General features: G+C 41.6%; 1 protein-coding gene and 1 long non-coding RNA gene across 2 annotated transcripts; one reads left to right on the top strand and one right to left on the bottom strand.

The window, feature by feature from the left end:
- Nucleotides 1-2,755: 2,755 nt before the first annotated feature.
- On the bottom strand, nucleotides 2,756-3,401 carry LOC143818041 (uncharacterized). The gene is made up of 3 exons (XR_013224278.1): nucleotides 3,213-3,401; nucleotides 3,063-3,121; nucleotides 2,756-2,891 (listed from the first exon to the last, which is right to left on the bottom strand). It is a non-coding gene; the product is annotated as an uncharacterized LOC143818041 (long non-coding RNA).
- Nucleotides 3,402-28,738: 25,337 nt separating this feature from the next.
- MYOG (myogenin) lies at nucleotides 28,739-45,851 on the top strand. The gene is made up of 3 exons (XM_077299481.1): nucleotides 28,739-29,304; nucleotides 38,312-38,390; nucleotides 44,472-45,851. The coding sequence occupies exons 1-3, from the start codon at nucleotides 28,798-28,800 to the stop codon at nucleotides 44,591-44,593; spliced, it is 708 nt and encodes a 235-aa protein (XP_077155596.1). The 5' UTR covers nucleotides 28,739-28,797; the 3' UTR covers nucleotides 44,594-45,851.
- Nucleotides 45,852-72,089: the final 26,238 nt, after the last annotated feature.

Below are 72,089 nucleotides of genomic sequence, written 5' to 3'. Positions count from 1 at the left end.
TTAGGAAACAATTTTTAAGAGATGTCTTTCCTGTGACCTCTTTTGTGTAGCCATATGTTGAGATATAGTGATGACCAAACAGCAAGGATATCAGAGGTTTTTTTTTTTTTTAGAAAAGAGCATAGCTAGTGATAGATTTACATCTCAGGAGCCTGAAGATTAGGAATGTCTGATTGATAGCCTTCCCTATAGCTAATTTTTAAATGGTTTTAAAAAGTATGACTCATTTATAAGTTGCAATATACCTTCCTGAGATATGATCCGCCATATATGATGCTCTGGCCTCAAGTGCCTAAGACAAAATATACCAAATGGATGGTGGCTATATAACAGGGAAGCATTCTGACATTTCAGAGAAATTATAGCTTGAAGATCTGGAGGCAAGACTAGTCCTGTGCTGCCCCTGGCCAGCGTTGCTCCAGACGATTGATTGGTCTCTTGCTAAGTACACACATGGGAGAGACCTGTCAAACAACTAGAACAGCGCTGGATCTTCAAACCATATGATTTCTGAAATGCAGCATTTTTTAACCAGCCTCTGATTCATGCCACCTGTGGTTTGAGCAGCATGAATTAAGTGTCAGGTTCTGGTTAAGGCTTTGTCCTCTTTTAAAACCATTATCCATTTGATGTATTTTCATTTACCTTTAGATGCATTAATCATTTTAGCTTCCCTTCGTTCAAGACACCCTTTTTTGACCAAATAATATTCCCTCAAGCTTTGCAATTATATTAAAGTGACCTTGTCAGCAGTTTTGGCCGACATGAGTTACGACTAGGGTTGAGTGAAACGGATCGGACAAATAAAAAAATCGCCGACTTTCGGCATAGTCGGGTTTCATGAAACCCGGCCCGATCCTAGTGTGGGATCGGCCATGAGGTCGGTGATCTGCGCGCTTTCAGCGCCATTTTTCAGCCAATGAAGGAGGACGCAGAGTGTGGGCAGCGTGATGACATAGGTCTCGGTCCCCACCATCTTAGAGAAGGGCATGACAGTGATTGGCTTGCTTTCTGCGGCGTCACAGGGGCTATAAAGGGCGTGCACGCCGACCGCCATCTTCTGCCGATCTTAGCATAGGGAGAGGTTGCTGCAGCTTCATCAGAAGAGGGGATATAGTTAGGGAGGGAAGATTAACCCCCAAACTGCTTGTGCTGTAGCGATTTCCACTGTACAACACCATCTTTTTTTTGCAGGGACAGTGAAGGCTATATCTTTGTGCATCAGCTCTGTAGCTTATTAGGCTGCCTTATAAGGCTCCTTGATAGCTGCATTGCTGTTTGCACGCTGCTGTGCAAACCAACTGCTTTTTTAAAAGCAAAAATCCTGTTGCTCCTTTCTGCACAGTTACCTTGTTTATTTGTCCACACTTTTGTGTGCAGCAGTCCTTTTTATTGCTGCCATACTTGCCCTGAGATCATTGTAGGGAGATTGAAATTGTACTACAGTCCTTGTATTTTTTCATATATCTTCCAGCCACTTTATGCCACTTACATTGTGTTGTTTTATACACTGGGCCTGAGTTTTGGTTCAGTCTCCAAAAAAAAAGTGAGATTCAAATTCTCACAAAGTGGATATACTTCAGTCCTGTTAGTTTGTCGTATATCAGCCAGCCACTTTCCGCCACTTACATTTTGTTGTTTTATACACTGGGCCTGAGTTTTGGTTCAGTCTCCCCCAATAAAAGGGAGATTCAAATTCTCACAAAGAGGATATACCACAGTCCTGTTAGTTTGTCGTATATCAGCCAGCCACTTGCTGCCACTTACATTGTGTTGTTTTATACACTGGGCCTGAGTTTTGGTTCAGTCTCCCCCAAAAAAAGTGAGATTCAAATTCTCACAAAGTGGATATACTTCAGTCCTGTTAGTTTGTCGTATATCAGCCAGCCACTTTCTGCCACTTACATTGTGTTGTTTTATGCACAGGGCTTGAGTTTTGGTTCAGTCTCCCCCCCCCCCCAAAAAAAAGAAGGGAGATTTAAATTATTATTATTGTTTATTTATATAGCACCATTAATTCCATGGTGCTGTACATGAGAAGGGGTTACATCAAAATACAAATATCACTTACAGTAAACAAAACTAACAATGACAGACTGGTACAGCGGGAAGAGGACCCTGCCCTTGCCGGCTTACAATCTACAGGATTATGGGGAAGGAGACAGTAGGTCAAGGGTTGCAAATTTAAATTCTCAGCAAGTTTATATACACCTTCTACCTTGTTTTACAGTACCATATAACGGTTGTTATTTTGATTAGATTTTCCAAAAAATGAGGAAGTCTGGTGGAAGAGCCTGTGGGTGGTGGTTGCCAGCTGGTACTGATGGTGGTGGTGGTGGTGCATCTGATGGTACACAGGGTCCCTCATAGTACAAAGAAGTGTCTCTGACAGTGGTGGTGCACAACCAACGTCAGACACACCGTCGTAATATGAGGGGCCCTGTGCCAGTACCGCCGCCCACGAGAGAGTGTTCCCCCCAGCTCGAACAGTGCTCTACCACTTGCAATACTTACCTATCCCTGCTCCACCACTGTGTAGTCTGTGCTGTTAAATCCTTCAATGGCACTGCCAATACAAATTTGTTGAAATGATAGATGATAGTTAAAATATAAAGGGGCCCTGGCCTCCATTTAGACCAGTTAATACTTTGCGCCTACTACCACTGTCTGCTACTCAGCAGACAGTGCCCACCCCTGTACCTAGCTATGCCACCTGTTTATTTATGCGGTGAACTAGACGTGAGCACTGCTGTCGTAGGTGCACGGGTAGGCTCCCACACCTTATAGTAAATGTAACAAAACCCGGCACTCAACTTAAGTATGGATGCTGTAAGGTTTATTGTGTAGTATTAACAATAAAACGTTTCGGTCCTGTGGACCTTCCTCAGTTACTACATGGTGAGAACAATAAAAAAATAAACATAAACAAAATGCTTCAACAGAAGGAAAAAAATGAACAAAAAAACAAGGTATATACAACAATATGTAACAATATGTACAAGGTAAAGATATGGTCATGTTTCAAAGGGAACATATTATAACGCTTAGAAACCGAAGCATACCTATTTGTGAGATGAGTAGGGAGTAAGTATCTTTTGCCAATAGAGCCCTATTGGTACAACTGGAGGGAAGAAGGAGGAGAGGAGTGACATTATTGTGCTGCGGTTTAAAGTGATACAGTGATCCGTGTGCACTAACCCCATAGGGAATACCTTAATATCCAGTAAGTTCCTGATTTCAGCTTTAAGGCTGGAAGAATAATAATGAAGGACAGTGATAAGGGACTTAGTCCTTGTAAATAGGAAAAGGACAAAGTCCTTATATATGGAGCGGCTCCTAATAGCAGAGTCCGGGGGGCGTGGCTTAATGCCGGTATCATGAGGCCGATAATGGCTGTGCTAATTACCTGTGTTGTCTCCGGGTGCAGACGCGGTGTCCACCGCTAGTCCCAAACATCTACCGGAGTGCTGTAAACCGGTGTATGCGCTCTTTTATGAGAGCAGCATGAAGCGCCGGAAGTGACATACCGGAAGTATGTCACCGAAGAGTGGTGACTGACAGTGAGGAGGCGCCCAATAGGAAGAGCCTGGATTGTTGTTAGGGGCGGGACTACGGGTGAATGTGATCGTCCTGCAGTTTAGTGAATAGAGGGACAAGTCCGGTGTGATGGGCGGAGCTAACAACACAGCAAGAACACTGAGTAATAGACGGTGGTGGTAGATCGATGAGAGGTGCTTTTAAGGTGGTGATCAAGAGGTGTCCATCCCAGTGGTGAGAAGCCAGGTCTCAGTAAAGGCAGCTCTAGGAAAATAGACATTGGTATTAGAAGGGTATCATTATATACATACATCATTATGAGAAATCGCCTGTACATTTGATTCAATAGTAGGCAAATAGGTACAGTATGGTATCAAAACATATATAAAGAGATAACCTGTAGACCCATAGATCTAGTAGCAAAAACAGCACCATTGCAGGGATAATGTAGTCCCATATTCAAACCGGGATGTTAAATGACATCACCAATAGGGGGGGCTGTGAACACAAACAATCTGGTAATAAACATTTTGGCGCAATATCAGGTTTAAACATATACAGAAGTGAAGACACCCTGCAGGTGGCAGGAAGTACTAATTACAGAGTGAATAAGAGTCTCTATTTTGTAATAGGAATGAGATGCAATTTTGAGATGTAGTCTCTAGTGATCCAGGGGGCCTTCCATTGGTGGGTTTTGTCTTGAAATTATTAGGTGAAAGCCAAGAGGTCATAGTCTCTGTTAAGTCCCCTCGGGTGTAAGGTATCCAGTGTGTGGATCCAAAACGCTTCACGGCGTTTGAGAATGGCTATCCTGTCCCCCCCTCTTCTTGGTGTCTCCACCTGTTCTATAATTAGGAATTTGAGCTGGGAGATGTTGTGTCCCTTGGAAATAAAGTGTTGTGGAATTGGTAACAGTGTATTTCTGCATCTGATGGTCGACTTGTGTTTAGAGATCCGTTCACGTATCCGCTGAGTAGTTTCCCCCACGTACATAAGTCCGCACGGACATTTGATGAGATAAACCACGTGTGTGGAATACGATCGTATTCCCTTCGTACATTCCTTTCACCCTTACGCTTATATATTACACAGGAAAATCCGCCAGCACTGGCATCTTCTGGCCACCGCTCATCCCAACATCAGGGAATTTAGGGAACCCTTCCTTCCCTGTTTTAGGAGAGCAAGGAACATCAGAGACACTCTCATCCGAGCGGACTTGGGAACGGGTAAACAACACCCCAAACAACGGTTCTTACAAAACCCAAAATATGGTACTTTCCCATGCCTTCACTGCGCCCAATGCAGTAATGTACTAAGGGGCAGTTCCTTTAACCATCCACACTCGGGCAAGAATTTCCCTATCAGACAATATTACACGTGTGACTCCACACACGTGGTTTATTCCACAACACTTTATTTCCAAGGGACACAACATCTCCCAGCTCAAATTCCTAATTATAGAACAGGTGGAGACACCAAGAAGAGGGGGGGACAGGATAGCCATTCTCAAACGCCGTGAAGCGTTTTGGATCCACACACTGGATACCTTACACCAGAGGGGACTTAACAGAGACTATGACCTCTTGGCTTTCACCTAATAATTTCAAGACAAAACCCACCAATGGAAGGCCCGCTGGATCACTAGAGACTACATCTCAAAATTGCATCTCATTCCTATTACAAAATAGAGACTCTTATTCACTCTGTAATTAGTACTTCCTGCCACCTGCAGGGTGTCTTCACTTCTGTATATGTTTAAACCTGATATTGCGCCAAAATGTTTATTACCAGATTGTTTGTGTTCACAGCCCCCCCTATTGGTGATGTCATTTAACATCCCGGTTTGAATATGGGACTACATTATCCCTGCAATGGTGCTGTTTTTGCTACTAGATCTATGGGTCTACAGGTTATCTCTTTATATATGTTTTGATACCATACTGTACCTATTTGCCTACTATTGAATCAAATGTACAGGCGATTTCTCATAATGATGTATGTATATAATGATACCCTTCTAATACCAATGTCTATTTTCCTAGAGCCGCCTTTACTGAGACCTGGCTTCTCACCACTGGAATGGACACCTCTTGATCACCACCTTAAAAGCACCTCTCATCGATCTACCACCACCGTCTATTACTCAGTGTTCTTGCTGTGTTGTTAGCTCCGCCCATCACACCGGACTTGTCCCTCTATTCACTAAACTGCAGGACGATCACATTCACCCGTAGTCCCGCCCCTAACAACAATCCAGGCTCTTCCTATTGGGCGCCTCCTCACTGTCAGTCACCACTCTTCGGTGACATACTTCCGGTATGTCACTTCCGGCGCTTCATGCTGCTCTCATAAAAGAGCGCATACACCGGTTTACAGCACTCCGGTAGATGTTTGGGACTAGCGGTGGACACCGCGTCTGCACCCGGAGACAACACAGGTAATTAGCACAGCCATTATCGGCCTCATGATACTGGCATTAAGCCACGCCCCCCGGACTCTGCTATTAGGAGCCGCTCCATATATAAGGACTTTGTCCTTTTCCTATTTACAAGGACTAAGTCCCTTATCACTTTCCTTCATTATTATTCTTCCAGCCTTAAAGCTGAAATCAGGAACTTACTGGATATTAAGGTATTCCCTATGGGGTTAGTGCACACGGATCACTGTATCACTTTAAACCGCAGCACAATAATGTCACTCCTCTCCTCCTTCTTCCCTCCAGTTGTACCAATAGGGCTCTATTGGCAAAAGATACTTACTCCCTACTCATCTCACAAATAGGTATGCTTCGGTTTCTAAGCGTTATAATATGTTCCCTTTGAAACATGACCATATCTTTACCTTGTACATATTGTTACCTGTTTATTTATGAACTTTTTTTGGCAGACATTTAGCCCACTTTATTATTTGGGCCTACTAACTGTGTCTGCCACTCATTACAGTTTTCCTCCACTGAACAAAGCAATGCCGCCTGTTTAGTCCTGTTACCACATTTGAACTGCATTTAGCCTACTTTATTATTTGGGCCTACTAACTGTGTCTGCCACTCATTACAGTTTTCCTCCACTGAACAAAGCAATGCCGCCTGTTTAGTCCTGTTACCAATTTTGAACTGCATTTAGCCTACTTTATTATTTGGGCCTATATCTGTGTTTCCTCCTCATCCTGCCCATTGCCCAGCCACTGCTAGATGAGTCTGCTGGTACATTGACCCAGACCACTACATTCCCCTTGCACTCTACACAGCCAGAATCTGACCCTGCTGAAAGTCAAAGAGGAATGAATGTGCAGGTTCCTTCATCAGGTGGGGGGGCATACTTGTTGGCAACGTCATTGGCACAGGGCCCCTCATAGTACGCAAAAGTGTTTCTGCCAGTGGGAGGCGCCACCCACCATCAAACACACCGCCATACTATGAGGGGCCCTGTGCCAGTGCCAATGAGTGGGCCCCCCCCTGCTTGCTCAGGATCACAGCACTTGCAAAGTTGAAATACTTACCTCTCCCTGCTCCACCGCCGTGACGTATTCCACATTTCCTGGGCCCACGAAAATCTTGAGCCAGCCCTACCCCCCCACAACTTTAGCCAAATGACCCCCAGTTTTCAATGCCTAACTATTATTATAAAGTAAATTAAGATTGACAAGCTTAAGTAATAAGATTTGATGTTTTTGGCATTAAAATGGGCACTGTAGGTGTTTTCCTGTCCTCCACTCACTGCCGACTTTGATTCCCCATTGACTTGCATTGGGCTTCGTGTTTCAGTTGGCCCCCGACTTTTCGCAATAATCGGCCGATTTCACCCGACCCAACTTTTGACAAAGTCAGGTTTCGAGAAACCCGACTCGATCCGAAAAAAGTAAAAGTTGCTCAACTCTAGTTACGACCATCACCTTTCAGGGCTTATATACAGCACTCAATAATGCTGTATATAAGCCCCGATCCGACCTGTAAGAGAAGAAAAATAAATTTTATTATACTCACCTGCAGGGCGGTCGGGTCCAAATGGTTTTGCTCTTCTTGGCCCGGCTCCTACCATCTACTTGCAATTCTGCCCTGCTGCTTGCTTCATGTGGATGATGCATCGCTGCATCATCCACACAGTCTCCCCGGCATCGTGCTCCTACACAGGTGTACTTATCAGCCCTTTTGAGGGCAGAGCAAAGTACTGCAGTGTGCAGGTGCCGGAAAAGGTCAAAGAGCACCGGCACCTGTGCACTGTGGTACTTCGCTCTGCCCTCAACAGGACTGAGAAGTACACCTGCACAGGAGCACGATGGCAAGGGGACTGTTTGGATGATGCAGCGACGTGTCATCCACACAAAGCAAGGAGGGCGGCAATCATAATAAGAAGATAGGGGGCGCCGGACCAAGAAGAGCGACACTCCTCTGATCGGACCACCAAGCGGGTGAGTATAAAAAAAGTTATTTTTTTCTTCTCTTACAGGTCGGGTTGGGGGCAGATATACAGCATTATAGAATGCTGTAGATAAGCCCTGAAAGGTGATGGCTGTAACTTGTATCAGCCAAACCTGATGACAGGTTCTTGTTAACCAATTTTCATGATTAATAGTTAACAAGCTTGAATGACTTTTAAAGTGGTTTGTCACTTTATCATTTTAACAAATTTGTTGGGGTATGATTTCTGTGGCACTTACTAATACATAAGTATAATACATTTTCCTTTGTGTAACCCAATTCTTAGCGCTGCCTTCCTCAAAGACTGAAGGTCTGTCATAGCCAAAAAATGTCTGCTGATGGAGGAACATGTGACGAGGCCTGTTGTTTTCCAATTGGCTGATGTAAAATTCTGATCACATGCCCCTCTGTAAGCAGCCATTTTGCGGACAGGACAGATTTTTAATCTAGTTAGTTGTACTAACTAGAAGAGAAGGAGAATATATACTTGTATATTAGCAAGTACCACAAAATCATGCCACATTGTTAAAACAAATATAACCCTTTAAAAAATGTTCAATATTCCAGCTAAAATATCATGTCCGGTATAATTTATGGATTTCCTTAATGCCCAAATGACAGTAACATTTATTAATCTTAGATGTATTTTATGTAGAATTACATTTTTAGATTCTCATTTTTGAACAGATGTGCTTCCATGTGCTGTACTTTCTTCATCTTTAAACTGAGCTCGTCAGAGACCACATCCAGCTGGACGCAGTTTGCTCAGGCGGTGACTACTTCAGATTAACTGCTTCTTAGTCACTTAGAAATGTTGCTGATTGATCCCAGTGAAAGTTTCTCCTTCCTGTCTGCAATAAATGAATCTTGTTTGTGTTATTTGTCTAAGTCTGATGTATACCTGCTGTCACTGTGAACAGGCAAGAAGTCTACACACTTATCACTGATCTCTGTGACAGCCACATTTTTCAGACAGCATGAAAGTTTTACGCCCCCATAGGACACAACACACGTAAGCCGAAATCAATCTGTCAGTAAGGATAAACCAACATTGTGTTCCTCATTGATATTTTGAACTCACCTAGACCTAAAGAACCTTATCTGGTTGTGCTATCATTTAAGAATATGTCCTAGAAAAATTGGTAACTCGACCACTTTTTCTCTGCCGTACTTTTATGTGCAAGCTTTAATACTTATAAAAAGTTTGAAGATTCACTATTCCTTCTTCATTTTTATAGAAAGTTAATTCATCATGTAATAGACAATTAGTCTAAAAAGACTGACCCAAGCCTGAGAAGCATTTCACATAGGCTCCATTACAAAGAAGCCCCCCTTCTCCGAGATTGGATGTTTGTTTTCAGTAGTTAATAATGCCAAGATGGCAACTGGGAATGAGTGAATTTTTTGGTGTAATTTAATTCAATTGCTTTTTGGATTTAATATGGAGCTTAATTCCTCCAGTATGGATGGACTGAAATGAACAACTCACCATTAGGGCATTGTCCATGGGCAAATGTCCAGAAAGGACTCACAGTTCCTCAGTCAGCTACAGCTCTCCTTCAATGCAATTTAGCACAGCTCAAATGTTTCATGAGACTAGTGGTCAGTCCCATGAGCTTTAACATCTGGCTTGTTCTCTCAATTACTGCTTCCAATGCTAATTTAAAGGGAATCTGTCAGAAGGATTTTGCTATGTAATTTGAAGACAGCAGGAGATAGAGGCTAAAACGCAGAATTAATGGATGTGTCACTTGTCAAAGTACGTGCTGTTGTTTACTAACTGCGAAGGATTTATCACTAAGAGATTAACATAGCCGGACTAGTCTGATAACGCCACTTCCTGTGATAAGCAGCTCACTGTCTATGGACTTTGTGCACACAGAGCCTGGTGTGGGTGGGGGCAGCTTGCTCAGCTCTGCTTCATTCTAAAAGCTCTGATTGTGTCAGGACGGCTGCACCCAGTAAACTAAGTGACACATAGTTGGATTCAACTTCTCTTTGCCTACATTATGCTGATCTCAAGTGAAAAAAACAGCTGTCAGATTCTCTTTAAAGAGGTTGTCCCATAAATAACACACATCACTCCTCCATAGGATGAATGATAAATGTATTATCAATTGAATATCTAACTATAGAGAACCTTACCATTCACAGGTTAGGGATTCTCAAAGTCTACTATGTAAATTGAGTGAGCATGTGCAACCACTGCACTATTCACTGGCATCACTGCTTATGGGAGTAGCAGCTGTGAATGTGCACTAACATTCGATTTACACAGAGAACCTTGAGTACCCTATTTTGAGATTGGTGGAGCTTTCACTAGCCAGGCCTCAGAAATCACACATTTATCACCTACCCTTTAGATTGGCGATTGAAGTTGTGCGTGAAACAACCTATTGAAAGAGATTTGAACGCAAAGAATATTTCCAGGATCTTCTTTATGGAAAACTATGAGGTTCATGGCAAACAGCTGAATTACAAATAGTTAAAGGGAACCTGTCAGCTACCATGCTCAAGAACACATCTAGTTTGTAGATCCGGCCAGGGATCATAGAGACCACACTAGTCCAGTGCTGCCCCTGGCCAGCTTCTCTCCCGCACTGTTCTGGATCGTTAACAGGTCTCTCCACTGTGCATACAGAGGGAAACATCTTTTAATCACCTGGAGTGATGCTGGGAAGAACCACCAGGGGTGACACCGTCTGGATATTAAGGCTATATTTTCTCTAAAATCTCGGAGCATTTCATCAATGCTCTGATTCATGCTGCAAGTGGTTTGGGCAGCATGAATCAACTGGCAGCTTCCCTGGAATTAAAATGCTTAAATTTAGTAATCTCCTGTTAGTGAAGAGGTGATATAACTATTAGATTGCTGGGCGAACCAAGTCCCGGATCTCCTTTAACAACTTGTATGAAAGCCCTATACCTTCTGACCAGCATGCTATTAATAGCTGTTATATGAAGCAGCAGATTAGCACACAATGGTGGTCCATACAATCTTATGTAATATACAGGGAAAATTGGGGACTTTCGTCCTATATTCCAGTAATTGAGGGTATCCTGGATGTGGAGAGCCTAGTAATTTGTGGATATGTGATCAATTTTGGGTAAAAAAAGCATATGTTGCCTATATACAGTGGGGCAAAAAAGTATTTAGTCAGTCAGCAATAGTGCAAGTTCCACCACTTAAAAAGATGAGAGGCGTCTGTAATTTACATCATAGGTAGACCTCAACTATGGGAGACAAACTGAGAAAAAAAATCCAGAAAATCACATTGTCTGTTTTTTTAGCATTTTATTTGCATATTATGGTGGAAAATAAGTATTTGGTCAGAAACAAACAATCAAGATATCTGGCTCTCACAGACCTGTAACTTCTTCTTTAAGAGTCTCCTCTTTCCTCCACTCATTACCTGCAGTAATGGCACCTGTTTAAACTTGTTATCAGTCTAAAAAGACACCTGTGCACACCCTCAAACAGTCTGACTCCAAACTCCACTATGGTGAAGACCAAAGAGCTGTCAAAGGACACCAGTAACAAAATTGTAGCCCTGCACCAGGCTGGGAAGACTGAATCTGCAATAGCCAACCAGCTTGGAGTGAAGAAATCAACAGTGGGAGCAATAATTAGAAAATGGAAGACATTCAAGACCACTGATAATCTCCCTCGATCTGGGGCTCCACGAAAAATCTCACCCCGTGGGGTCAGAATGATCACAAGAACGGTGAGCAAAAATCCCAGAACCACGCGGGGGGACCTAGTGAATGAACTGCAGAGAGCTGGGACCAATGTAACAAGGCCTACCATAAGTAACACACTACGCCACCATGGACTCAGATCCTGCAGTGCCAGACGTGTCCCACTGCTTAAGCCAGTACATGTCCGGGCCCGTCTGAAGTTTGATAGAGAGCATTTGGATGATCCAGAGGAGTTTTGGGAGAATGTCCTATGGTCTGATGAAACCAAACTGGAACTGTTTGGTAGAAACACAACTTGTCGTGTTTGGAGGAAAAAGAATACTGAGTTGCATCCATCAAACACCATACCTACTGTAAAGCATGGTGGTGGAAACATCATGCTTTGGGGCTGTTTCTCTGCAAAGGGGCCAGGACGACTGATCCGGGTACATGAAAGAATGAATGGGGCCATGTATCGTGAGATTTTGAGTGCAAACCTCCTTCCATCAGCAAGGGCATTGAAGATGAAACGTGGCTGGGTCTTTCAACATGACAATGATCCAAAGCACACCGCCAGGGCAACGAAGGAGTGGCTTCGTAAGAAGCATTTCAAGGTCCTGGAGTAGCCTAGCCAGTCTCCAGATCTCAACCCTATAGAAAACCTTTGGAGGGAGTTGAAAGTCCATGTTGCCAAGCGAAAAGCCAAAAACATCACTGCTCTAGAGGAGATCTGCATGGAGGAATGGGCCAACATACCAACAACAGTGTGTGGCAACCTTGTGAAGACTTACAGAAAACGTTTGACCTCTGTCATTGCCAACAAAGGATATATTACAAAGTATTGAGATGAAATTTTGTTTCTGACCAAATACTTATTTTCCACCATAATATGCAAATAAAATGCTAAAAAAACAGACAATGTGATTTTCTGGATTTTTTTTTCTCAGTTTGTCTCCCATAGTTGAGGTCTACCTATGATGTAAATTACAGACGCCTCTCATCTTTTTAAGTGGTGGAACTTGCACTATTGCTGACTGACTAAATACTTTTTTGCCCCACTGTACTTATAAACGAACAGGTACATTAAAATGACCCATGTAAAGTATTAACTATGGTGCTGGTAGTAATGGCAAGTCTAAATATGTGATCGGATATCTTAGGATGGAAGCTACTCTGTCCTTTAAATACATACAGTATTGAGTTTTAATGATTTCCTCATACGCGGAATGCCAGTTGATTCATAGGCTTGGCCTGCAACAGATGCCACCCACATAGTAGGATAGGTCATGAAAAGTTTTCCGGATCTAACTAATTGCTTATATGTCAAGTTTGTGAATAACTTATTCCACTCAGAAGTAAAATATAGACAGCATCTACACAAAGAATGTCCCTGTCTGAAGTTGTGAATGAATCTGTGGACAGGGAATCTCCACATTGATGGTACCTAAGCTAGCAGATATGCCAGTATTAATCCATGTATGCAAATAAATGATTTACATGAACTGTGATTTCCATAGGGACAATCCCATCTGCTGGGAAGAGCCATGTACTAAGCTGTTGAACTGATCAATACTTTAATTGTTCTGAGAGACCTCCTAATGCGAAAAATTCATCTAAAGATCATGGGTTGATGTTAAGATACTACAATGTGAAAGAAACAGTCCAATGCTGAGCAATGAAACATTGGAAAGGACCAGGATGGAATCCTTATAAATTACACAAATCCTTTCTTGTGGAATATATGGAGGCTGCAATACCTAGGTTTAACTTGTGTTCTCTTCAATTTTGATTTAGCATACCAAAAATTAGTATCGCTGTGGTGTGGGCAGCCTGTTGTGAATTAGACCTTTTTGGCTCCCTCTTGTGGTCACTAGTGATATGACTCTGGGATTGTCTTTCCTCAGTTTGGCACCCACCTGGGTCGTTAGTCCAGGGGCGTTGCTATATAAACTTCCTGGTTTCTCAGTCCAGTGCCTGGCATCGTTGTAATCAGTTCCTTTCTGTTTGCTCCTGTCTGCTGGTCTTGGATCTTGCAAAATTAAGCTAAGTCCTGCTTCCTTGTTTTTTGGTTATTTGCTTTGCTCTTATTTTTTGTCCAGCTTGTACTAAATGTGATTCCTGATTTTGCTGGAAGCTCTAGGGGGCTGGTGTTCTCCCCCCGGGCCGTTAGACGGTTCGGGGGTTCTTGAATATCCAGCGTGGAAATTTTGCAGGGTTTTTTGCTGACCATATAAGTCATCTTACTATATTCTGCTATTAGTCAGTGGGCCTCTCTTTGCTAAATATCTAGTTCATTCTTACGTTTGTCTTTTCTCCTTACCTCACCGTTATTATTTGTTGGGGGCTTGTATCCAACTTTTGGGGTCTTTTCTCTGGAGGCAAGAAAGGTCTATCTTTTCCCTTCTAGGGTTAGTTAGTTCTCCAGCTGGCGCGAGACGTCTAGAACCAACGTAGGCACGTTCCCCGGCTGCTGCTATTTGTGGTGCTAGGATTAGATATATGGTCAGCCCAGTTACCACTGCCCTATGAGCTGGTTTTTTGTGTTTGCAGACTTGGTATGTACTTTTGAGACCCTCTGCCATTGGGGTCATAACAGTATGCCAGGCCAAGGTTGAATGTTTAATGCATTGCAGAAGTGGGATTACAAGAAAGGAAAGTCTGAGTTTTTTTTTTTTTTCTTTCCTCTCTTTTTTTCCTCCCCTTTACCTCTGAGTGGCTTGTGCTTGCTGCAGACATGAATGTCCAGACTTTGATTACAAGTGTGGATCAGCTTGCTGCTCGTGTGCAGGGCATACAAGATTTTGTTACCAGTAGTCCAATGTCTGAACCTAAAATACCTATTCCTGAACTGTTCTCTGGAGACCGATTTAAGTTTAGGAATTTCAGGAATAATTGTAAATTGTTTCTATCTCTGAGACCCCGTTCATCTGGAGACTCAGCTCAGCAAGTAAAAATTGTTATCTCTTTCTTACGGGGCGACCCTCAGGATTGGGCCTTCTCGCTAGCGCCAGGAGATCCGGCATTGGCAAATATTGATGCGTTTTTTCTGGCGCTCGGATTGCTTTACGAGGAACCCAATCTTGAAATTCAGGCAGAAAAAGCCTTGCTGGCTATTTCTCAGGGTCAGGATGAAGCTGAAGTGTATTGCCAAAAATTTCGGAAATGGTCCGTGCTTACTCAGTGGAATGAGTGTGCTCTGGCCGCAAATTTCAGAAATGGCCTTTCTGAAGCCATTAAGAATGTGATGGTGGGTTTCTCCATTCCTACAGGTCTGAATGATTCCATGGCGCTGGCTATTCAAATTGACCGGCGTTTGCGGGAGCGCAAAGCCGCGAATCCTCTGGTGGTGTTGTCTGAACAAACACCTGATTTAATGCAATGTGGTAGAATTCAGACTAGAAATGAACGGAAAAATCATAGACGTCAGAATGGGTTGTGTTTTTACTGTGGTGATTCTACACATGTCATATCAGCATGCTCTAAACGCCTAATTAGGGTTGTTAGTCCTGTCGCCATTGGTAATTTGCAACCTAAATTTATTTTGTCTGTGACTTTAATTTGCTCATTGTCCTCCTACCCTGTTATGGCGTTTGTGGATTCAGGTGCTGCCCTGAGTCTTATGGATCTGTCGTTTGCCAAGCGCTGTGGTTTTGTTCTTGAGCCGTTGGTAAATCCTATCCCTCTTAGAGGTATTGATGCTACGCCATTGGCGGAAAATAAACCGCAGTTTTGGACACAGGTAACCATGTGCATGACTCCTGAACATCGGGAGGTGATTCGTTTTCTTGTTCTGCATAAAATGCATGATTTGGTCGTTTTGGGTCTGCCATGGTTACAGACCCATAATCCAGTCTTGGATTGGAAGGCAATGTCTGTGTCAAGTTGGGGCTGTCAGGGAATTCATGGTGATTCCCCGCCGGTGTCTATTGCTTCCTCTACTCCTTCGGAAGTTCCTGAGTATTTGTCTGATTACCAGGATGTATTTAGCGAGTCCAGGTCCAGTGCTCTTCCTCCTCATAGGGACTGTGACTGCGCTATAGATTTGATTCCAGGTAGTAAATTTCCTAAGGGAAGATTATTTAATCTGTCTGTACCTGAGCATACCGCAATGCGTTCGTATATCAAGGAATCTCTGGAGAAGGGGCATATCCGTCCATCCTCTTCCCCTCTTGGTGCGGGATTCTTTTTTGTGGCCAAGAAGGACGGATCTTTGAGACCTTGTATTGACTATCGGCTTCTGAATAAAATCACTGTTAAATTTCAGTATCCTTTGCCTCTGTTGTCGGACTTGTTTGCCCGGATTAAAGGTGCCAAGTGGTTCACCAAGATAGATCTTCGTGGTGCGTACAACCTTGTGCGCATTAAGCAAGGAGATGAATGGAAAACTGCATTTAATACGCCCGAAGGTCATTTTGAGTACTTGGTGATGCCTTTCGGGCTCTCTAATGCTCCTTCAGTGTTTCAGTCCTTTATGCATGATATTTTCCGGAAGTATCTGGATAAATTTATGATTGTTTATCTGGATGATATTCTGTTTTTTTCTGATGATTGGGACTCGCATGTAGAGCAGGTCAGGATGGTGTTTCAGGTTTTGCGTGAGAATGCTTTGTTTGTTAAGGGCTCAAAGTGTCTCTTTGGAGTACAGAAGGTTCCCTTTTTGGGTTTTATTTTTTCCCCTTCTGCGGTGGAGATGGACCCAGTCAAGGTCCGAGCTATTCATGATTGGACTCAACCCACGTCAGTTAAGAGTCTTCAGAAGTTCTTGGGTTTTGCTAACTTCTACCGTCGTTTTATCGCTAATTTTTCTAGCGTTGTTAAACCTTTGACGGATATGACCAAGAAAGGTTCTGATGTTGCTATCTGGGCTCCTGCAGCCGTGGAAGCCTTTCAAGAGTTGAAGCGCCGGTTTACTTCGGCGCCTGTTTTGTGCCAGCCTGATGTCTCACTTCCCTTTCAGGTTGAAGTGGATGCTTCTGAGATTGGGGCAGGGGCCGTTTTGTCGCAGAGAGGCCCTGGTTGCTCTGTAATGAGACCATGTGCTTTTTTCTCTAGGAAGTTTTCGCCTGCTGAGCGGAATTATGATGTTGGCAATCGGGAGTTGTTAGCCATGAAGTGGGCATTTGAGGAGTGGCGTCATTGGCTCGAGGGTGCTAAGCATCGTGTGGTGGTCTTGACTGATCACAAAAATCTGATGTATCTCGAGTCTGCTAAACGCCTGAATCCTAGACAGGCCCGCTGGTCATTGTTTTTCTCCCGTTTTGACTTTGTGGTCTCGTATTTACCGGGTTCAAAGAATGTGAAGGCTGATGCTCTTTCAAGGAGCTTTGTGCCTGACTCTCCTGGAGTCGCAGAACCAGTTGGTATTCTCAAAGAGGGAGTTATCCTGTCAGCCATTTCTCCGAATTTGCAACGTGTGTTGCAGAGATTTCAGGCTGGTAGACCTGACTCTTGTCCACCTGACAGACTGTTTGTTCCTGATAAGTGGACCAGCAGAGTCATTTCCGAGGTTCATTCCTCGGTGTTGGCAGGGCATCCGGGAATTTTTGGCACCAGAGATCTGGTGGCTAGGTCCTTTTGGTGGCCTTCCTTGTCACGGGATGTGCGGTCATTTGTGCAGTCCTGTGGAACTTGTGCTCGAGCTAAGCCTTGCTGTTCTCGTGCCAACGGGTTGCTCTTGCCCTTGCCTGTCCCGAAGAGGCCTTGGACACACATTTCCATGGATTTCATTTCAGATCTTCCGGTGTCTCAGGGCATGTCTGTCATCTGGGTGGTATGTGATCGCTTTTCCAAGATGGTCCATTTGGTATCTTTGCCTAAGCTGCCTTCCTCTTCCGATCTGGTTCCTTTGTTCTTTCAGAATGTGGTTCGTTTACACGGCATTCCTGAGAATATTGTGTCTGACAGAGGATCCCAGTTTGTTTCCAGGTTCTGGCGATCCTTTTGTGCTAAGATGGGCATTGATTTGTCGTTTTCGTCTGCCTTTCATCCTCAGACTAATGGACAAACGGAGCGAACTAATCAGACTCTGGAGGCTTATTTGAGGTGTTTTGTTTCGGCAGATCAGGATGATTGGGTGACCTTCTTGCCGTTGGCTGAGTTTGCCCTTAATAATCGGGCTAGTTCCGCTACTTTGGTTTCGCCATTTTTTTGCAACTCTGGTTTCCATCCTCGTTTTTCCTCGTGACATGTGGAGCCTTCTGACTGTCCTGGGGTAGATTCCGTGGTGGATAGGTTGCAGCAGATCTGGAATCATGTGGTGGACAACTTGAAGTTGTCACAGGAGAAGGCTCAGCGTTTTGCCAACCGCCGCCACGGTGTGGGTCCCCGACTTCGTGTTGGGGATTTGGTATGGCTGTCTTCTCGATTTGTTCCTATGAAGGTCTCCTCTCCTAAATTTAAGCCTCGCTTCATCGGTCCTTACAAGATATTGGAAATCCTTAATCCTGTGTCCTTTCGCTTGGATCTTCCGGTGTCGTTTGCCATTCACAACGTGTTCCATAGGTCTTTGTTGCGGCGGTACGTTGTACCTGTGGTTCCTTCTGTTGAGCCTCCTGCTCCGGTGTTGGTTGAGGGCGAGTTGGAGTACGTGGTGGAGAAGATCTTGGATTCTCGTCTCTCCAGGTGGAGGCTTCAGTATCTGGTCAAGTGGAAGGGCTATGGTCAGGAGGATAATTCCTGGGTGGTTGCCTCTGATGTGCATGCGGCCGATTTAGTTCGTGCCTTTCACGCTGCTCTTCCTGATCGCCCTGGTGGTCTTGGTGAGGGTTCGGTGACCCCTCCTTAAAGGGGGGTACTGTTGTGAATTAGACCTTTTTGGATCCCTCTTGTGGTCACTAGTGATATGACTCTGGGATTGTCTTTCCTCAGTTTGGCACCCACCTGGGTCGTTAGTCCAGGGGTGTTGCTATATAAACTTCCTGGTTTCTCAGTCCAGTGCCTGGCATCGTTGTAATCAGTTCCTTTCTGTTTGCTCCTGTCTGCTGGTCTTGGATCTTGCAAAATTAAGCTAAGTCCTGCTTCCTTGTTTTTTGGTTATTTGCTTTGCTCTTATTTTTTGTCCAGCTTGTACTAAATGTGATTCCTGATTTTGCTGGAAGCTCTAGGGGGCTGGTGTTCTCCCCCCGGGCCGTTAGACGGTTCGGGGGTTTTTGAATATCCAGCGTGGAAATTTTGATAGGGTTTTTGCTGACCATATAAGTCATCTTACTATATTCTGCTATTAGTCAGTGGGCCTCTCTTTGCTAAATATCTAGTTCATTCTTACGTTTGTCTTTTCTCCTTACCTCACCGTTGTTATTTGTTGGGGGCTTGTATCCAACTTTTGGGGTCTTTTCTCTGGAGGCAAGAAAGGTCTATCTTTTCCCTTCTAGGGTTAGTTAGTTCTCCGGCTGGCGCGAGACGTCTAGGATCAACGTAGGCACGTTCCCCGGCTGCTGCTATTTGTGGTGCTAGGATTAGATATATGGTCAGCCCAGTTACCACTGCCCTATGAGCTGGTTTTTTGTGTTTGCAGACTTGGTATGTACTTTTGAGACCCTCTGCCATTGGGGTCATAACAGCAGCCCTAGCTTAGTGGTTAGCACTATTGTCTTGGAGAAGTGTGTCTTGATTTCCTCGCACATTGCACATACGGATCAATAATTTACCTAGCTTTCACAAAGTACCCTTAAAGGGGTTGTCACATAAAACTACAAGTCTGCAGTCACTCTATGTGACTGCTGACTTGTGAATCCTCGCACCACGCACTGCGTGCTGTGAAGATTCTCTGGTGTTAGGAATGGTCAGGGCCGGCAATAGGGGCAGGCAGACCAGGCAGCTGCCTAGGGCCCCAGCTCCTCCAGGGGCTCCCAGCTAAGCCAGTGGCATGCTGCTAATAGCGGCACACTACACGGTCGTTAGGGGGCTCTGCACTGCCCCCAATCCCTGATTCAACTTATAGGCATCATAGACGCGCGATACAGTTGAAAGCAGTGATGGAGGAGAGAGTGTCTGCTGACGCTCCCTCTCCCATCACTCCCACTCTGCTTGTGTCTCAGCGGGCACAAATTACGTCACTTCATCGTGCACCACGCTGTGCCAGCAGTTGAGGCGATGAGACCAGAGCAGCAGAGCCTGGAGCAGCGGGGGGAACAAGGAGGAGGGGTGATTATTGTGCTAGTGTGTGTATACATTATTGTGTGTGTGTGAGAAAGCGGGGCCTGCATTGTAGAGTGTGTGTGTATGTGTGTGTGTCTGCACTATACTGTGTGTTGGGGGAGGGAGCTGCACTATACTGTTAATTGGGGGAGGAAGTTGCACTGTACTATGTGTTGGGGAGGGAGCTGCACTGTACTATGTGTTGGGGAGCTGCACTGTACACTGTACTGTGTGTTGGGGAGCTGCACTGTACTGTGTGTTAGGAGGTGCTATATTGTACTGTGTGTTGGGGGAGATGCACTGTACTGTGTGGGGGGAGGTTCACTGTACTGTGTGTTGCAGAGCTTCACTATACTGTGTGTTGGAGGGGAGCTTCACTGTACTGTGTGTTGGGGGAGCTTTGCTGTACTGTGTGTTGGGGAGCTGTACTATACTGTGTGTTGGCAGAGCTGCACTATACTGTGTGTTGGGGGAGCTGCACTATACTGTGTGGGGATCTGCACTATACTGTGTGTTGGGGGAGCAGCACTATACTGTGTGTGGGGGAGCTGCACTGTACACTGTACTGTGTGTTGGGGAGCTGCACTGTACTGTGTATTAGGAGATGCTGTACTGTACTGTGTGCTGGGGCAGATGCACTGTACTGTGTGGGGGGAGCTTCACTGTACTGTGTGTTGGGTGAGCTTCACTATACTGTGTTGGAGGGGAGCTTCACTGTACTGTGTGTTGGGGGGAGCTTCGCTGTACTGTGTGTTGGGGAGCTGCACTATACTGTGTGTTAGGGGAGCTGCACTATACTGTGTGGGGGATCAGCACTATGCTGTGAGTTGGGGGAGCAGCACTATACTGTGTGTGGGGGAGCTGCACTGTACTGTGTGTGTGGGGAGCTGCACTATACTGTGTGTTGGAGGAGCTGCACTGTACTGCATGCTAGAGGGGAATTGCACTATATTGCATGCTGGAGGGGAGCTGCACTGTACTGTGTGATGGGGGAGCTGCGCTGTACTGTGTGTTGGAGTGGAGCTGCACTATACTGTGTGTTGGAGAGGAGCTGCACTATACTGTGTGTTTGGGGGAGCTGCACTATGCTATGTCTTTGGGGGTAGCTGCACTATAATGTGTGTGGAGGGTGGATGCATGCTACTGTGTGTTTGGAGGGGACTCCATTATACTGTGTGTGGGAGAGATGCACTATACTGTGTGGAGGGGCTGCATTATACCGTGTGTAGCTACAGTATGTTCTGAGGGGGCTGCAGTACACTCTCAGGGAGGCTGCAGTATACTCTGAGCGGGGCAGCAGTATACTCTGAAGGGGGCTGCAGTATACTCTGAGGGTGGGCTGCAGTATAGTGTGAGGGGGGCTGCATTATACTCTATCAAGGATCATAGGGAGTGCATTATACTGTATGGGAGCTGCACTATACTGTATCATGGAGTATCTGTCCCTATCAGTCTACCTCGACCGGTGTAAAGAAACTCAGGAACAGGTGTCTAACAACTTCAGTGCCGTCGATCACGCTTGTTTAACAGCTTGAACTCTGCACCTGTAAATACAGATGAAATGTTTATGTGATGTGGAATATGTGAGCATTTGGGGCCCCACTTTAAACTTTTGCCCAGGGCAACACTTTCTCTAAAACCAGCCCTGGGAATGGTGGTCATGTGTGCAATATGTATACTCGCGGCCACATTTCAACTAGACTGTTTCGACCTTTCTCAATTCACTTACATTAAGTGAATTCTCTCTGGACAAACTGCTCTAGCTATGCCTCTCTGCAGATGCTTCTGGTCTGTCCAGCCGCTTCACCGATGCCTCCATCTTGTGCCAGTCATTACACTGGCTACCCATTCGCTACAGGGTCCAGTATAAACTCATCTCTCTCACCCACAAAGCTCTCCACAGTTCTGCACCGCCTTATATCTCCTCTCTCATCTCTGTCTATCGCCCTACACGTGCCCTCCGTTCTACAAACGACCTAAGACTAGCATCCCCCATAATCCGAACCTCACACCTCCGTCTCCAAGACTTCTCTCGTGCTGCGCCAGCTCTCTGGAATGCACTTCCCCAGACGATCAGACTGATACCTAGCCCGGACCTATTCAAGCGAGCTTTAAAAACCCATCTATTCAAACAAGCCTACTACACCAACTACTCAGTAAACTAACTTTGCCCTGTTCCCTCCTTCCAAATATTACTCTGAATCTGCACCCTACTATTCATCTGTCTCCACACCCTCCATGCACACGATAACTGCACTTGATACTTGACTATTGCGCTTAAACACACGGGCTGATGACCGGATCATGCAGCTTTGTACAAAAATCCCTATGTATTATATACATTTGCCAGACCTGAAATAACAAGCACTTTTCACCTATTGTGTCCCCCCATTTCCTTGTAGATTGTAAGCTTGCGAGCAGGGACCTCACCCCTAATGTCACTGTTTAAATTGTCTTAACCTGTATTGAATTTATTGTTTGTACATGTCCCCGCTTAATTGTAAAGTGCTGCGGAATATGTTGGCGCTATATAAATAAAAAATATTATTTATTATTATTATTATATGTTTACAAGCTGCGACAGTGATGCAGTAACCACAGCTCACATGACTTTTGCATCCAATTAAAGAGCTCAGTGACTTTGAGGACATAGATAGCACAAGCTATTAAACTCTCCTATTGGGTCACATGCTTTGTAGTTGTGGTGTAATTATCGAAGCCTGTAAACACTCAATGGGAGCAATGGAAATATAGATCTGGAACACAGGAGGTTAAATATTGCTGTTATTTTCAATATCTATTAACCTATGGGATAAAGGAAATTGAAAGGGAACAACTCCTTTAAAGGGAATCTATCAGTAGGATCAACCTTCCTAAACAGTCTATATGGACCTGCGGGTGGAAGGAAGCTGAGTACAATGATACCTTGAGATCCAATGTCTTATTACACAGAAATCCACATTTTTCTTATATGTAAATGAGCTGTTCCTGTCTATGAACTGGACACTGATCTGCATGGGAATCTGCTTCCAGAGATTATTTTACATGAAGATGATATTACCACTGTGATGTGTGATGGCCGCTCTCTGCTCTCCTGATCTCACTGCAGAGCTGTGTGTGGTTATACCTGACACATCTGCAGGTTCCTCTCAGCTCACAGGCTGACAGGGTTGCAATATTATTGCAATACAGCTGAGCTCAAGAGCTGTAAAAAATGTGTTTGTTGACGAAAAAGTTAATTTATCATGTAGTTTGTTAGTTACTTGTCTCACACTGGTAACTCCCCCCTTTTATAAATATTATAATATTATTATAATATTATTAATTTATAAGTTAAGCTCTGGAGGCAGAGTTATCTTACAGACAGCATTCTTCCCATAGCCTGGAAGACGTCATTTACATATAATAAAAATGTAGATTTCTCTGCAATAGAACATCAGATCGAATATATCAAGGTATCATTTATTCAGCTACCTATGACCTACATCCCAATATAGACGGCCTAGAAGGGTTGATCCTACTGACAGATTCCCTTTAAGGTATGTGTGTTTTAGACTATGATTCCATCTGGAGATGTTTACTGATGTGAGTGGTAACTATATCTGTGTGGCGATGCAGAATATGCTACATAAGTAGCAGGATTTTGACCATTGGTAGCTATCAATGTACCATAATCTTTTTGTTGGGTTGTTCACAATGCATTCAGGATGAGCTATCTTCCCATTGCAGAAAATAAGGCTATCGTAATGTTTTTTACAGTAGCTTTTGTATCCTCCATTGTACACTTCTCTATTAATAATCAGTAGCATTGCACATCTTATAGATAAAATAATAGGAAGTAAGGGACATTAAATACGTTTTGTGCTCATGGTTATCACATTGATGTTTACACTGTTCTCATTAATTCCAGTATTGTAAAACGATTTATCTTTCATCTTTTCTGCCGAGCTGAGACTTTATTGGGACACCCGGTGTAAGGAAAATAGATCACGATAATAATATAAAGTTGCCTTGGGGTTTTTATATTTCATGAATGGAATAGACAGAAAGAGGTTTCCGGAGCTTTGGTATTGATGGCTTGCCCTTAGGATAAATCATCAATATTGGATAAATGGATCCAACCCACAGCATCCAATGATGAGCTGATGTAAGGGACCGCGCTGCTCAGGTGAGTGACAGTGTAGATACCCCTTCATTATCAGGCGCATGGCATGACGACTATATGTTTGTTAGCACTTGCATCACTTACTACTGCTCAGCCCCTTTCCAGAGAATTACAGTCCCAGAAACATCTACTGAATGGCAGACATACCTTTTTATGAATTTATCATAGATTTATCTAACTAATATAAAATAGCAAACCACGCTAAAGTGCACCGTATAACTCTATCAAACAAATGGCACAATAGTCCTGCGTATGTAATGCAGAAAGCACTCACTAAGGGTAAAGAGGAATAAAGGGAGGATAGGAACATACAAACTAAATGAGAATAGGATCATGGAGAAAGCATACACACAAATACAGCAACTTCAGCGCACCAACTCCAGCAAACTAGGAAACAAAACTCTCACAGGCAGGAATGAGAAGGTTTGGCCAGATTTTATAGACAGAGAAAAAGGAGCAGGTCAGGAGCAGCTGTGAGCTGGAGCTGCATTTCTCTAACCAGCATACAAAGAGTCATTAACCTCTTCAGTGCCAAAGGAAATGAAGTCCATTTAATATGAAGAACAAATTACACAGGAAGATCTGCAATTCACAGTACGTAAAGATCGCCTAACCCCAGATCTTCCAGGAGGATGTGACACTCTAGTGACAGGAAGTAGATAGAGAAGATAAGAAGTTCAGGATCCTTGACATTTTGCCTGATTGATGCCCAGATATTACTACTTCTGTCTGTCTATCAATGTATCTAAATAAAATGAAAAAAGAAGCAGAAGTTATATATTAAAAAAGAGCAGATGGGGGTGCAAAGTTTTCCAGGCATTAGTCTAAGGCCTCTTTCACACTTCAGTCTTTTGGCGTCAGTTTGAATCCGCCGTTTTCATCAAATAGCGGATCCGCCATGTGACGGATCCGTCGAAATTTGGCGGACGTCATCTAGACATAGACGGACATTATAACGTTTTTTGTCTGCGCCAAAATGGCGGTTTGCGACGGATCCGTCGCATCTGCCATTCCATAGAATGGGCGCCTATGGGCGACGGATCCGTCGCGACCGTCATTTCGGCGGATCCGTCGCCCCAATCCGCTTCTTCAATTGCGCATGCTCCAAAACGTAGATACTTTTCCCAAGTAACGGATCCGTCAAAAAAACGGATCCGTTAGAACCGTTTTCTCAACAATTGTGACGGATCCGTCGATCCATCACTATGTCGGAGCAGACTGACGCCAAACAACTGAAGTGTGAAAGAAGACTAACCTGAATAATAATGAAGGCAAAAAAGAGCTCACCACGCTTGCTGATCTTGCAGATAGCCAAGAACCTTGTAGACAGAGGGTGCTAGATCTACTTGGTCTAGCACAACAATGCCAAAAGGAGGGAGGTGGAATGCAACATGTCCATCAGGTAAGTATAAAAAAAAATCTATTGAAACAAAATGGTTTTAATAGATTTAAATAAGTAGTTTTTTAAAATTACCAGATAGACGTGCTGCTTTCCCACTTCCTCCTTTAACCTGAATAGATAGATGCAAAAAATGGAAACAGCACTCCAAAAATAATGCAAATTCTAGGACTTTAATGGCCCATGTAGCAATGCTTCAGTTTATAGCGTGAACATTTTTCAAGCCAAGACCAAGACGTTATTAAAATTCACATTATGAACAAAAACGTTGATACATTGGCTATTATTTTTGAAGTGCTGCTTCCATTGTATCTATCTATCTATCTATCTATCTATCTATCTATCTATCTATCTCTGTATCTCTCTGTTTATCAGACCATCTGTTTTTTTGTCGTCTATCTATGGCTACATTCAAGGTTTACATCTGGGGCAGGAGAATGTCTTAGAAGAGGGAGTTTCAGGAAGACCTGTCACTTGCCATAAAAAAAAGTAATTTTACCTTGTGCAATTGCTGCTGTGGTCCTGCATCTGGCATTGCTTTTATTCTATTCCTGCACTTCTCTTTTCTTAAGATTTCTTCCTCTTCCTTGTATATAAATCTATTCTTTTTAGCCGAGTGGGCGTGGGCCTTAACTCTTCCCTATGGGAATCTTCATGAAGATGACACCCAGTTGGCTAAAAAAAAATAGATTCTTACACAAGAAAGAGGGGGCCATATCTAAACAATACAGAGGAGCCGGAACAAAAAAATAAACAATTATAAATTCAGGTTCATTGTGGCAGTTATACCGGGTAAAAAAAGCATGTATGCAGCAAGTGACTGGTCCTCTTTCAAGGGAACCTGTCACCTAAGAAAAAAATACTATTCACCATCAGATATAGGGTTAAACTGCAGGTAAAAATTTATAATTAGCACTATTTAGCTGCAGATTAACCCTATATCTGCAGGTAAATAGTGTTTTCCAAGGTGACAGGTTCCCTTTAATATCACAATGTGTATCATACGTATAAAAACAATACACATGCCTAAAAGAGTGAAGAGTAATCAGAGTTAATAATTTCATTTTTTTTTATATCAAAAGAAAGACAGGTATCGCTTGTCTCATGGGATGTTAAAACCCCTAGCACAAGAAATTAGCATAAAGAAAATATAGAATCCACTCGACACCACAACGAAAAGATGAATTCTGCATGTTAATCTTCTGTAGGTGATATGTGTCTGTACAAACCACACATCCTGTGAATATATAACAATGATTTACATGTTAACCAGGAGACACTTATAGAGGCCATGAAGTCATTAATAAAATATTAGCTTTCCACCTGTTAAATATCACAATGTTTTAGTGAAGCGTTCTCATTTTTCATGCATTTCAGATTACCTATATACTCGGCAAATATCTGTAATTAAATCTGGGATTGATAATTACATACAATAAACATGAAGGTAACACTTCAATAAGCCACTTATGATTGTGCCAAGTATATTTTCAATAGCCGCACCATTATTAGCACAAAGAACTGGAATAAACATAACATAAATGAATCGGTTATTTCCACCAAAATAAACATCTCATTACTCCTTGGTGAGCTATTGTTCTTCTGACATTAAGATAATCGGTATGCGTGCCGTATCCATGTTTGTTCCTGCAACATTCAAGTGTCAATCTAATATATAACATCGGAATAAATGAATAAATACATAAAATATTGCTGAAAATTGGCATGAAAGGAAGGAAATGTCTTAAAAAAGGAACTTTCATGAAATTTCTCTTACATCACAACAAATTGTTTCTCCGGAGTGCTAAAGTCTGCAAAAATAAAACTTGCCACCTAGCAGCAAACAATATTGTTAAAGGAAAGTTTCTCTGGCATATGGCGGCCATTCGTATAATCAGTTCTTTATTCTTTCGTATTGAAGTGTGTTCCGAGCAGGGCATCTCATTTTGCTATACACCCTAATTTTCCCACATACTCCCAGGTCCTCCCAAGACCTCCTTCTCTTCCCCACACTTGTACATCCCTCACCCTATCACCTCCAAAACTTTTCCTGAATATTCCCCTTCCTCTGGAATTCTGTGCCCCAAGACATCCAATTATCCATCACATTCAGAACTTGAATACGGAACTTGAAAATGCATCTCTTCAAGAAAGTTTACCCCCTGCCATAATCACTAGTGATGAGCGAATATACTCGTTACTCGAGATTTCTCGAGCATGCTCGGGGGTCCTCCGAGTATTTTTTAGTGCTCGGAGATTTAGTTTTCCTCACCGCAGCTGAATGATTTACATCTGTTAGCCAGCATAAGTACATGTGGGGATTCCCTAGCAACCAGACAACCCCCACATGTACTTATGCTGGCCAACAGATGTAAATCGTTCAGCTGCCGTGATGAAAACTAATTCTCCGAACACTAAAAAATACTCGGAGGTCACCTGAGCATGCTCGGGAAAACCCGAGCAATGAGTATATTCGCTCATCACTAATAATCACCACCAACGAGGCTGACGCAACACCTTTAACCTACTGTCTCTGTCTCTTTCCCCATTACCCTGTAGACTGTAAACCTGTAAGGGTGTGACAGAGACTGTCATGTACCTGCCCCCGAAGACAACACGGATAAGACAGATCAGGACAATCTGAGTCAAATTGCTAATCTCTATTTACCCTATTGTCTAATATTCTTTCTTAAAGGTGATGGGAAAGATTTATCAATAGTGTCATAAAATATATGGATGTTGTGAAAAAAGACCCACAGTATTAGGCTGCCGTCACACTAGCAGTATTTGGTCAGTATTTTACATCAGTATTTGTAAGCCAAAACCAGGAGTGGGTGATAAATACAGAAGTGGTGCATATGTTTCTCTTATACTTTTCCTCTAATTGTTCCACTCCTGGTTTTGGCTTACAAATACTGATGTAAAATACTGACCAAATCCTGCTAGTGTGACGGCAGCCTTAATGTGAGGATGGCTAAACACTCCAATATTGGTCCATTTTTTCTTAGTAAATTTCCTCAAAATTTTCCTTTATCTTTTTTTTTTTCTTTTATAAATAAGATAATGCTGAGAAAAGTTTTGTCTATCCAAATGTAAAAAGTTTGGATGTTTTAAGGAAAAAAATGTAAAATATTAATAATGTTCTAATAGATATAGGTATAGCAGAATTTCTTAAAAATCTAAACATTTATCCTAACTTGTACATAGGAAAGAAATGTTTTGCTACTTTTTTTTTTCAACAGAATCCACTAGGGAGAATCCTGTCTATCCAGACGTAAAAAAAAAAGTTTTGATGTCAGGCAACAGCTAAAAAGTGGATCAAATTTCGTGAACGTTTTCTATATTTATCTCTGTGATTTAACGCTGGGCAGAGGGTTTAAATGGCATCAAACAGTTGGTGTGAAGGGGAGAAGTGCAGTTGCTGTGTAGTTGTTTAAGAGACACACATCTCAACAGTTCTGAACTATGGAACTCTTTGAAACCAGCCCTTATTTCTTCCCAGACCAAAGATTTTATGACAATGAAAATTATTTTTCTGCACGACTCCCCACATATGAACAAGCTGGATTCCAAGATCGTGGATCAATAGGACTTTGTACTGATGGGGTTTTACTGCAAGAGGGAAGCATTGAAGAAAAGGTTTCACCCCATTCCACTATAAGTCAGCAGGACCACTGTCCTGGACAATGCCTGCCATGGGCCTGCAAGATGTGCAAGCGGAAGACGGTGTCACTGGATCGAAGAAGAGCAGCTACCCTGAGGGAGAAACGCAGGCTCAAGAAAGTCAATGAAGCCTTTGAAGCCTTAAAAAGAAGCACTTTGTTAAACCCTAATCAGAGACTCCCCAAAGTTGAGATCTTGAGGAGCGCCATACAGTACATAGAACGGCTGCAGACGCTGCTGTCATCTCTCAACCAGCAAGAGAGAGACCAAAGAGACTTGCTCTACATCAGTAATGGATCGCAAAGAGTGGTAAGATCTGGTTTTTATTTTTTTCATAAAAAAATCTAATTACTTATCAGCATCTACAGTATCTGTCCATCAACCCATCCTGCTCTCCAATTGTATGTATCTATATGCATCTATCAATTTATCTAGAAGTATCTATCTCCTATCTATCTATCTATCTATCTATATCATATGTATATCTATCTATCTATCTATCTATCTCATATCTATAGCAAAAAGTGAGAGCAGCACAGAAAAAACAAATTCTGGGTGCAAAGCCCCTCAGGCATGTACCAAACCTTATAATGAGGGTCCAAAAAGTCAGAGGCAGTACACCATTACAAATTAGTTCAAAAAGTGTTCAAGTTTAATAGCCCATCATGGCGACATTTCAGCTCATGGAGAGCCTTTCTCAAGCCATCTATCTCATCTCTATCTATCTCATCTCTATCTCTATCTATCTATCTATCTATCTATCTATCTATCTATCTCTCCCTGCCTATCTATCTATCTATCTATCTATCTATCTATCTGTCAATCCCATATCTATCTATCTATCTATCTATCTATCTATCTATCTATCTGTCTGTCTGTCTGTCTGTCTGTCTGTCTATCTATCCATCCCATATCTATATATCTCATATCTATCTATCTATTCACTTTTATATATCTATCTGCACCTACCAATCTTTCTATTATCAATTTATCTATCTACTTTTAAATATCAATTTATCTCATAACTATTGCAATCTTTCTTACGATATCTATCAACTTCTACCTGTCTCCTCATTACATAGATCTGTATATCTATCATCTGGTTACTTGTTATGATTTGTCTTATTGTTATATTCATATTTTGTTTCTTATAAGTTATTTTACGTGAGATCTTCCCAATGCATTCCCTTAGCTCAGAGAGTTTAATAACAGGTCTGTGGGACATGAATGCTTAACCTGAAATGAATGCTTCAATTTGTTTCTTCATAATGACCTTGACTAAAACATTCATTGTCCCCAGCATAACAATGCTAGCACTCCAGTGCAAAAAAGAAAACCACCTGACAATCATTTACATTTGCTTTCAGCCTAAGTATGGAAAGTAATGTTTTTATTTGTGCATTTCTAAACAGAAAATAAATATTAAATTATTTTTAATTATAATGAGTTATCAGACATATACAAGCATACAATGATAATTAATATACAAAATATATACAATTAGATAGACAGCACTGTGCTTGGACTGTGGATGTAAAACCAACGACCCCAACTTAGTGTCTTTTAAAATATACACAAAAATTTATAGTATTTGCATATGTGTTTGATACGGGTGTATAAAGTGCACTAATTTTTCACATCACAGTTTGGAGAGCTGACATTTTGATAGATAGGTAAGTAATAGATAGATAGATATTAGAAAAATAAATAATATAAATGAGATAAATAGAAGATACAGAAATATATGAGACTGATCTCTAGGTAGATGGATAAAATCGAAGATGGAAAAATAGAAAGATAGAGAGAGAGATACTAGATACACAGATAGATAAATAGATAGATATGAGATAGATAGATAGATATTAGATAGATGATAGATAGATAGATAGATAGATATGAGATAGATAGATAGATAGATAGATATTAGATAGATGATAGATAGATAGATAAATAGATAGATAGATAGATAGATAGATAGATAGATAGATAGATAGATAGATAGATAGATAGATAGATAGATAGATAGATATTAATTTTGGCTTTTTTGGTAATTTTCACTACTTGAGCCTGTTAGGCCGGGCACATAGCACTGTTGCTGTCAGATGTCACAGATGACAAGTATAGGCTCAACTGTCACAAGGTTGTTTTCTTCCTACATTTGGACAACACTTGAACTCCTTAGATATGTCAATGCCAGTTCGGTTTTAAGAATGACCTCTGAACCTCCTATGCTGATACAGGTCGTGTGGTCACTTAGTAGAGGAGCTGGTGATCAGGCTGTTTGGGGCAGGGTCAGGAGCGCCAGTCCTCATGAGACCATCGCCCGCTGTCATGCCTCATTAAGGCTCCCCACACAGTCATGTCAGTCATCTCATTTACTAGCACCTGCCCTGCTATGTAAGTAATGCAGTGAAAAACAAATGGACATTGTGGTTAAATGAATTTAATGCAGGAAAACATCTGTTCCTGGGAAGAAAGCAGGGATATTGTGAAGTTTCCTTCCTTTGTACCTGAGTAATAGGGATGGCTGCTATTGCTTAGTTATCATGACAAGTAGCCGCACACTCAGGGTTTGCACAGCACAGATTAGGACCTTCATCACATAGGGTCCTTTATATTTTATACAGTACATGTGAATCCACCACCAGATCCCAATGGGATGTTAATGGATGGCAGATTGTTTTTATCACGGTTCTACACTTGCTCCTACACTGTTGATTACCAATAGCTGCAGATGTAGTAGGCGCCAACTTAAAGGGTATTCCAATCTCTAAGCTCCTATCCTAATATGTAGTAGATGTAACAATAATAATATTAGCAAATATCTCCAATTAGAAATATAGTATAGTTCTTCTGATTTGCTATGTCGCTTACCCCAAGTGCAGGGCATTGCTGTAGCTGAGGTATTCATACTTAAGACCACTCATAAAGAAAAGTGACAGTTATTTTGTTGTTAGTGGTCGTAATCATAGATACCTAAGCTACGGCAATGCTCTACACAAGAGGTAAGCGACTTAGTGAATCAGAAGAACTATACTACATTTCTAATTGGATGTATTTGGTATTATTATTATTATTACACCTACTACATATTCGGATAGAATCTTGGAGATGGGAATAGCCCTTTAACCCCTTCATCCCTTGGCCATTTTCCGTTTTTTCGTTTTCAATTTTTGCTAAAACTGACCTGCCATTATCATTCTCAAGGTCATTACGAGCTCACTGATGGCAAACATATATAGGTTCTTTTTTATTTAAGTGGTAAAAAAAATACAACGTTTGTAATAAAAAAATTAAAATGGCGCCATTTGCCAAGGTTCCATTTTTCGGGATCTGTGGTTGGGTGAGGGATTATTTTATGGGCATCGAGCTGATTGTTTTTATTGCATTTTATTGTAATGTTGGGGCGACCAATAAAATGTAATTGTGGCACTCTGAATTTTTTTTCTCTGTTGACAGATACTATTGAATCAGTGATACCAAATATGTGCATTTTTGATATGTTTTTTATTGTTTTATTTTGAAGGGGTGTGATTTGAGCTTTCATATTTATTTATTTTTTTAAAATATTTTGAAAACTTTTTTTCACTTTTAACATGCAGCAATAGTCTTAGGAGTCTTAAACCTGCGATCTTCTCATTGCTTGTGCTTCAGCCCTGCTGTGTGTAGGTTATCTACTATGAATGCTGGCCACTGGGCGACGCTCATAGTAGATAGGCAAAGACAACCGCGGGGGTCTCCTGCAGATCCCCGATGGTCATGCGAACCCATCAGCGCCTTGCGATCATGTGACAGGGGTGCTGATGGATGGGGTTTGTGACGAATTTCCTGCTAGAGCATGTAAAATGCCGCTGTCAGAGATAAACAGTGTTATTTAACATGTTATCAGCCACTGGAGTTGATCACTATTCCACCCGCGGCTGTTAGTGACTTATGTCATGTGCTGGAAAAGATGGAGGCTCAGCACTGGAGCCTGCATTACAGAGGGATACACGACATGTGGCGTCATATGTTGTGAAGGGGTCAATGGTTGGACACTACAGTAATAGCGCACCATACCATGGCAGTCTACACTATTTATGCAGTGCAACCATCAGTGGCGCATTATGTAAATTGCATAAGTGCTCTAAACTATTGCTGTAGTAGTCTGCAAGCATGAATTGGCAGCTGATACATCTGTCCAAAAATTACCCAATCCATTACCTTATACAGCAGTCTGTGGAATATGAATGGGATTGCTTCTCCATTATTTGCATTCAGATGAAAAGAATAATTACAATCTCTTCTAAAGAGATATTACCACTCTCGACAATTACGACCCATCCACAGGGCTTGCTTTACTGTCTGAAGTGATATTACCACTTTAGGGTATGTCTGAAAATCTCATAGTCACGTCCTGCTCAGACAAATGATTTTATTACTCTTCGTTATGAAATATCTATATCTGATTAAGGGCTCATTCAGACGCGCGTATTATACATACCTGCCGTTTCTTACAATCGGATTGCACAGGGACGACAACAACTGACCAATGAATAAGGCTGTTCAGGTTTTTTTACACATAAACCAAGTAGTGTTAAAAAAAAAAATGACAGCACAAACTATTATTTTCTGTATTTCGCCTATTCAAGATTAAAAAAAAATCATATCACCCATAATGCATCCGTTTTTTATGGATATAATTAAATGTCTGATATAGGAAACTGTAGTCTTTATAAAAGCTCGTGAATAAAAACAGATCTCAAATGGATGTAAAAACGGACACACGGATGACATGTAGATGAATAAAAATCATCCGGATGTTTTTTCTTACCGTCATCTGAGCCTGGCCTTAGGCTAATTAATTCTAACCACGACACTAATTCCTTCAACTTATGTTTGCTTCTTATTCACAAGATTTTACATGTCCAGGAATATAAAGGTGGCTACTAAAGGCTTCCTTCTGGTTCTAGCACAGACAAGCTGGACAATAAACCCCTTCCTATGTAATGAGTGACAACCACAGGCTGTGTGTGGCAGTGATTCATCCACCTTATGTTTCAGCGAGCGGAGCTGCGGTCTCCATCTTCTATAGTTTCACTTTCCATATAAATGTGCGTCTATTCATTCAGCTGGTTACTTACGTATTCATTACACTGGGGACTGGAGCCATTGCTGCACTAACATGGAGATTTGTAATCATTGATCCGGAGTCATATTCATATATCTGTAGCAAGTTCATTTCACCTGAAATAAAAGACAGACAAAAAACAGCAGGATAATGGTGGGCTCCTGTGTGCGAGGGGTAATGGTGGGCTCCTGTGTGCGAGGGGTAATGGACGGCTCCTGTGTGCGAGGGGTAATGGTGGGCTCCTGTGTGCGAGGGGTAATGGTGGGCTCCTGTGTGAGAGCGGTAATGGAGGGCTCCTGTGTGCGAGGGGTAATGGTGGGCTCCTGTGTGAGAGCGGTAATGGAGGGCTCCTGTGTGCGAGGGGTAATGGTGGGCTCCTGTGTGCGAGGGGTAATGGTGGGCTCCTGTGTGTGAGGGGTAATGGTGGGCTCCTGTGTGCGAGGGGTAATGGAGGGCTCCTGCGTGCGATGGGTAATGGAGGGCTCCTGTGTGCGAGGGGTAATGGTGGGCTCCTGTGTGCGAGGGGTAATGGTGGGCTCCTGTGTGTGAGGGGTAATGGTGGGCTCCTGTGTGCGAGGGGTAATGGAGGGCTCCTGTGTGCGAGGGGTAATGGAGGGCTCCTGTGTGCGAGGGGTAATGGTCGGCTCCTGTGTGCGAGGGGTAATGGTGGGCTCCTGTGTGCGAGGGGTAATGGACGGCTCCTGTGTGAGAGCGGTAATGGTGGGCTCCTGTGTGCGAGGGGTAATGGTGGGCTCCTGTGTTCGAGGGGTAATGGTGGGCTCCTGTGTGCGAGGGGTAATGGTGGGCTCCTGTGTGAGAGGGGTAATAGACGGCTCCTGTGTGCGAGGGGTAATGGTCGGCTCCTGTGTGCGAGGGGTAATGGTGGGCTCCTGTGTGCGAGGGGTAATGGTGGGCTCCTGTGTGCGAGGGGTAATGGAGGGCTCCTGTGTGCGAGGGGTAATGGAGGGCTCCTGTGTGCGAGGGGTAATGGTGGGCTCCTGTGTGCGAGGGGTAATGGTGGGCTCCTGTGTGCGAGGGGTAATGGAGGGCTCCTGTGTGAGAGCGGTAATGGAGGGCTCCTGTGTGCGAGGGGTAATGGTGGGCTCCTGTGTGAGAGGGTTAATGGTGGGCTCCTGTGTGCAAGGGGTAATGGTGGACTCCTGTGTGTAAGGGGTAATGGACGGCTCCTGTGTGCGAGGGGTAATGGTCGGCTCCTGTGTGCGAGGGGTAATAGACGGCTCCTGTGTGCGAGGGGTAATGGAGGGCTCCTGTGTGCGAGGGGTAATGGACGGCTCCTGTGTGCGAGGGGTAATGGTGGGCTCCTGTGTGCGAGGGGTAATGGTGGGCTCCTGTGTGCGAGGGGTAATAGATGGCTCCTGTGTGCGAGGGGTAATAGACGGCTCCTGTGTGTGAGGGGTAATGGATGGCTCCTGTGTGCGAGGGGTAATGAACGGCTCCTGTGTGCGAGGGGTAATGGTCGGCTCCTGTGTGCGAGGGGTAATAGACGGCTCCTGTGTGCGAGGGGTAATGGAGGGCTCCTGTGTGCGAGGGGTAATGGACGGCTCCTGTGTGCGAGGGGTAATGGTGGGCTCCTGTGTGCGAGGGGTAATGGTGGGCTCCTGTGTGCGAGGGGTAATAGATGGCTCCTGTGTGCGAGGGGTAATGGTGGGCTCCTGTGTGCGAGGGGTAATGGTGGACTCCTGTGTGTAAGGGGTAATGGACGACTCCTGTGTGCGAGGGGTAATGGTGGGCTCCTGTGTGCGAAGGGTAATGGAGGGCTCCTGTGTGCAAGGGGTAATGGTGGGCTCCTGTATGTGAGGGGTAAAGGTGGGCTCCTGTGTGCGAGGGGTAATGGTGGGCTCCTGTATGCGAGGGGTAATGGTGGGCTCCTGTGTGCGAGGGGTAATGGACGGCTCCTGTGTGCGAGGGGTAATGGTGGGCTCCTGTGTGCGAGGGGTAATAGACGGCTCCTGTGTGCGAGGGGTAATGGAGGGCTCCTGTGTGCAAGGGGTAATGGTGGGCTCCTGTGTGCGAGGGGTAATGGTGGGCTCCTGTGTGCGAGGGGTAATGGAGGGCTCCTGTGTGCGAGGGGTAATGGACGGCTCCTGTGTGCGAGGGGTAATGGTGGGCTCCTGTGTGCGAGGGGTAATAGTGGACTCCTTTGTGCGAGGGGTAATGGAGGGCTCCTGTGTGTGAGGGGTAGTGGACAGCTCCTGTGTGCGAGGGGTAATGGTGGGCTCCTGTGTGAGGGGTAATGGATGGCTTCTGTGTGCGAGGGTTAATGGTGGGCTCCTGTGTGCGAGGGGTAATGGAGGGCTCCTGTGTGCGAGGGGTAAGGGTGGGCTCCTGTGTGTGAGGGGTAATGGTGGACTCCTTTGTGCGAGGGGTAATGCAGGGCTCCTGCGTGCGATGGGTAATGGTGGGCTCATGTGTGCATTATTTATGGGGCACATTACGTCTGAATGAATTACTATACATTGGGTCTTATTCTTCCCTAGGAGAAACAAACCCTGAGTGTGTATGAAAGAATTGTATAAAAATGGAATAATACAGTATATGCAGTTTTTGCAGCATACATTTTCCATTCCTATAAAATCCACTTCTAGCATTCTCTCAAAAAAAGTGTATTTTTTTCTAGTATTTTTTCAAGCATTATTTAGAATCCCATGTGAAATGCAGCAGGAAAAAAATCCCATACCTAAAGAATGCTGAGTGCTGACTTATTAAAAAAGCAAAAATACAAATGGCAGCCAAAACAACACAAAGATATCTGAAATCAAAAAGCTGTGTATAAAGTGTTTTCTATATTTCTTTATTAAACCAAAAATAACATCTGATTACAGCATTTTTTACCTAAAGATAACATTGTGAAACCCCCCTCCCATGGGAAACCACGTAAGACTCCATAAAAATGCTGTGTGTGCATCCAGCCACAATGATTGTTGTTTTTTTTGCTACTATTTTTATGTTGCTTTATCCGTTTATACTGAGAGCTGTGTTCACCATTCTACTGGTCATCCTTGTAAATGGAAAGGTCACAGACAACCTGCTGCATTTCGGAAGGTCCACTTCACACTCTTTTATTATGGCGGAGCCTAAAAGGATAAGAAGTGACATTGTTTTAATTTTCTTTTTATTAACCATTCCAAACTATATAAGCTAGATTGTGACAACATTTTTCTTCTTTTTGTTTTACACTGGAACACTGTAACAACATGTAGCAGTACATATTCTTGAATGTAGACCATGATGCTTTTTTCAAAACTTTATATTACAAACTTATGATAATTTTTAGACCTGCACTTTTTTTTTTGTAAAAACTCTCTGAAAGTTCCCCATACACATGTTCGCAAAATAGAATCCTGCTTCAGTTTATTCATGAAATCTGATATTAGCATTTTAGGCTGTGGTCACACCAGCATATATGCTCTCATCTGAGAAAATCGCGTCGATTATACAAATGTCCCTCTGATGAAACTCTGATTAGAGTGTGATCATATTGTGTTTCCGATTCTATGAGATATGGGGAAGATAGAGATAAAAAATGTCTCAATCTTTTCCATTCTGTGAGTCTGTGGAGATTGGGCTGCACTTAGATGTCATCTAAGTGCAGTCTGATGAGCAGCACAGACTCATTCAGTTGCATAGCTGAGTCCGATCCGAATATCGGATGAAACTTAAGTATGCTGAGATTTTTTTTATCAGGGCTGGCTCAGTCAGAGGACAAAATCAGATATGTACTCGACCCCATAGACTAACATTGGTCCGAGTGTGATCTGATGTTTTGTCAGATCGCACTGTAACTGAAAATACGGATATGTGCACGAGCCCTAGTAAGCATAGATCAAGTTAAAGACAAATATTTCAGATATTACTGCCACCTGAAATCCTCATTGACTCACAGACCTCCAGCTCACAAAAGGAAGGAGAGGGAATGTGGAGGAGCAAAGTCACTCAGGCAAATGGGTAGATCAGTGATGCAGCTTTCTAGTAAGCATTTTCTCTCACCACAGAGCTGGATTTACAGCTGCAATGCTTAGCACTACATTGACAAATGAGGATAGGAATGCCACATGTGATTGTGTGTTGTATATGGGAGTCTTCAATTAAAATTTTACCATTCTCTTCTTGCTTAAATAAGGACATTAATGTGTATATTTTATTAGCCTACATGTAAATTTTTCATTTTTTCTTTTATGCTTTTAGGTATCAAGTGAGTGTGGATCAAACTCCTCTTCTTGCAGCCCAGAGTGGAACGAGTCTGATTTTAGCAGCAGCCAAAGCGGTAAGTAAGGGAATTAAAAAAAAATTGTAAAAAAAAGTTATTAGTGATTTGACAGTGTCAGAATATTATGAGTAGAGTACAGTTCTCGGAGATGACTTCTTCATATTATATAATATATATTTTGCACCTAGAATCAAAATAACTGATCAATATTTTGAAACAATGTACAAATCTATGGCATTATTTTTTTTTAAATTTAATATACCGTAAGTATTGTTTTTCTTATGTCACATTTTTCTTAAAATGCTAAAATAATACGAACAAACTACTACTATAAAATATAATGAAATCCGACACATATGAAAATTAAGAAGGATTACAGGATTATATTTACTAACAGCTTGAATTTAAGATTTGTTTCAACTTTTTTAAATAGATAATCATTTATAGGCAGCAGCTCACATGATCGTATATTGTTACTTCCCTTGTAAATCCTATTTTATACAGTTGATATCAATAAATAATTAGTAGTAAACAAGAAAAAAAGTCAATAAAACTGCTCAACTGAATCCCTCCATCGTTCTTCTTCACACATTATAGCAATGTAACATTTCTCCAGTTTATGCCATTCATGAAAGTGACCAGTTTACCAACATTAGACCAGTAAACATAACAATTTACGACTGGGTCATTCCATTCCCAAGTAAAATTAAGTATTGACTTTTCTGATCAGATCCTATAAAACAATAAGCATAATAAAATGTAAAAACAATGTTTGAAATTAACAATACAGAAATAATAGACCATAGATATAACTATAGTGTATACTGCTCTTCTTTACTGCTCTTTTTTACTTGCAACATGAAGATTTAGCCATTATTAACCATCTTAAAGGCCATCAAGAACTGTCTTTAGTCACCCACTAAATAAGCTATACATGTCTTCCTGTGAGAGCCATGGGCAGACATATCGCTTGTGCAGCTGCACAGCGTTCCTTTACAACTTCATTTATAGAAGTAAAAGTTTGTTGTATTTGGGTCCTGCACTATGAAGCCAATGGATCTAGAAAGTTAAATGTTTTGTACCAACATGTGAAGTCATCCTCTATCCCTAGGATAGGAAATAACTTCCTGATGGCCAGTTCATCTGCTGGAACCCCAGTGATCTAGAGAACACAGCCCCATCTGGACAGAGCAGAGGTCCAAAATACGCATCTCCGCTCCATTTATTCTCTATAAAACCATTGAAGATAGCCGAATGAAGCACTCAGCGGTCCCTGGCAGTGATGAGGCCCATACATAATTGTCACACATTGGCTCTTTGCTCACAGTGTCCACCCCTGCTGAGTTTTGTTGGCACTAAGAATGGATAGGTGGTCACTAATATGCAACTCTATCTGTTCACTTATATGGGAGTGACAAAAGTAGCTAAGCTTCATCCCTGCGTGACTTGTATCTAGCAAACATTTATGCAATATCTAGTGGTCATGGCATAAAATTTTTGAATAACGATACCATAGACCAGACTTCTGTCCCTGATGTCCCCCCTGTTGAACTAGGTGTACCATTATTTAGTGAATTTTCAGAGTAGCTGTCAACTATGACTTCAATAGACTTGAAGGCTGAGACGCTTCTTTCTAAAAAAGAACCCCTTACACTCCACATCTGAACGTCAACGTATACCCAATCCTCATATCTATCCTGTATCATCTAGGACTCTCATTATGGACACATTTCAGAACATCATGGAAAAAGAACTTAAAAAGCTTCTATCAAGTGTGAGGAACATCACAGCTTGAATAAATTTGAGAAATTAGCATTGAAAGAACTAAGTGATAAAACCAATATTGTGATAGCTGTTACCGAGAGCCCATCTGGGTGGATGATTTACCACAGCCTTTAATCTAACAAACAACCGGCTATATCCAAGACACACAACAATTACTTTTAAATTTAGAGCAAGTGCAGTGGACCCTCAGTTCCATATGGGCTACAAGTGATTTGTCATCTCTCTATTCCCCACAATTTATCCTTATGCGCCTTTTCTCATCATCTCTGTATAGTCATTATTCTTCATCAGAATTGTTTCAATTTATTTAAACCGTAATTAATTTCTTGTTGAAGAATAATTTCTTTACACTCGACAGTTCTTTTTCCCTTCATATCTGTGTTTGTCCTATGGGTGCAAATTATTCACACGCTCTAGCAAATCTTTATATGTCTTGGTGGAGAAGTGTTTGTGCTCTATATACAATCCATTTAGTACATCTATTAGACGGCACGGGGGATATATTGATGATCTCCTTGTCATCTGGGACAATGACACGGGGTGTGTACAGGCTAATAAAATTGTTTGATTTGTGAAGTGTCTCAACCAAAATTATTTAAATTTGCACTGCATTCCAGAATAACACACAAATGTAGCATTGTTTTTCTACTTAAAGAGAATACAAATAATGGCATGATACACATCTCACCTTATTGAAAAACAGTCTGTGATAATTCAATACTTTATGTGGGGAGTTGTCACCCTTCTCATGTTATCCACAATTTACCTATTGGAGAGTTTACGAAAGAACGTCAGGCCTGTAGTGCTGATAATGATTTTCAAGGAGAATGTTTCAACAGAAAAAAAACACTTTAAAAAATAGCGGCTATCAAGACAAAACCCGTAAAGGGCATTAACAATTGCACAGAATAAACCTCAGAGTTTCCTGTTAACCAATCAAACCCTAACTAGGAACAATCTAGGGGATGGGCCTAGTTTAGTTACCTTTTCTAACTCCTATAATGTGGACTATCACAGTATTATGGATCAAATATATAAATATCTACCAATGCTTAATCAAGATGAAAAATTATGTAAAATATTATCTGATAGGCCTTATCGTCTAGCCAACACTGCGAGCAATATCTTTCCGCGAGCCTCTTTAATATGACTAACATCATGAATGCCGGATGGTTGGACATTAAGGGTCCATACAGATGAGAGGGCAAAATATAATAAGAAAAAATACGACGCCACTCACCTGTATCATCAACGTATTTTCCCTGTCTGTTATTCCGCTTCCCTTTCCAGCCTCTGATGATATGGAAGTCGAGCAGCCAAACCCGCCTGAATGATCGTGAACCTGGCTTAACTCAAGTACATTATGAAGTTATATAACTTATCTTAAACTATGATTTATGGTTTGTTTGGCTGCACAACCACTTTTACCGTAGACTCTGAGTCACAAAGTTACAGGAAATTTTGAACAAAGAACTGGAAATACATTTTACAATGAATTATTGTGTCATTTAGAATTTGGCACAGTCTTGTATAGAACTATATAATATATTACGTCCGTTACATTTGCCACAGGTAACAATTAATTTAGTACAAAATCCATGCCATAAAAATGTATGCATGGCACATCTGACTGGATTTGCATGAGAACAAAGTGTAAATGAATTGTTTTTCTAGCGAAGGTTGAAAATGTGTACTTTATGTTAATGGATTAAATAAGAACAGAAATCCCTCCAGGCTCTGAGCTTCTGCATTACAAATGATATGCACAGCTTAGAAAATCACATGTCCCCAATAAAACGGGTTATGAAGGTCATACTAGTAATAATGTGCACTAATACAAAGTGCCAGCCAAAGCACAAACGAGTAATAAAGAGTCCGCTATGTCTGGGAACTAAGACCTGACTCTGAGGACAGCTAATAATACAATTTCCAATGTCATTTCTGATGGGAAAGAGCTTTGTGCTGGGAAGGTATGATCTACGATATACTTTTACAGCGCAATATATACCATGTGTACTGGTTAATAAATGCCAGGAATCCAGATGTAATTAATTACATTTGCTCCTTTAAGTAAAGCTTCAAGATTTTATCTAATATATTAGGAAATTACCTTGTGAGTATATCTATCTATCTATATATATATATATATATATATATATATATATATATATACTGTATATGTAGAGACATGTATGTGCATATTTACATATATTAGACAGGTGTTTCAAGAATGCAGAAAAAGAAAAAAATCTTAAAAACATAGAAGTCATAGCAGGTTATTTTCATCATTTGACAAAATGAAAAGTGAATGAACAAATAGAGCTATAAATCACATTAATATTTGGATTGAGCACACTTTGCCTTCAAAGCATCAATACTTCTAGGTACACTTGCTTTGTTTTTAAAGCAACTTAAGGAGGGAAGTTGTTCCAAACATCTTGTAGAAATAACTACAGATTTTCTGTTGATGTAAACGCATATCCTTCTGTCTTTTCATATAATCTCAGACAGACTCGATGATGTTGAGATCTGGGCTCTTTATGGACCATAACATGACTTCCAAGACTCCATATTCTTCTTTATGCTGATCATATTTATTAAAGATATTGGCTGTATGTTTGGGGTTGTTGCAGAATAAATTTTGAGCCAATCAGATGGCATCCTGATGGTATTGAATGATGGCTAAGTATCTGCCTGTATTTCTCAGCATTGAGGACATCATTAATCCTGCCTAAATCCCCACCTTTATTTGCTGAAATGCAGCATCAAACTTATAAGGAATCTCCACCATGCTTCACTGTTGCCTACAAACACTGATTATTGTATCACTTTCCAGACCTTTGGCAGTAAACTGACTTCACATTTTGAGTTATCGGTTGATAACACATGCTGCCATTTTCTGCACCCTAGTTCCTATCTTTTTGTGCATAGTTGTGCAATTTGGCCTTATTTCCATGTAGAAGGCATGGTGGTTTGACAGACAGTTCGTCCATGAAGACCAGTTCTGGCAAGACTTCTAGAGGATAGATGGGTGTAGTTCCGTCCCACTAGCTGGGAGATCTGCAGCAGATAAAACCATGATTTTGTCAAAACTGCAGCAGCCCAGTAACTTACAAACCACTATAATTAGAATCTCTACCCCTACATCATGCTACTCTCAAATTATAAGCATATTGACCATAGAGTCCTTGAACTCAGTCACGAAGTGTATTTAGTCTTAAAAACAAATCTTTATTAACACATAAACAATACAAAACATTAAAATAGTGCCTCAGAATCAGAATACAAATACACTCAAGGTAAGCGACGGGAACTACAGATACATTTTATCCAATAAATATAGACGAGACGCCTCTGTGCAACTCAGTGTAAACACACCGGCCATGCAGGTGACCCCCTTATACTGTCAATGTTGAAATCTGCAAAAAAATGGGCAATCAGCCCGGTACATATTACCTCAGTAGATTCACTGTTCCCCTGCCTCGTGGCACGCTATCCCTTGACAACCCCGACGCGCGTTTCACATCCGCTTCCTCCAGGTTTCTTGACTTGCAATTCTCCTGCACCTAGAGCTTAAAAGCTGGAGACCTGTTAATCATGAAGCTCTTTATAGTATTGTAAAAATACCTAGCTCATACAATCATTGATCAGCAAGTGGCAATGGATTTTGATGGCTATCTGTTCACATTTCAGTGTCGTTATTGGAACCAGAAATTACAGACCTTGTAGTGTCCTTCTGACCTGCGATATTAAGCAGCTTAGGCAGAATGCTCCAGGTGTAACACATACCCATGCATTTTGTTATAGTCTATAAAGCAAACAAAAAGCCATACAAACCCTTGTAAACATGTATGAACACCATGGGGCGATCCATCAAGACCAGTGATCTGCTAGAGTAAGATCTGTTGTGTAGCGAATGCCACCGCTCTTCATGAATTTGGAAAGCAAGAGTTGCCAAGCCCTGATGAATCGTTCGCCATGTCTTTTTCAAGCTTGAATAAAATTTATTAGTGAACAAAAAGCCTAAAAGTTTTGGTTTTTACAAAAACTGAACATTTATGCCCTCAGTTGCTTGTAATTAATGTTTGATTACCTGTACTTTGTGGATAGTTTTCTTTTATATAGAAGTATTTGTTTCAATTCTAAACAATTTCAAAAATCCTAATGGTTTAGCATTGGATGAGGAATGAATGCAATTTATCTGTGTATTTTTTTAATGTAATAACTGTATTTTATTTCTATGGCTCTTGAATTAGTGCGATGATGAAGGACCTAGAAAAACGATCCTCATCAACTCTTATTTCACACCTACTTCATTAATGGTTGGAATATCTGTTCTTTTTTGTCTTGCAGATCATCTTTTAAGTGATGACTCTTCTGAGCAACGTGACATAACCTCGTTGTCTTCCATTGTTGACAGCATCACATCTGGAGAAGTGTCCATTACCTATCCGGACCAGCATATTGGGAACTAGACAATGAACACATATTTTATTGTTCACCTTCCTGAAAGTTTTTACAAGATCAGGAGTCTGTGGATTTTATTAAAAAAAATGCCTAAGGAACAAAAACAGATAAAATACATTTAGATTGGGGGTTCAGTGGCTGTTAGAAGACAGAATTCATTCAATTATTTTATAACTTTATTTGTCTGACCCAGCTATTTCCAGTAGGCAATGTAACAATTACTGTAGACTACTGGTTCTTTGGACAGAGAACTCCCTTTTCGTCTTATTACCACTCTGCATCCAAGATGATGTAGTTTGCACTTGCTCCTTAAAAGTTTGTTGGTGTTTTTAAAAATGATGTGTTCTACTGAGATTCAGCACTGGAAAATATACCAGTCATAAGCAGAATTGGAGCATAGCGTCTAGAAATAGATATTTACTGATTTGCTACTTGGGGAAACTCCAAAAACTGCTCAGAAGTTGCTTAATAAGACTCTGTGTCTACGATTGGCATATGGCTCAGGAGCACTTCGCACAACATATACTGATATTCTCATTGACTATTATTATCCAAATATATTTTTTGCAGGTACCATATTTTTCAGATTATAAGACGTACCTTTCCCCCCAATATGGAGGTGCATCATCTAATCCGAATGGAGCGGGATCCCAGGGTCGCCATTGCGGTGGTGTGGGGACCCAGGGTCGCTGCTGCAGGAAGTTTCTGGCGGCGATGGCAGGAGTGGGACAATGCTGTGGGTCCCAGGCTGAAAGGAGACCCCACAGTTTCCAAGCTTTTCAATGAGGTGGACACAATAAAAATGGCCGCCTGAGGCAGTAAATGCACAGATTGAGACCTTGGCACCGAGATCCTTGTCTCCCGACGAACACCACCTCCTACCAGCCTGGGGCGCATAGCATCTCCTGCCACTTCCACCACCAACTTCCTGCAACAGCAGCCCTGCCACCTTGAACCCCACTCTACTGCCATCGCCCTCCACATAAGCTACTGTAAAAGTGGGTTATAAGACGCACCACCAGTTTATTAAAAAAAATCCTATTTTCCTCCCTGCTTATAATCCGGTGCATCTTATAATCCGCAAAATGCAATATATATTTTAAGTCCAGAATAAATAAAAATATATAGCCTGCATAGAAGTAGAGAACTCTATAATAATGTGGCTTTAGGGGGTTTGTGCCTGGTATTGCAACTCGGCCTCACTAAAGTGAATGGGGTTAATCTGCAGTACAACACAACTTAAGAATAAAAAACCCATTCCATTATTATTATTATTATTATTATTATTATTTATTGTTATAGCGCCATTTATTCCATGGCGCTTTACATTATTCTTATCTTTTGAACCCATGACCCCATTAAATGCTTGTCCACTTGACCGTATTTTCGGTCTGTGTGCAATCTGGCAAAACATCAGATCACAGTCAGTCCAATGGTATTCTACGAGGCCGTACAAATGTCCAATTTTTTCCTTGGACAGGAACAATTAGTGGAAAAAAATCACATCATGTCCGAGTTAGATCTGATTAGATCGCGCTCGGCCATACAAGTCAGTGAGTCCATGGAAATCATCGGACTGCATGCGGATGTCATCGGAGTACAGTTCAATTTCACGGACTGACAGAATGGAGAAGCTGGAGAATTTTTTTTATCCATCTTCTCATCCAGGAAAATTGGATTACGCTATGATCACACTCTGTTCAAACTCTGGTTCTACTCTGATCAGAGTGTGATTAGCATAGCCGACCTGATTCTCTCGGATGAGAAAATATAGGCTTTTAGGATTAGATGTATAGTGTCTTCATGGAGAAAACTTTCCAGTCTCTATTTTTCTTTGCTTTCTAAAAGCTCCCAAGCTTGTGGTTTGAACAACTTTGTTTTATGTTAATTAAAATCAATTATTATGATGATATGAATGACTATCCCTTTTTGGGTCATATTTAAAGAACTGGCCTGTAACATTGCCAAGATAAGGCAAATTATTTAATTAAATTATTACATTAAAATAGTATTACACCTAATTAATTTAAAATAAAAAGAGATCATTTAATTTAATTTAAAAATCAATCCAGGTTATATTTATTAATATTATAAAGAAACACCAAGAGACATGTTGTGATTTGGATAACAGAGAACAATACTTCTGATGAATTCCATCTTTTAGTGTAAGAATGTTTTGTAATATATATTTTCGTAGTCGTTTTTATTAAAGGGTGTGCTGTTCTTCAGAAATATACATTTTTTTATGTTCGGTGGGGCCAATTTTTTTTTATTTGATTGTAATGTGGTTTGACCAATTTAAATGTAACATGATTTGACCTTCTTTTTTATTAAATGTGTGGGTTTGCCATCCTTTTATTTTTGCTAACTTATTTGTATGTTTTTTTTTTATTAAAGATTTTGTTTGAATATATCAGTTGTTGTAGACATCCTTTATGTCTTTGTGTAAAGATTTATGATGCTTTTTCTATAATATATCGGTGATCTCATCATTGATCCTTCTACTTCTTATTACTACTAGAATCACTTCTAGCTGAAGTTACAAATATGGCAGACCCACAGTAGTATGGTAGGAGATCTGCAAACATCCAAAAAAGTGGAGCATGCCTTTGTAATGTATTTTTTATAACAATTCCAGAATATATATAATATAGATATATAATTAGACAAATAGAAAAAATGAAACAGCACAAGCAAGAAGATTATGATTGTGGTGCCAGTACACAGGTTGCAACCCAACAACCTATAAAATATAAAAGTCAAAAAAAGTGGTTAGCACTCAATGCTTGATTCCAAAAGGCAAAGAGGATATTTTATTGATTCATGTGAACAAGAGACAATGGTTTGTCAACCACAGACAGCGTTACAAGCTTTGTATTATCTTTGATTATCTCTGATTTTCTTTGTATTATCAATGTTGAGGGGTTTATGTAAACTATAAACCCCTCAACATTGATAATACAAAGAAAATCCATAGAATATTGGAAATCACAGAATGGATAAAAAAATAAATAAAATGGAAACAACATTTTCGAAATATTTCTATTTATTTAGTAATGAATATAAGCACTCCAACCAGAAATAAACACACTTACACATTTTGGCCTGCTATCAGTGAAGTTATTAATGGTTGTGTGGCACCCCAGGAGTCCGGTTGCCACAATGGCATTGCCTTCCTCATGGGGGGGGTGATGTCATGCCTGGAGGTAAGAAGGGATCCACTTAGCAGGTAACACAAACATACAACACCTTCCTAACTCCAGACCCGAAGGGGGAGCTCTAAACCCAGTTTCAGGGTAGCTTCCCTATAAGTTCTGGTCTGGAGGCGTGGTTTGAGAGCTCAGTGTGAGACAGTGAAGGGAGAGGAAGCGTGCGTGTGAGGAGAGAGACAGGGAGTAGAGCTGTGACTGAGCTCTTCCCACCGGAGTCCGTGGTTGCATGGGTACTAAAGGCCCAGCAACTAGAAGCGGAGGGCAGGAGATTGCAGGTCTCCTGGCCCATCTAACACCTGGAGGCACCACAGCGACTCAGGAGCCTGGGGCTGCCAGTGAGAAAACAGTGCCCATGAAAGGGTCATGCTGTCAACCATATGGGTTAGGAGAAACAGACACTAAGAGGAACTTGTGTAAAGCTTCAGGCAAACAGGGACAGAAAGCACAGTGCAAAAGGAAGGCTTCTGAACCCACCTGGCTAGGTGAATCCAAGATGCTCCCAGGCTGCCCGGACCCCATCAGCACCTGTAACCTGTGCCCCGGACTGCACCTGCAATTTCACCAGTAAAAGGTAAAGGAAACTGCAATACCTGTGTCCTCCAATTATTTCCTGCACCCTCAGTCATGCACCCCACCAGCTATCATCTTTTACCAACTGCAGTGGTAGCCCTGGGGACTAAGCTCTACCTGTGGGGAGCTGTACCAACTCTGCTGCAACACCATCTGCCCCAGTGGTCCCCTTTAAGCAGCGTCGGCCATCCCTGGTCGAGTACCACAGGTGGCATCACATTTCTCCATAGACTTTATTTGCCACTACACTTCATCCCCTTTAATTGGACCCCCAGAGAAATAGACAGGGTCACCACTGCCATGACCTTCCCCTTTAAGTACCGACGAACCTGGCCCGAGTACCCCATGGACCTAGTGGGTGCTCCAGTTGTCTTAGGGATGTTCTGCTACGCTGAATGCACTTGGGCACACAAATCAAGATTCGCTGCTGGCAGCTCCCTTTATAATTGATAACCAGTTACATTCCAGATGTGCTTGATAGGAAACAAGTTTGGAGACTCTGCAGGACATAATAGCATATTTAGGCCACAGCTGCTCATAGTAGTTCGAGAAACAAGTGTTTTGTTATGATGAAAAATGGCATGGGGGACACTGGAAAAATGGCCAAACTATACCACTAGTTTACCAACAAAATCCATGTATACCGCTAAGTATACGTGGAAGTAAGACTTGATGTTTTGCACCTGTCTCAGCTCTGCCTCCTTGCCCTATGGCTGCTGCCCCATTTTCTGTGCTCCTTGTCAGGTTTTACAAGTGGCCTGGCATGTTTCCATGATAACATCTACCTAGACCTTTTAAGGAGCATTTAGACACATCCCTATGTCTGAGCGTTAAACCAGCAAGCACTGTGTCTTACAGACTACTGTTACACATTCTCACTTTATCTCAGTTCCTGTTGTTTCCCCCAACTTCTGTAAACTCTTCAGCATTTCAGCAGGTTAACTCATTCTTTGCTCTCTGTTTCTTGAACTGTTATTGAAGTATGTTTGCAATACCAGCACCTGATGCTGTTTAACCAGCTATCTGCTGTGAACACCTTGAACTGTTATTGGAGAATGTTAGCTGGTTTCTGCTTCTGACCTCTCATCTTGATACTTCTGTCCTTCTGCTCCTGTGACTTGCTTAATGTTTTGATTTGCCAGTTTGCTGTTTATATTGCCAGTTTTCAGGGTCATCATCATACCATGTGCCTGACTGCCTGCTGTGCCAGCATTCGGGGTCTGTGTGTCCACCCTGATCGGAGGCATCACCTAACACTAGAGGAGTCTGGCTAATGTATATTATGCCACTCCAAACCATCAGAAGGCATTTGCACAATATTGGGCTAGATATCCAACCACAAGTGTTTCAGTGAAGTTCCCCCATAGCTCTCAAAGACTATCATGGGTTAGAGCAAAATAGCATTAGAGACTGGAATGAAAGTCTACCTTCTTCAGCAATGAGTCCCTCTATCATTTTGGAAACAATAATAGTTGGAGATTGGTTTGGAGACTACATTGGCAATGCCATGAAGAGGCTTTCTCGAGGGAACTTCACACAGGTCCTACTCCTGGGTAGAGTGGCAAAATGTGGGGAGGCAGTATATGATAGACAGACCCAAATAGTCTTAATTCCAGGTACACTAACAGCTCGGTCTTAAACTGATTTGGTCACGGTACTGGTGTTACAGCTACATTTTTTAAAATTCCCAGGAGACATTTTTCAACATGACATTGACAAGCTGCATGTTGTTCATGCTCCTGTCAGAAGCTTGCATGATCTAAACATACTACCACTGCCTGCATCATCTCCGGACTTGTCTACTATTGAGCACATCTGGGACATCAGCTGTCAGCAATTGCAAAGGGAGCTGTTAGCAATTGCAAAGGGAGCTGCCATCAGTGGATCTTGATTTGCATACCCAAGTGCATTCAGCATGGAAGAACATTCCTCAGACAACCATTCATAACCTCATTGATAGCAGCCAAGGCGTGTAAGAGTCTGTATTTCTGAATATCATGCTTAACATACAGTTATCTGTTATTTTAATAACATATATGACATATTGTTAGGTATCATATAATAGATGAAAAACACAGACCATGGAGTACAAAAAACACCAAAAAGTAGCATAAAATCAAATCAAATAATCATTTATTGAACAAATTCCATACATATAAAGTATAACCAAATAATAAAACAAAACAAAAAGAGGGACAAGTGTAGAGACCTGCTGGTACAGCAGGAGGACCAAGTGACAGAAATGATAAAAAAACGCTGATGGTGTATAAACATACAACCTCAATAATATTCGGTATATATAACCATCATATTGGTAATGAGTGTAATTGAAGGGAACTGCCAATATATATCATAGGGTAAGTCCCACAGGGCAGAACCCCCCCCACAAAAAAAAGAAAATCACACGTACCCATAAGGCTGTTTATAACTCACCCATATTACTTAGATAGAATAACGGTCCTCCTGCTGAGACCCCTTGGCGCGCGTTTCGCGTATATATGCTTCTTCAAGAAGGAGAGTCATCGTATAATAGATACCTAATATTAGCAGATATACCTGTCAACATTTAATTAAAGCCACTATTGAAAGGCATGCTCCACTGTTCGATATGACCTTCTGTGACAAGAGAAAAACAAAAGAAAATTTAAAACTAGTGATGCGCGAACCTGTGGATGTTTGGGTCCAGTGTGTTCGGCCGAACATCTAAAAAAAGGACCTGAATACCCACCCAGATGAATGGGGGGCCATGAACATCTGTTGTTTGCCCCATCGTCATCAGTCATCTGAGTGGTGGTAGTGATCGGACCGCTGATCAGAGCCACCGATGTTTCTCGCACTGTCATGCAGATGATAGAGTGGGAAACACCCGATGTTTGGGGTTCTGAACCAGAACAGTAACATGGACTTCTTGGAGATGTCCATGTTTGGGATCAGTGCACGATCACTAGAGAAGTCTGTGTTTGTGGTCCGTGCACGAACACTAGGTATTCGGTATGGAACCCGAACTTTCCTGATCGAGTTCACCCAGGTATATTGAAAACCACTTGACTATCAGAAATATAATCTTTGTTCTTGATGCCATTAAAATTACAATAGAATGAAGACCATCATATTCTCTAAAAACATTTTTTTAAACTTGAATGTGTATATGTTAGTGTAGTGTAGGGTTAGTGTGTTAAAATACTCACTGATCGCTGTCTTCGCCTCTATCCAGCACTGTTCTTGTCCTCTCATGAGTAACATGCTGGGAGTTCAGGCTCTACGGATTGCACTGAACTATATGTGTGGACCAGAAGTAGCTTTTACATTGTAAGTCTATGGAATCTCGTTCTAACACTTCATAGACTTATATTGGGCCATACACAGAGTGGAGTGTGATCCAGAGAGTCCAATTTCCCATCATGTAACTCAGCAGAGAACTGGAACAGTGCTGAATACCAGAAAAGATGGCGATCGGTGATTATAGTAGCACACTGACACTACACTATACTAACATCTACACAGTTTTCAGGAAAGTAAAAGTTAATGGGAGTGATTCGTTAACAACTCCTTTTTCAAGTGGGCCACATTTATTATGAATCAATCATTGACTTATATATAGTAGTTCTTCATTTTAATAAATACCATGTGCTACAACATTAGATGATCAATGGAAGGTGGAGCACATTATTGGAATGGGAAGGATGCTAAACAGGATCTGTCAACTCTCCTAGAATTTCTCTGTAAGGAAACACCAGCAAAAAATAATAATAATTGACAAGTGGGCGTTATTACTCCCCTTGAGTTCTTCCACCGCCTGACAATGTTAGCACAGATTGGCCAGATTTCACACTGTGTATGGATACATTTCTAACTGCTAAAACTCAGCTGTCAATTTATTATACAAAAGGATAAACTAAGAACAAAGTCTCCTGAATTGTTATATTATGCGGAATACTATTATTCACAAGCATTTTAAGATCTTAACAATTAGTTATTACCAAGAATTCATTTTTGTTGTTACATTTGCTCTGTAGTGTCTGATGAGTCGGAAATATAGAAGCACTGCAAACATTCCAAAGGACGCAATGCATGGACCGTCAGGAGAATTCACACAATGCATGGACGGTCAGGACAATTCACGCAATGCATGGACGGTTGGGACAGCTTATTAGACCCATGGTGGGGTCAGGACCTGCACCGGTAACGCCATCACAGAAATGCACATATTTTATGTTTGTGTGAAACTGGTCTTCAGGTCAAAATGTCTGTTGAATCTGCCAAATAAAAATGGAAGCATGAACCTGAAATAAATAGGGGATAAATAAGAATTTAATCTACTATATAATTGTCTAAGGGTCACTTCCATCTTTCTGTCTGTCCTTCTGTCTGTCTGTCTGTCTGTCTGTCTATCTGTCAGTCACAGAAATCCCAAGTCCGGGCACAGTCTGGGAAATCCCAAGATGGGCACAGTCCGGCCGCGAAATGGCCGCTCCCTACACCCCTGCAGTCAGTGCCCCCTCCATACTCCCCCCCAGTCAGCGCCCGCCACCCACATAGAGTTGTAGCAGTCCGTTAAACCGACTGCGTTACACCGCGGCATAAAGCGGTGTAACGCAGTCTGGTAGCCCTGCTATTAACCCTATGTGACAAACTTTTTACTATTGATGCTGCCTATGCAGCATCAATAGTAAAAAGATCTAATGTTAACAATAATAAAAACATAAAAAATCGTGATATACTCACCTTCCAGGGCCTTTCCCGCTCCTCGCGACGCTCCGGGCCATGCATTGCGGTCTTGCGAGATGATGATGTAGCGCTCTTGAGAGACCGCTATGTCATCATCTCGCGAGACCGCAATGCATTCTTGGGACCGGAGCGTTGCAAGGAGCATCGCTAAACGCCTCGCCTGGATCCTGGGGCTGCCGGAGGGTGAGTATATAACTATTTTTTATTTAAATTTTTTTAACGGGGATATGGTGCCCACACTGCTATATAGTACTTGGGCTGTGTCATATACTGCGTGGCTGGTACATACTACATGGGCAGTGTTATATACTACTTGGGCTGTGCTATATATTCTGTGGGCAGAGTTATATACTATGTGGGCAGTGTTATATACTGCGTTGGCTGTGTTATATACTACGTGGGCAGTGCTATATACTGCAGGGGCAGTGGTATATACTGCGTGGGCTGTGTTATATACTACGTGGGCTGTTATGACCCCAATGGCGAGGGTCTCAGAGATATCAGCAAGTCTGCGAAGTACAAAAATCCAGCTCATAGGGCAGTGGTAACTGGGTTGACCATATATCTACTCCTAACGCCAACACTAGAAGTAGCCGGGGAACATGCCTACGTTGGTCGCTAGATGTCTCGCGCCAGCCGGAGGACTAACTACCCCTAGAAGAGGAAAACAAAGACCTCTCTTGCCTCCAGAGAATAGACCCCAAAAGTAGGATACAAGCCCCCCACAAATAATAACGGTGAGGTAAGAGGAAATGACAAACACAGAGATGAACTAGGTTTAGCAAAGAGGCCCGCTTACTAATAGCAGAATGTAGTAAGATAACTTATATGGTCAACAAAAACCCTAACAAAATTCCACACTGGAGATTCAAGAACCCCCGAACCGTCTAACGGCCCGGGGGGGAGAACTCCAGCCTCCCTAGAGCTTCCAGCAAGGAAAGGATACAGATAATGAACAAGCTGGACAAAAAATGCAAACAAAAACAAATAGCAAAAAGCAAGAAAGCGGACTTAGCTTAATCACGCAGGAACCAGGATCAGTAGACAAGAGCACTACAGATTAGCTCTGATATCAACGTTGCCAGGCATTGAACTGAAGGTCCAGGGAGCTTATATAGCAACACCCCTGACCTAACGACCCAGGTGAGCATACAAGGAATGATAGACATACCCAGAGTAAAATCACTAGTAGCCACTAGAGGGAGCCAAAAGGTAAATTCACAACAGTGGGCTGTGTTATATACTATGTGGGCAGTGTTATATACTACTTGGGCAGTGTTATATACTGTGTGGGCTGTGTTATATACTACGTGGGCAGTGTTATATACTAAGTGAGCAGTGTTATATACTACGTGGGCTGTGTTATATACTGCATGGGCTGTGTTATATACTACATGAGCAGTGTTATATACTACATGGGCAGTGTTATATACTGTGTGGTCAGTGTTATATACTACGTGGTCAGTGTTATATACTGCGTGGGCTGTGTTATATACTGCGTGGGAAGTGTTATACACTACGTGGGCAGTGTTATATACTACGTACCTGTGTTATATACTATGTTGGCTGTGTTATATATTACGTGGGATGTGCTATATATTACGTGGGCTGTGCTATATTCTATGCGGCTGTGCTATATACTACGTGGGCAGTGTTATATATTAAGTGGCTGCTATATACTACATGGCTAGGCTATATACTACGTGGCTATGCTATATATTATGTGGCTGTGCTATATACAGTACTACTTGACTGTCTATGTTACGTGGGCTGTGCTATATACTGCGTTGGCTGTGTTATATACTACGTGGCTGTGCTATATACTGCGTGGCTCCTATATTTTGATCCAGGGAACTAGTCTGATTGCCTGGCTGTGTTATATACTACGTGGGCAGTGTTATATACTGCAGGGGCAGTGGTATATACTACGTGGGCAGTGTTATATACTGCGTGGGCTGTGTTATATACTACGTGGGCTGTGTTATATACTATGTGGGCAGTGTTATATACTACTTGGGCAGTGTTATATACTGTGTGGGCTGTGTTATATACTACGTGGGCAGTGTTATATACTAAGTGAGCAGTGTTATATACTACGTGGGCTGTGTTATATACTGCATGGGCTGTGTTATATACTACATGAGCAGTGTTATATACTACATGGGCAGTGTTATATACTGTGTGGGCAGTGTTATATACTACGTGGTCAGTGTTATATACTGCGTGGGCTGTGTTATATACTGCGTGGGAAGTGTTATACACTACGTGGGCAGTGTTATATACTACGTACCTGTGTTATATACTATGTTGGCTGTGTTATATATTACGTGGGATGTGCTATATATTACGTGGGCTGTGCTATATTCTACGCGACTGTGCTATATACTACGTGGGCAGTGTTATATATTAAGTGGCTGCTATATACTACATGGCTAGGCTATATACTACGTGGCTATGCTATATATTATGTGGCTGTGCTATATACAGTACTACTTGACTGTCTATGTTACGTGGGCTGTGCTATATACTGCATTGGCTGTGTTATATACTATGTGGCTGTGCTATATACTACGTGGCTCCTATATTTTGATCCAGGGAACTAGTCTGATTGCCGTATGTGGGGTCGGGAAGGAATTTTTTTCCCCATGATGGAGCTTACTCTTACCACATGGGTTTTTTTTGCCTTCCCCTGGATCAACATGTTAGGGCATGCTAGGCTATGGGTTGAACTAGATGGACTTAAAGTCTTCCTTCAACCTTAATAACTATGTAACTATGTAACTATATATACTACATGGCTGTGTTATATACTACGTGGCTGCTATATATTATGTGTGCTGTGTTATATACTATGTGGCTGTGTTATATACTATGTGGCTGTGCTATATACTACATGGCTGTGTTATATACTATGTGGCTGCTATATACTATGTGGATGTGCTATATACTACGTGGCTGTGCTATGTACTACATGGCTGTGCTATATAATACGTGGCTGTGCTATATACTACGTGGTCTGTGTTATATACTATGTGGGCTGTGTTATATACAATGTGGCTGTGCTGTATACTATGTGGGCTGTATTATATACTACGAGGCTGCTATATACTACGTGGCTCCTATATACTATGTGGCTGTGCTGTATACTACGTGACTGTCTGTGTTACGTGGGCTGTGCTATATACTATGTGGCTGCTATATGCATACATACATATTCTAGAATACCCGATGCGTTAGAATCGGGCCACCATCTAGTATAAAATAAATGCAGCACAGTCTTCATAATAAGCAGTGAGTGACAGTAACGGAAGCAAAGTTAAGACAATTAGTATTTTTTTTCATTCCATTAAGTGCCATATACGCCATCATATGACTAGTTCATCATAACCAACCAAAACTAGTGTCCTTACATAATGTTATTGTGTTCATCTAAAATGAACGTCATTCTGTTTTCCAGAAATATTACTAATATTCCTAATTGACAGCAATGAATATTTAATTTCTTCCTGTTTTCTGCTTGAATTAATGAAGACGCAATGTTTTGATTCATACAAACTTTCATTACCATCCATATGTCTTACCCTATCCTCCTGGCTGTTAATTGATTATGGTGCCAGTACTTGCTGCCAAATAATTGTTTTATTATATTTTGCAGAAAATATGACTAAATATTTGTACTACTAACTGTAATTTGCACTTCATAATCTAAACCATTAAAGTTGATAACATTTTATGATGAACAAAACTACAATATTCCAGCTGAGTCTGTGTCTTATGGGTTGTTATTGCTGGGCTGTGGCTTGTAATGACTTAATAATGGATTCCTCTACTCCATAAAACTTTATTTTATGGGTTTGTGGTTACTTTTATTAGAAATACAGTTTTGTTTTTCTGGCTTATTTGTGCTTTGATTTTATCAAAATCCTAGTTTCAATGTAATGGATTCTGATGATGTTCCATTTCATGTCCATAGATACAAAAAAAATGCCATTAGATACAATGATATTTCAGGCAATGTGGCTGATAATTAGGGTTTGCGCTAGTAATCACTGTGTCCATGGTGACAAAATTATTTCTGACTCGCAGAGATCTGTAGTAATTATTGCAAAATTACCAGACATGCTTCAAAGTTGACTCCAGTTACTACAGTGTCATAGAGGTTACCAATTAGCAGGCAAGCAAAAGTGGTTATAAGTCAGCAATAGTATTATATAAAAATATATATTCATAAAATTAATTCTGGCAGTAAAGAATAGTAGTGTACAGTCAGGATAGAAAGCCGAGTTACATAAAGACCCTATTCAAAAAACTGAACCAAAACTATACATAGCGTAGAGATCAGGCAAATTCCTTAGCTGTGCATCATAGGATTAAGACATGGACAAGAACTTCTAGCACAGTTAGCAGTACACTAATTCGGGGGTGCATGTGTGCATTGGCAAAAGTACAAAATGTAACTAAATACACAAAGCAATAAATCTCTACAAACATTGGATACATGAATTACACTATTTCTACACATAAAGATGTGAGCTTCTTACGGAGCCATTTAATCAAAGTGTGTGAGCCCATCTACCAGGGATAAGATGACTTCTATTAGAATCAGCTTATAAAATAAGTCATAGAGCCACTTTAGGTTATAGAAAATGTAAATTGAGCATCTGAAAGGTTTAGGTAAAGACCTATAATCATTTTAGTACATTTGATCATCAAGGACCTATTAGGTCATTTTGTAATTTAGACTTTCTGTAGTTTAGATTGCACTAGAAAGTATCTAATGATACACCGAAGTCAAATAAAAAATGAGAAGTGAAAAAAGGACATCATTTAGTATAAATGGTCACTGTTGTATTAATAAATCAATAAATCGTACAAGCTGATATACTGTAAAAGCTTACAGCACCTAATTCCCTTTAGGACTATTCACCGAGACAGAAACTCATGCACTACTAAACAGTATCATGTGGTCAATCTCACAATCAACAAATGCAATTATGTCACGTTCTATCATATCACGCAGGTGATGATGTTTAAAGTCAATGTGTTTGGTTTTCACATTGATCTTCACACTGCATGCAAATTTAATGCATCCTTGGTTGTCTTCCTAAATCACCGTCGGTTGAGTTGACGGCTTACCAAGATCACCTAACAATTTGTTTACTCAAATGACTTCTTGATTTACATGGGCTGCAGACACATACTCTGCTTCTGTAGATGACAAGGCTACAGACATCTGTTTTCTGCTAGACCAAGAAATTGAACTTTCTTCAAGCTTCAACAAATAGCCACATTTTTTACTTAAGTCTCTTTGAAATATAGAAGAGTTCTATTCTTTTTAGCATAGAGTTTCCACGTATCTGCAGACTCCAATTCCAATTGTTGCTGCGATATCTGACCAAAGTTGCTATTTTTTGTCAGTGGCCCCACTGCCTGCCTATATTTCTCATTGTTGGGTACGAGATCATCTTCTCCTTCCAATTTTAAGTAAGATGGTTCCATTGGGGTTTATATACCTTTGGCTTCTGAAATTCCAAACTGATTCAGAATTGAGTTGATTTTTACACTTTTGTTTAGACGAAAGCTTTCTTCTTCTCCTCTTTGAACCTGGATTCCTAGATAATATGTCACATTTCCAAGGTCTTTAGTTTCAAACTGCAGATTCAAAATTTAAGTCATCTTTACAGTTGCTGTTTCCTCTTGATGAACTATAATCACATCGTCCATGTAGAAGAGAATTTATATTCACTTTCAGTGTGTACATTTATAAGCAAGGATCTGCTTGACATCTTTTAAATCCTTCTTCCAATAAGACTATGTTCATTTTGGTGTTTCATGCTTTTGCCAATTGCTGAAGACCTTTGAGATATTTTTGTAGCCTACAAATGAGTTTCTCTTCACCCTCTTTGACATAACCCTCAGGTTGAACCATGTACAAGTCCTCTTTAATGTCACCATTTAAAAAGGCAGTTTTGGTGTTCAAATGCCTGACAAGCATCTTTTATACCGAAGCTGTAGCCATTAGAGTCCTGTAGTCTGCTTGGCAATTGGAGCATTATAATCTTTATCAGATTTCTGAGAATATCATTTTGTGACCAATCTTGCTTTAAATCTGTGAACCTTGTCTTCCGACTCATACATGGTCTTAAAAACCCATTTACATTTGACTGTTTTTCTGTCTTGTTATGTTTGGAGAGTTTCCAAGTTTGAAGTTGATAAAGGGATTTTATTTCCTCATTAGGAGCATTAATCCACTTCAGTTTTTTATGGACAAATAGTTGTTGCGTCTCATCCCATGACTGCGGATCTGACTCAGGTAGTGTTTTGACTAATGAACATACTGATCAAAATAGTTATGAAACTATTGAATCAAGAAGTGTCTCTTTCTTTTTTGATTAAAAATTATACCTTTATTTAAACATACATACAATAAACATGCACAATTAAAATAGTGCCTCTGAACCAAGAACAATTGTATGAAAAAGGTAAGCAAGGGCATATAAGTATGTGTAAATATCCAGAAAAAATTAAATTTGCAAACTCCCTTTAATGAGATGCTGACTATTCCAAGTAATGTTCACATCATATCCTCGCCCAATTCCTCAAAATTTATATGGGAATTTCCCTATCGGGTGAAGCAGATTGTGATTTAAAGTGCAAATGCATCAATTCCTCAATATCCAAGTCACATTAGTTATAAGGGGTAATCCACAATAGAAACTAATGGAGCATATATCCAAAGTGCAGGTGCATGTCGTATTAGTTTAGGTAACTAGCAGCTGATCCATGTGAGAAATGCCCACAAGATCCCAATTGCCGCAACAGTATCCACAGTGTGTGCACCATATAATTAGCATAAATCAAACTTGCAGCCCCTAATACACACATTTTACCTGGATCTATATGCCACTTCCCAAATGTAATGCCAGGTGGCACGCTATACCTCCGAAAACCCCGAAACGTGGTTCGCGACTGCTTCCTCCTGGGGGCGTGTCTATGGCTGGGCGTCATAGGATTTTATGGTCTGAAATCACCAATATGGTTGTAACAGGGCAGAGCCATTAACGGCGCATCATATGAAGAACGCGCCTACAGCTGAAGTATGAACAAAAAAGGTCACCAGTAGGGTGGCAAACTGGACAGAGCCTTTAATGGTGCATCATATGAAGAATGCGCCTACAGCTGAAGTATGAACATAAAAGGTCACCAACATGAAGAACTCGCCGTATGCAGCAGCAGTATGAACAAATGCTCTAAAATGGCCAATAAGGTTTTGTTGCAGGGCAGAGCTACTAGCGGCGCGTCATAGAATGACAGCGCAACACAAGTAGGATTGTTACAAGGCGGAGCAAATGACGGCGCATCATGTGAAGAACGCGCATATAGCTGCAATCTGGACAAATACTCTAAAGTGGCCAATTAGGTTGTAGCAAGGCAGGGCTGCTAACAGCGCGTCATACAAAGACAGCGCATATGGCTGCAGTCTAGCAAGTAAGTAACACATATAACCCCGATGGGGAAAACCATAGTCTGCTGGAAGACCTGATTTATCACGCAGAAGACCAATGAAGAACTTGGGGGGCACAAAACTGTCTTGATATCAATAAAGATAGAAGGATCAATTTACACCTGTCAAAATCCCATATTTATCCATACCCACAGGCAACATTTAATTAACCATTAGTATGGTCATAATAAAAAAGTAGTTAATGCCTATGCAATAAATATCCAGGTGCCCATAGCAAGTGTGCCGTTATTGTCATGAATATTTATAAACCCGCTCATTGTAACCAATAGTGAAACTAAGCATATAATATAAAAGAATCACTTTATGTGTAATAAAGGAATAAATAGAGTGAATGAATAATGAATAGAAATAAAAAATAAAAAACGAAAATTAAAAAAATAAAAAATAAAAGAGAAATAAATAATAAAAATGAATGAATGAAAACAATAATAATAATATTATAAATATTATAATTTGAGGAGAGACACATAGGTGTGAAATATAGAAAGCTACTGCCAATACCTGATCAAAAACTGATAGTGAGGAGCAACCACTAGCTCCCCTGCAGGATGGAGGCAAATGGCCGCTACGATCACCCCTTATATTATCCAGGGTTATGCTTCTATTTTGAATCCAATGTGAGAAAAGCAAGAAGTGACCCTTACACCAAGGCACCTGAAGTGTGCAAATATCGTGATAAAATTTTTTAATGAGACTTCATAGTTGGCACTGGCAGTTAAATATATATCACTGCTCCCACTAATACATACCCAACCATATCATAGACTTGTTTACCAGGCATATCACTGAAGGTGGATAAGATTCACCAGCATATAAATATGCCATGCAAACATGAATCACTTCATGTGTCTATATGAATCCCTGATACATCTGTACCAATATAATCAATAATAATTATACAGAAAGAACCTCCCTATAGCGGCTCGTGGTATACACCTTGGTGAGCCAACATTAATCATATCCATGCATATAACCTCTATCATTAACCCACCCAGATATATTACCGAGAAGTTAGTTGCCTTTAGATGAAAGTACCCTGGAACAATAAGCACCCCCAAAACATTCAGTCTTGTTCTTCACTCCCAACTAAAAGACCAGCCCCTGATAGTACAGTCCATATTTAAAAACGTTGGCATTAGCCACATAGTCCATATCTTCAAAATATTGTCATTAAAAGTTCCAAGGTCCTGCAGTTTCTAACCCAAGAGGGAAGACCTGTAGCAAAGACTCCAGCTCTCTCCATTCCAACAAGCTGGCCCCCACCGATATCCAGATCACTGATGGAATCCTTCTAGGTGATCGCAAGATAATAAATGCTGGATTGAAAAATATCGGATAAAAAAGAAAATGTATAAATATATATTATATTATCATAAATACCAATATATATACATGACAGCAATTCACAATCAGTGGTGAGGGACGAAGAACGCAGATCCGAAATGCGCGTCTGGGTGTGTTCCGCACTGCATCTGACCGCCACCATATTATTATCAGGTACTGTTCAGATATTCATTGATGGTCATCTTCATTTGACTTAGATAGTATATATTCCCTACATGTTCCTCCAGATTGGCTATATGGCCATCAACATCCATACCATTCTGGGTGATAGACCACTGATATGAACATCCACATATCGTTCACAGTATTGTTAGTTTATATCCTGCTGATATTGTTCCTGTGTATATTGAGGAACTACATATAACACAGCATTATTTAATGTTTGAATATGATTTTACACTGTGAATTGCTGTCATGTATATATATTGGTATTCATAATAATACTAGATGGTGGCCCGATTCTAACGCATCGGGTATTCTAGAATATGTATGTAGATTACTTACAGTGCCTAAAAGTAGTATTCAACCCCCTGCAGATTTAGCAGGTTTAATAAGATGCAAATAAGTTAGAGCCTTCAAACTTCAAACAAGAGCAGGATTTATTAACAGATGCATAAATCTTACAAACCAAAAAGTTTTGTTGCTCAGTTAAATTTTTATAAATTTTAAACATAAAAGTGTGGGTCAATTATTATTCAACCCCTAGGTTTAATATTTTGTGGAATAACCTTTGTTTGCAATTACAGCTAATAATCGTCTTTTATAAGACCTGATCAGGCCGGCACAGGTCTCTGGAGTTATCTTGGCCCACTCCTCCATGCACATCTTCTCCAAGTTATCTAGGTTCTTTGGGTGTCTCATGTGGACTTTAATCTTGAGCTCCTTCCACAAGTTTTCAATTGGGTTAAGGTCAGGAGACTGACTAGGCCACTGCAACACCTTGATTTTTTGCCTCTTGAACCAGGCCTTGGTTTTCTTGGCTGTGTGCTTTGGGTCGTTGTCTTGTTGGAAAATGAAATGACGACCCATCTTAAGATCCTTGATGGAGGAGCGGAGGTTCTTGGCCAAAATCTCCAGGTAGGCCGTGCTATCCATCTTCCCATGGATGCGGACCAGATGGCCAGGCCCCTTAGCTGAGAAACAGCCCCACAGCATGATGCTGCCACCACCATGCTTGACTGTAGGGATGGTATTCTTGGGGTCGTATGCAGTGCCATCCAGTCTCCAAACGTCACGTGTGTGGTTGGCACCAAAGATCTCGATCTTGGTCTCATCAGACCAGAGAACCTTGAACCAGTCAGTCTCAGAGTCCTCCAAGTAATCATGAGCAAACTGTAGACTAGCCTTGACATGACGCTTTGAAAGTAAAGGTACCTTACGGGCTCGTCTGGAACGGAGACCATTGCGGTGGAGTACGTTACTTATGGTATTGACTGAAACCAATGTCCCCACTGCCATGAGATCTTCCCGGAGCTCCTTCCTTGTTGTCCTTGGGTTAGCCTTGACTCTTCGGACAAGCCTGGCCTCGGCACGGGAGGAAACTTTCAAAGGCTGTCCTGGCCGTGGAAGGCTAACAGTAGTTCCATAAGCCTTCCACTTCCGGATGATGCTCCCAACAGTGGAGACAGGTAGGCCCAACTTCTTGGAAAGGGTTTTGTACCCCTTGCCAGCCTTGTGACCCTCCACGATCTTGTCTCTGATGGCCTTGGAATGCTCCTTTGTCTTTCCCATGTTGACCATGTTTGAGTGCTGTTCACAAGTTTGGGGAGGGTCTTAAATAGTCAGAAAAGGCTGGAAAAAGAGATAATTAATCCAAACATGTGAAGCTCATTGTTCTTTGTGCCTGAACTACTTCTTAATACTTTAGGGGAACCAAACAGAATTCTGGGGGGTTGAGGGTTTGAATAATAAATGACCCTCTGAAAAGACTTTTCCCAATTTAAAAAAAAAATAAACAAATAAATAACATTCTTTTTTGCTGCAGTGCATTTCACACTTCCAGGCTGATCTACAGTCCAAATGTCACAATGTCAAGTTAATTCCAAATGTGTAAACCTGCTAAATCTGCAGGTGGTTGAATACTACTTGTAGGCACTGTATGAAGATTTCAGAATAATGCAATGAATACACAGGATTCGGCCGGCCAGGTGCGACCAATTAGCGAAGCGTGGTTGAAATCCCGTGCCAATTTGCGGCCGGACTGCATCTGTTGCTGATTGTTCGCGGCCGGCCTGCAACCAATCAGTGAAGCCAGGGCCAGCTGCAGGTTTTTGAGGGCCCCGGGTGAAAGAGTGTCACAGCCCATGTAGAATATAACACAGCCCACAGAGTATATAGCACAGCCATGGAGTATATAACACAGCCACGTAGTATATAGCACAGCCAGGTAGTATATTGCACAGCTATGTAGTATATTGCACAGCCACATAGTATATAGCACAGCCACGTAGTATATAGCACAGCCCACACAGTATATAACACAGCCCATGCAGTATATAGCACAGCCCACGTAGTACATAGCACAGCCACATAGTATATAGCACAGCCCATGTAGTATATAGCACAGCCCATGTAGTATTTAGCACAGCCCACGCAGTATATAACAGCCACATAGTATATAGCACAGCCCATGCAGTATATAACACAGCCACGTAGTATATAGCACAGCTCACATAGTATATAGCACAGCCCACGCAGTATATAACACAGCCCACATAGTATATAGCACAGCCCACATAGTATATAGCACAGCCCACACAGTATATTACACAGCCCACGTAGTATATAACACAGCCATGTAGATAATTGTACAGCCACATAGTATATAGCACAGCCCACGCAGTATATAACACAGCCCATGCAGTATATAACAAAGCCCACGTAGTATATAGCACAGCCCACATAGTATATAGCACAGCCCATGCAGTATATTACACAGCCCACGTAGTATATAACACAGCCACGTAGATAATTGTACAGCCACGCAGTATATAGCACAGCCACATAGTATATTGCACAGCCATATTGCACAGCCACTTAGTATATAGCACAGCCCACGCAGTGTATAACACAGCGCACATAGTATATAACACAGCCCACATAGTATATAACACAGCCCACATAGTATATAGCACAGTCCACGTAGTATATAACACAGCCCACATAGTATAAAACACAGCCACGTAGTATATTGCACAGCCACGTAGTATATAGCACAGCCCACATAGTATATCGCACAGCAACATAGTATATAACACAGCCCACGCAGTATATAGCACAGCCACGTAGTATATTGCACAGCCACATAATATATAGCACAGCCCACGCAGTATATAACACAGCCCACATAGTATATAACACAGCCCACATAGTATATAGCAATGTGGACACCATATCCCTGGCCCCCGGATCCAGGTCAGGCCTTTAGCAATGCTCCTCGCGACGCTCCATTCCCTGTAATGCCTTGCGGCAATAACCCGTGATGATGTAACGGTCATGCGAGACCGCTACATCTGCATCTCGCGAGACCGCTACATCATCACGGGTCGTTGCCGCAATGCATTCTTGGAACCGGAGCGTTGCGACGAGCGGGAAAGGCTGCCGCAGACGCCGGAAGGTGAGAATATAATGATTATTATTTTTATTATTTTTAACATTATATGTTTTTACTATTGATGTTGCATAGGCAGCATCCATAGTAAAAAAGTTGGTGACACTTATAGGGTTAATCGCAGCATTAACAGACTGAATTACACCGCGTTATGCCGCGGTGTAACGCAGTCCGTTGAACGGACTGCTAAAACGCTATGTTGGCGCTGACTGGAGGGGAGTATGAAGGGGGCACTGACTGGAGGGGAGTAGGGAGGGGCCAATTTGCGGCCGGACTGTGCCTGTCGCTGATTGGTCGCGACTAGCCGGCCGCGACCAATCAGTGACGTGGGATTTCCGGGACAGACAAACAGACGGAAGTGCACTTTAGACAATTATATATAAAGATAATATATATTTATAAATTTTCTTTTTATCCAATATTTTTCAATCCAGAATTTATGTGATTCTTACTACTCTATGATTATTATTTTTTGTGGTGGTCCCAGTTTTTAATCTTTTACTTTTTGTTTTGATGTTTTATTTTATTGATTAGCTATTTATTGTCACTTGTGTTAGTGCGGACACTCTTGCACATTGTATTAATTTGCCATTCACTCCAATAAAGACATTTTTATATAACTTAACCCTTTTTATTTCATCCCTTCTTTTATTGGTACATCTATATTTCCATGCTCGGTGGTGTTTTCTTTTAGAGTAAATGCACTGCAGATTGCATAGGATACAGCCTACCCATCTTCTCCTTATGTGCTTAACAAGCTGACATATACTTTTATTCAAGGATGATTGAGCAAATTCCAAGAATAAATCAACATCAGTCTAAGAGAATTGTTGTCTTCATATCAAAGTCAGAGCCACCAGCAGAAAGTGCTCCTTTATATTTGTTCAATTACTTGGATAGCAGAAATCACCGTAATACATGACAGCTCATTTTAAATCCTACAAATAAGAATGATATAATGTTATTTTCCTCTGAGAGCTAAAAGCTAGAGAACAATGGGAAATGGAAATTCATTGGAGGATTGAAAGCATCATAGTGCATGCTACGTCACAGGGGAAAAAAAAGAAGAGACCCATGTAAGAATGTGGCATAAAATGTTTGATCGTAATGTCTTATGAATGGTCAATGAGAAAATATATTGTAATGAATGTAAAACTCAAAGCCATGTACAACTCGAAAGAATCTTGAGAACATATAGGATTCCTCCACTCAGTGTGGCGAGTAGCTGCTAAGCCATCCAGTCTCAGGCAGGGACATGCTGAGCTGTCAGTATTGTGATAGACTGCTCAGCAGTCTAATCGGAGGCATGGACACGCTGATTTGTCAGTGTATTGAGTGACAGTCCAGACAGCTGGCTTTTCTACAGGTGACTCCTGTTCGGAGTGATTCCCATGCTACTTAGCTAGCGGTCTGCCTCGAATCTCTGCCAGTTGTAGCTCTGCTCAAATGGTGTGTGTGTCTGCCCTGTACTTTAAGTTCTAGAATTCTGACTTTTGCTGCGGACCCTGGATTTGCCTTTAACCATTAATTTGCCCATAACCTTTGTCTTAATCCACTATCTTCTTGGAATTTTGACCCCACACTGTGACCTGACTGTACCTTTGCTTAACCCCTCTGTTTATAACGTAACATTCTGGCTTTCGAACTTGGACTCCTTGAATTCACCACCATGGATTGTCCATGAGTAGTGACTAGTGTCACAGGAGATTTTCATTAACACAATTCCTTGATTAGTAAGAATCATAGTTTTACAGAAGTCTGTTTTCTAGATGTTGTCCTGTGAAGTTAAGGGAAAATTTCACTTGAACACTCCTGGAACTTTTCTCAGAGGTGCAGTTGTCTTGCAGATCAGTTTCACTGAGGTCCACTACTTTTGTTAAGTCAAGAACATAGTTGAAAATAACTGGTAATGTTGAGCAATATTAGGTATTAAAGGAACAATAATAATAATGTGCACAATAACCATTGACACTCTCAGCGCAGGAATGAATGTGTCACATGGATTTATGTCTTTCTACATCAATTAAGGAATTTGCTCCTCAGACCTTGTGTTGGCATCAAAACACAGAACCAGACCCCAATCAGAGAACAATAAAACATTCACACTCCTTATCTATGAACTGTTCCAATATTTATGGACACAACTGTCTCTCCCATAATGATAGCTCTGCTTCACCTCACTTGTCTTATCCATTGCATTATCTTTCTGAGGTATTGTGTATAAATATGTGATTCTTCAGAATTTGTATTAGTCTATGCCTGATGAAGAGCCATGAGTAGTCTCAAAAGCTTGCAATTTGTTACCATCTTTTCAGTTAGCCACTAAAAGGTATCAACCACTGAGGACTCTCAATTCTAAATATTTTTCCACAAATAACCTACAGACAGTTCAGGTCGGCGCCGTTATAATGATTACAGTGATACCTTGGTTGATGAAATCCGTCTTGTGGTTGTTGTGTAATGTTTAATTTCAGTCTTGTGTTAATGATATGCTCGTGCTCCGGGGCAGGCTGTGGGGGGTCTTCATGTGGTGCTCTGATTAGGTATTCATAATGCAGACTGCTGACAGGTCACTGATCCCTCACTGACCTTTCCCTTAGTTTACATAATGAATATGTAGGGATTTGCTCTGGTAGGAGGCAGTGGCAGGGACGCAGTGATGAGGCAACACACAGGCTTAAAGTCCAAACTTCAGTGGTTTATTCACGCTTTAAACAGTAGGTGGCAGAAAGTGAGAGAAAAAAACACAAACGTACTATAGCTTGGAGAACCACTGGTCTCAGACTCACCCTTGCATGGGGCGGGCTTAACTAAGCGGCCTGGTTAGGTGCTGGCCACCAGCAACCGCCAGGTGCCATTCCCGGGGTTACTATGAGACTTGTCGCAAACCTTTGCAGCATGTACACGTAACCAGACAATACAAATGCAGGCTAACTCCAGCCTAGCACCTCACGCACAGAGATTCCCCCACTAAGTGGCTTATGCAGGCATGATTGCTGTCGCTGAGTATGTCAGGTGCTGCCCTGAAAACCCGGAGATTTAGGGAAAATCCAGGCCAAATTTTATCCTGCTGGGAGAAATATATCTTCCATCCAGCACTACACCTTCCACTGTACCACAATATATATATAAAAAAAAAACCTTCTTTAGGCAGGTGCCAGCGGCGGCAACTGCGCTGTAGCCTGATCGCATTTGTACTGTGTGTATAATTAATTTGTTTGCTGTTCTCCTAATAGTCATAGAAAAAAGTAAATCAGTTTGAAAATGGCACCCGCCATGCCTGCACAGTATCAGCCATCGGTTTATAGAGAGATGATCCAATAGCTGCTATTGCGCAGGAGCCGGCGGCACCATCTTGCTAGAGAAAAAAAATCCTCCTCCAAGATGGCGCCACCGGCATTTGCGCAATAGCAGCTATAGAATCACATATGCAATCAGACTGCAGCGAGGTGCCGGCACCTGCAGGAGAAGGTTTTTTTCTAAGATATATAGAATATTCATTATGTAAACTAGGGGGCAGGTCAGTGAGCGATCAGTGACCTGTCAGAAGCCATACACATGTATACCTAATCAGAGCAGCACATGAAGACCCCACACAGGCCGCCCCGGAGCACGGGCATATCACTAACTCAGAACTGAAAATAAAGATTACACAACAACCACAAGATGGATTTCATCACCCAAGGTATCATTGTAATCAGTATAACGACGCCGACCTGACACTGTGTGTAGGTCACTGTGCTCAATCCTGCTGACAGGTTCCCTTTAAAAAGAAAATGTAAAAAAAAACTTTTGACCAAATTTCAAATACTATAAACTAGTTTATGACAAAATTAATATAAAATATTAATAAAGTGACCAAACAGCGGTAGTGAATTCCAGCATTATTGAGGTTTGACTTCTGTACCTCTTAGGCCGGCCTCACACTAGCGAGTTTTACGGACGTATTAGCGCATAAACTACGTCCGTAAAATACGCATTGCACACGGCCCAATGAATCTCTATGGCCCAGCTCCTATCTGCCGTATATTACGCATCTGTAATATACGGTCTTGTACGGCCATAGAAAATCGCAGCATGCTGCGTTTGTCACCGCATTGCGCAAAAAAATCGCCAATGAAAGTCTATGGGGGCGAGAAAAATACGGATTCCACATGGACCAGCAGTGTGACTTGCGAGAAATACGCTGCGGTGTTAGTGAAAAGCCGGTAATTCAATTGCCGGCTTTTCATTTCTCCTTCCCAAACCCGACAGGATATGAGACATGGTTTACATACAGTAAACCATCTCATATCCCTTTTTTTTGCATATTCCACACTACTAATGTTAGTAGTGTGTATGTGCAAAATTTGGGCGCTGTAGCTTGTAAAATAAAGGGTTAAATCGCGGAAAAAAATTGGTGTGGGCTCCCACACAATTTTCTCCGCCAGAGTGGTAAAGCCAGTGACTGAGGGCAGATATTAATAGCCTAGAGAGGGTCCATGGTTATTGTCCCCCCTGGCTAAAAACATCTGCCCCCAGCCACCCCAGAAAAGGCACATCTGGAAGATGCGCCTATTCTGGCACTTGGCCACTCTCTTCCCATTCCCGTGTAGGGGTGGGATATGGGGTAATGAAGGGTTAATGTCACCTTGCTATTGTAAGGTGACAATAAGCCAGGTTAATAATGGAGAGGTGTCAATTATGACACCTATCCATTATTAATCCAATAGTACTAAATGGTTAATAAAACACACACACATTATTACAAAGTATTTTAATGAAATAAAGACACATGTTGTTGTAATATTTTATTAGACTCTTAATCCACCTGAAGACCATCGTCCTGAAACAAAGTTAAAAAAACAAACAACAATATTCCATACCTTCCGTCGTTATGTCCCACGATGTAAATCCATCTGAAGGGGTTAAATCATTTTCCAGCCAGGAGCTGTGCTAATGCACTCGCTCGTGCCTGTAAAACCCAGGTACTGAATGGAAAGCTTTTTTAACTTTGTTTCAGGACGATGGTCTTCAGGTGGATTAAGAGTCTAATAAAATATTACAACAACATGTGTCTTTATTTCATTAAAGGACTTTGTAATAATGTGTGTGTGTTTTATTAACCATTTCGTACTATTGGATTAATAATGGATAGGTGTCATAATTGATGCCTCTCCATTATTAATCTGGCTTAATGTCACCTTACAATAGCAAGGTGACATTAACCCTATATTACCCCATTTCCCACCGCTACACGGGAGTGGGAAGAGAGTGGCCAAGTGCTGGAATAGGCGCATCTTCCAGATGTGCCTTTTCTGGGGTGGCTGGGGGCAGATGTTTTTAGCCAGGGGGGCCAATAACCATGGACCCTCTCCTGGCTATTAATATCTGCCCTCAGTCACTGGCTTTACCACTCTGGCGGAGAAAATTGCGCGGGAGCCCACGCCAATTTTTTCCGCCATTTAACCCTTTATTTTAGCAGCTACAGGGCCCAAATTTTGCACATACACACTACTAACATTAGTGTGGAATATGCAAAAAAAAAAGGGATATGAGATGGTTTACTGTATGTAAACCATGTCTCATATCCTGTCGGGTTTGGGAAGGAGAAATGAAAAGCCGGCAATTGAATTACCGGCTTTTCACATATCTCGCGCTGAATTAAATGTAAATACAGAATATATATATATGTGTGTGTCTCAATGACATATATATATATATAGATACTGTATATATGTTTTAACGAACATTTGAGCCCAAAAATCCATTAGATGTCGGTTTTGCAAGCCTGCGAGAAAATCTCGCAGTACGGATGCCATACGGATTACATACGGAGGATGCCATGCGCAAAATACGCTGACACACCCTGCCTACGGAGGACATACGGATCACTATTTTGGGGACTTTTCTGCGTATTACGGCCGTAATAATCGGACCGTATTTTTATACGCTGAGTGTGAGGCCGGCCTTAGGCTGAAGTGAAGGTTTAGTAGAGCTGTGACATGCATTGTGCCATTGGAAAAGAGATACCAATAGAAAAAATAAGCTTCTAATACCGCGCAGCTTGCTTGTAAATGCACAGTTTGTAGTTCTAGATCTTCAAAAACAATTTATTGGTGATTTGACAATGCAATTGTGCATTGAACAGTCCCTTCATCAGGACAATAGACCTTATGTATAACAATTGATACATTTATTACATAAGGTGTATTGTCCTGACTAGGGTTGAGCGAAACGGATCGGTCATTTTCAAAAGTCGTCGACTTTTGGCAAAGTCGGGTTTCGTGAAACCCGACCCGACCCCAGCGTGGGATCGGCCACACGGTCGGCGATCTTCGCGCCAAAGTCGCGTTTCGTATGACGCTTTCCCCGCCATTTTTTCAGCCAATGAAGGAGTGTGTGCAGCGTGATGACATGGGTTCCGGCTCGCTTTGTGCGGCGTCACAAGGGGTAAAACCGCCATCTTAACGTTTGGGATATAGCGATTCCCACAGTGAAATACAAATTTTGCAGAGAGAGTGAGAGAGAGAGAG

This window comes from Ranitomeya variabilis, chromosome 3, assembly GCF_051348905.1.
Source record: "Ranitomeya variabilis isolate aRanVar5 chromosome 3, aRanVar5.hap1, whole genome shotgun sequence".
Classification (NCBI taxonomy): domain Eukaryota; kingdom Metazoa; phylum Chordata; class Amphibia; order Anura; family Dendrobatidae; genus Ranitomeya; species Ranitomeya variabilis.
This window is presented reverse-complemented; position numbering and strand designations above follow the sequence as displayed.

Coding starts and splice junctions, on each gene's coding strand:
- MYOG (XM_077299481.1), top strand. CDS start 28,798: ATGGAACTCTTTGAAACCAGCCCTTATTTCTTCCCAGACCAAAGATTT. Junction 29,305..38,311: donor GTAATGGATCGCAAAGAGTG/GTAAGATCTGGT, acceptor TTATGCTTTTAG/GTATCAAGTGAGTGTGGATC. Junction 38,391..44,471: donor TTTTAGCAGCAGCCAAAGCG/GTAAGTAAGGGA, acceptor TTTGTCTTGCAG/ATCATCTTTTAAGTGATGAC.